This window comes from Lolium perenne, chromosome 7, assembly GCF_019359855.2.
Source record: "Lolium perenne isolate Kyuss_39 chromosome 7, Kyuss_2.0, whole genome shotgun sequence".
In the NCBI taxonomy this organism is placed as follows: domain Eukaryota; kingdom Viridiplantae; phylum Streptophyta; class Magnoliopsida; order Poales; family Poaceae; genus Lolium; species Lolium perenne.
In genome coordinates, this window is record NC_067250.2 from 11,315,716 (window position 1) to 11,387,804 (window position 72,089).

Sequence of the window (72,089 nt, forward strand, 5' to 3'; positions counted from 1 at the left end):
CAGTCCATCCTGGGCACACCCCACCAACTGAACCACTTTCCTAGCTCTAGTCACCATTCCACATCTTGCTGATATATGAACATTGTTTGCCCCACAATTCACATAGTAGATAACCACCTTACAATCTTTTGTGATGTGCTTCCCATCAACACATCTGTAGCAAGTTTTAGCATTCTTTACAACTAAGGTAGCTTTACCTCCATCTGTTGAAATCCACCAGCGACCCCCCATAATTCATTTGCAAACTCCCAGAGCTCTGCGCACTCCCCACTGAGCCTGAACTCACTATCTCCGGTTGTTGATTTCCTGGCTGATTTCCATGCACCTATTTTGCACCCCCCATATTTTTCTCAAAGCCTCTCCCCATAGCTGGACGAGGAGGATCACTAAAGGAAATACCATACCCTTGTTGTCCTCCAAAACTCCCAACAGGATTCCGCCCCAAATTCCATTGATCAGGTTGGAAACTACCTGGGAACAACAGCCTCTGTTCTAGCTGAAACTGACCACCTCTCCCAAAGACAAAAGCATCTGGAAATTGTAGAAAACCCTGGAAACCTTGGCCCCGTTGTTGCATTTGCGGTTGAGATTTTGAAGAAAATTGACATGCATTCCATCCCGGGGCTCCACTTCCTCTTCCTCCACCCCATTCACCACGCCCACCACCACTGAAGCTTCCTCCTCTCCCACCTCTCCAATCGGGAGCACCCTGCCATGCCATAGAAGCAACCAGAGCAAAGGATGGCCCGGCCCAAGGAGAACTCTCACTGAAGCTTCAGCCACGCCTCACGGCTTGGCTCTGGAGAGAATCTAGGGTTTCCGACACCACTTCATTGTTTTTATTCCTTTGGCTAAGGTACTGAAAGAAGGGAGATGGGCCACCACCTCCAGCCCAGGCCCAATACCAAAATTCCAACGCAGCCCATCAGGTTCATCCCCTTCCTCCCGCTGTCTAGGAATCTCAATGGCTGCCATGGACCAAAATCCCAGAGCAATCTCTTGCAGTTCTAGAAATCATAGCCTTAACTGCCGCTCATGGACCAGATTTTAACACCAATATCATTCCCTCTCATCCCGCGAAGGAGAAGAAGCCATGGCGGTGTCAATCGAGGAGAAAATGATCCATTATTCAGATCCACACTGGGATTCACTGAAATTCTCTAATCCTTCCTCCAACTGCGTGCATCAGATCCCTTGCATTTCCCTGAGCTCCATTCCCCAACTCCCTTACCATCTTCCTCCCAAATGCTTCTCAATTCATATGATCCATCCCTACTTCCGCTCACTGCCTTAGACTAGCCACAATGGGAGTATCATAAGTAGTATCATGCATGCCATGTTGGCAAAAATCTGATGTGGCACACCAATTAATGAGGTGAGAGATGAGTGTGGTATCATAATATGATACCGTATCATAGCACGTAAAACTAGAAAACTTAATGGCAAAAACATCATGTACACACATTTGCATTGAGATAAAAACATTAAATATAATGATACTATGATACTATCTTATGATACTATGCATTGTGGAGTTAGTATCATAAACTAGTATCATGTGCATGATACTAGTATATGATACTTACCATTATGACTAGTCTTAGTGAATCCTGAGTGTCCTTCAATTCCAGCATGACCTTGGCCGCCGCCACATGTTCCTCCAGTCCCTGCCTCGAAAGTTGTGGTCATGAGCCGACCGGTTCTGCCATGAGCCGACGCGCCTTATCTGAAACCAAGCAAATCTGGTATGTCAACAAATTCTGCTTCAACTTCTCCACCCTTCGCTCCTCTGCAGCTCGCTCTTTCTCCTATTGCCACTGCTCCCGCGCTGCCTCCTCCTGCAGGACCGCAAAGGGGATGAACTCAGCACAATTCCTCTCCCCCGCTTTGCCATCCCACAGAAGCTCCCCAGACCGGCGGCGGAGAGGAGTAACCGGCGAGGAAAATCGGCGAGTCGCCAGAGCTAACGTGTCAATGCTAAATTGATAACGTCCCAACCAAGCTCCTTTGCTTCCTGGACGATCGGAGTTGGCCAGTTGGGGACTTGAGGGAGAAAATGTGGCCGTTGGAGAGTGGGGAGGGAGGGAGACGAGGCGAGTAGGGAGCGGAGAGTCGTTAGAGCATGTCTAACAGGCCCGTATTTCTCTGTCCCGTATAACGCGAGTATTTCGCCCCGTATAAAAAATTGCTCATGGAAGAACCATTCCGTCTAGCAGACCCCGTATTTCGCCCATATTTTTAAAATTTAAAACCCCGGGAAAATTATCGATAGTTCATCATCATTGATCATACGGCAGATCATACATACATTGTGATCCTATCTACTCGTCAAGATGATGAAGCCGATGAGCGGCTCCCTGGCGGCAGCCTCCCGCGCATCGAATTCCCTGACGGCGGCGATGGCCGCCGCCTCCTCCTCTGCCTCCGCCCGAGCAGCTTCGGCGACATCCTTCTCGGATGCGGCCACCGCCTGGAGGAACGCCGCCTCCTCCTCTGCCTCCTCCGCTTCCTCCTCTCCGGCTCGCGGATCTCCTCCGCTTCCTCCGCCGCTTGTGCTACCGATGAGCGCCGCCCACGCCGCCTTCGATGCGCGGTCACGCTCCCACTCGGCGCGCCACTTCTCGAAGTCGCCGCCGCTCATCGGCTTGAGCGGTGGATCTTCTTTGTACCACCACCCGCCCGCGGCAAACTCACGGAGCGACGGCGGCACGTAAAGCGCGCTGGCGTACCGGCACGCCGCACGGCGGCTCCCCGCGGCGGAGCGCTTGCATTGGCGCCGCCACGCCTCCTCGACGGTGTCCGGCGAGCGGGATCGCTTGGATCCGCTCGCGGACGACGCGGAACTGGACCGGCGAGAAGACATGGCCGCATGCGGGGGAAATGCGGTGGAGAGCTTTGCGGGATTGCTCGCCGGAGTTTAGCGGGGACGCGGCGGCGCACGGCGGAGCTAGGGTTGCGAGTGAGGGATTAACCCCTCACTCGTAGCTTCGCCCAGTATAAGTAGGGGGCGGCGGTGCGGATTTCCTGGGCCCCGTATTCCGCCAAAACGGGCCGGCCCGAATACGGGGCCTGCTAGACGGCCCGAACCGCGCTCACCCTGTATTCCGCCGGAATTTTACGGGGTGGGCGGGTTTTAAGGGACCTATTAAACATGCTCTTAGTCCCACTTGTTAGTCCCACTTCTTGTCACGCATGAACGGGCCAATGAGAAAAGAGATGGAAGAAAGAGGCTCCGCCACCTCCAGCGGCAACGAGCGAGAAGCTAGGGAAGAGATATCTGGGAGGAAAACCAGCTCGCCCCGAGTCACCCAGAGGAAGACGATATCGATGCAGTGTCACGTGTAGGTTTCTTTTCAATCTCTTCTGTCATGTTGTTGCTGATATCATTGTGATATTAATATTTCTCCTTTATTAAAAGAGATTTCATTTATTACATTTCAAGCTTCCGGCCCTCGTTTTATTTACTCCCTCGGTCCCTCTAGGTAGTTAGGGAATAGGATCGTGCATGAATCCTTGCATCGTTCGAATGCGTGTACGTGGGGAACGAGGGTCTATATGTACTGCGAGTGAGCAAATCGCAGTTAGTATGGTTTCTGTCCAACGAAATTGCCCGGGGGATCGTAGCTGCAGATGATGAATACGCCCGCGTTGTTGTTGCAAACCACGCGAGCGCAGCCGATGCTCGTCGTCGCGCGCCACACAATCTGTGTGTAGTGCCCGCACTGCTTCCCCGCCGCGCAGCTGTTGGAGCCGTAGTCGTAGTCGCTCTTCTCGCCGGCCCACAAGTTCACCGCGTCCGCCGCCTTCCAGCCCGAACCGGATCCCCAGAAGATGTTCTCCCCATAGGGCCCGCCGGAGTGCTGAAGCTTGCAGTCGCCGATCCTCTGGTTGGCGTAGGTCTGGGCGTACGACTGCAGCCTTGTGCTCCAGCTCACCGCGCCAACGCCGACGGCGGCGCGGACAGAGTTGTGGGGTGAAAGGTAGTCTTGGGCCGAGTTCTGCGCCTGGGAAGGATTAACCATGGCGGCTGCCATGGCTAGGGCCAGCAAAATTGCTAGCTTCGGCGCCTCCATTTCGGAGGATAGTATTTCTGTGTCTACTAGCAAAGTGTAGCTACCTCCGTATGTATGTGATGTAGCTAGCTTTGCATTTGTACATATAGCTTGAGAGTACATAGCTAGGGGGTTTTATAGGGAATGTGTTGCCAGAATTTTCTGCAGTTGGCTCGGAAAATCTTGGGCCATGGCGAACGCGTGCCGGAATTTTCTCACAGCGGCAGAGAATTCCACAGACAGGACATGGATAATACCAAGAGGCAACTCGATCGGTCCTTCCATTTCGTTTTACAAGCAATGGTAGCCAGTTAACTTCCAGATAAAAAAAAACGTATGCATGAATGTAAGGTACGTATGTAAAGTAAGCATGGATCCAGTAGGAGCAAGCATGCTCGGACTATTCTACTGTTTGCCCGCAAAAAATTTAGACCGGATATCGTGTAGTGCGGCTACTGCAATAACGTAGGCACTACTGGATGCTGTTATGTTCACGTCATTTTCCTGATAAGGACTACGGAGCATTCTTATGTGGAAAATGGCCATTCCAATGGCGCATGCATGTGTAACAAATATAGCTAGCGAGACAACCATTAAGAGTACGTGGAAATCTAAGTGAGGCACACGACTGTGAACGTTCGGTTCTTCGACCAATTCACTACAGGAATGGGAGGCTACGCCGAGGGCCAGACTATACGCCGACGGCCAAAAGTCGGGGCCGTCGGCGTATGGCCCAGCCAGGCCAGCCTGCCCTTTCGACGTTCGGCGTAGCGCGGCCGTCGACGTAGCGAGGTCTACGCCGAGGGCCGCCCTCGGCATATCTTTGGCCCTAGGCGTAGACAGGGCTACGCCGACGGCCACCCTCGGCGTAGGAAATTTTTCAAATTTGTCTAATTTTGTAAAAATCATAACTAATTCATATGATGTCAGAAAAATGCGTATGAGGTATCAAAATCTTCAGAAAAACATCCTCTATCCATTTATGTTAAAATCATGCACAGTACCATGTTAACATAGAAACAATTCAGTCAATTTCTTATATGTTCTCAGGTTCCCGTTTTAGACAGATGGCAATTTAAACGAAGTCAGAAAATCTCGCGGAGCTGCATGGCATCATTTTATGTGTACTAGTAACCACTCAAAAAGATGAAATTGGGTTACGACAATTATTTTGGAAAATCCTTCACGAACAGGGCTATCAAGTCCGGAGTTCTATGGCTTTTAGGCCAAATGAGTAGGAAAAGGCCCGTAACACCGCATAGTTTGTCGGAACGAGACCATATTTGGCACGTGCGTGGTCCCTGGGATGGGAAGCAAGGCCTCGGGAGCGGATTTCCAATCCGGCCCATGGGTGATGGTTTTTTTCATTTTCGGGGTGCCAAAACGGGTTTTTTGTGTGAAGCAGCTATATGGGGCGCATTTTAGTATTGCGCGAGACCTCCGCGTAGTGGTAGGACACCGCCTTCACACCACATATCACATGCCATATGTGCGCGCTAGCTATCTGGGAATCCACGCGGCTTCTGCGGTGTCCCGCCGAATCCCGGAAAGTGACCGGATTTGAACTAGGGCTACACTTTTCGTCGCTCAATAAATTCTGGAAAAAATGTTTTTAGGTCTATGACATATCACTTTATATGCGATTTTTTTTCCGTTTAGCGCGATGGTAAACGGGTGCACCAGCGCGCCCGGTACGGCCATACCGCATTTCCGTGGGGGCCCGTTTTGGCCAAATGGCAATTTAAACGAAGTTAGAAAATCCCGCGGAGCCGCATGATGTCATTTTATATGTCCTAGTAACCACTCCAAAAGTAGTAATTAGGATACGGAAATTATTTTGGAAAACCCTTCACAAATAGGGCTATCACGTCCGGAGTTCTATAGCTTTTAGGGCAAATGAGTAGAAAACGGCCCGTAACACCGCATAGTTTGTCGGAACGAGACCATATTTGGCACGTGCGTGGTCCCTGGGATGGGAAGCAAGGCCTCGGGAGCGGATTTCCAATCCGGCCCATGGGTGATGGTTTTTTTCATTTTCGGGGTGCCAAAACGGGTTTTTTGTGTGAAGCAGCTATATGGGGCGCATTTTAGTATTGCGCGAGACCTCCGCGTAGTGGTAGGACACCGCCTTCACACCACATATCACATGCCATATGTGCGCGCTAGCTATCTGGGAATCCACGCGGCTTCCTGCGGTGTCCCGCCGAATCCGCTGGAAAGTGACCGGATTTGAACTAGGGCTACACTTTTCGTCGCTCAATAAATTCTGGAAAAAATGTTTTTAGGTCTATGACATATCACTTTAAATACAATAGAATTAAAGAAGACCTAATAGTCAGGATATCATCCACATACAAACAATGTATAACACCTTCGCCACCACCATGGCGATAATAAACACAATTAGCAGACTCATTATTGGCATAGCCTATAGAAGTGAAATCTGTTAAACTTCTCATGCCATAGCTTAGGTGCTTGTTTCAGACTATATGAAGATTTTAACAGCTTACAAACCTTCCTCCCTTCTCCTTTTACTACAAATCCATCAGGTTGGTTCATATAGATTTTCTCTTCCAACTCTCCATTAGAAAGCTATCTTTACTTCCATTTGATGAACGATAAGACACCATAGGAGGCAACGATGGACCTAGCTCCTTGATCTCTTGTGTACCGGTCTCAATCCTTCTAGCATAATCTTCGACACTCTCATTAGGGTTCATCTTCTTATCTGAGTCAGAAACCTCGGTTGAGTGCACACTCCCTCTGGCAGACATGGCATCATCTTCAGGTCATATCCCATCCTCTGCAGCAGTCATACTAACATCAGTTTAATTTCTTTTAATTAAGTACATCTCTCAAATCCTCAGAAAACATTCTGTCTACTCAACATTTTCTCCCTCAGTTCTCACTCCATTTGCTTTTCTAAATCATCTTGGTTGAAGGCACCTCTTCCAAGTTATGTGGAATTTCAAGCTCATTTTCCTTCCTAACCCACTCCTTTCAACTCTTTTTTTTCTCTGTTGTTACCTCTACCAGCCATCTTGAGCTTCTTACTATGGCTGTTTGTGGTATCATCAACTTTCACTACCACCACATCCACAATTAGTCATCGATGATCAACGATCTATTCCAACTCAAATCTGATGTGATATATATAAGGATATTTAGTCAAGGCACTTACACTGGGTATTTTTTGAAGGGTCCATCACACCCACTTTCACCCGATGATTTTACTTTCTCTCTATCCAACAATGTCAACTTCCTGAACCACTTCGAGCATTGAGACAATTTCATTAAAGCCTTCTTTATGCAGCATATTCTCTGGCACTCAAAAAATCCTGACCCATATAGTGTACACTTTCAACTTTGGTAGAGATGTAGGGGACCACACAATCACTTTGACCATGGTAAAAGTTCCTCTGAGGTCAAAGTATTTAAAATTATTCATCTCATCAAGTCTTGTTTTTGTAGTAAAATCCACCAGAAATATTTTACTGCCAAATTCGGACACTTTCCAATTTGCTCCCCAAGGGAATTGCTTGTTGAAAGCTTCCTTCAAATCCAAAGAATTCACATTCCCAGCAATAATTGAAACCGCCCCTGCAACTTCCAAACCTTTGTTTGCTTCAGATTTTTCCCCCAGTCTTAGCTACCAACATTTGCAGTCCATCCTGGGCACACCCCACCAACTGAACCACTTTCCTAGCTCTAGTCACCATTCCACATCTTGCTGATATATGAACATTGTTTGCCCCACAATTCACATAGTAGATAACCACCTTACAATCTTTTGTGATGTGCTTCCCATCAACACATCTGTAGCAAGTTTTAGCATTCTTTACAACTAAGGTAGCTTTACCTCCATCTGTTGAAATCCACCAGCGACCCCCCATAATTCATTTGCAAACTCCCAGAGCTCTGCGCACTCCCCACTGAGCCTGAACTCACTATCTCCGGTTGTTGATTTCCTGGCTGATTTCCATGCACCTATTTTGCACCCCCATATTTTTCTCAAAGCCTCTCCCCATAGCTGGACGAGGAGGATCACTAAAGGAAATACCATACCCTTGTTGTCCTCCAAAACTCCCAACAGGATTCCGCCCCAAATTCCATTGATCAGGTTGGAAACTACCTGGGAACAACAGCCTCTGTTCTAGCTGAAACTGACCACCTCTCCCAAAGACAAAAGCATCTGGAAATTGTAGAAAACCCTGGAAACCTTGGCCCCGTTGTTGCATTTGCGGTTGAGATTTTGAAGAAAATTGACATGCATTCCATCCCGGGGCTCCACTTCCTCTTCCTCCACCCCATTCACCACGCCCACCACCACTGAAGCTTCCTCCTCTCCCACCTCTCCAATCGGGAGCACCCTGCCATGCCATAGAAGCAACCAGAGCAAAGGATGGCCCGGCCCAAGGAGAACTCTCACTGAAGCTTCAGCCACGCCTCACGGCTTGGCTCTGGAGAGAATCTAGGGTTTCCGACACCACTTCATTGTTTTTATTCCTTTGGCTAAGGTACTGAAAGAAGGGAGATGGGCCACCACCTCCAGCCCAGGCCCAATACCAAAATTCCAACGCAGCCCATCAGGTTCATCCCCTTCCTCCCGCTGTCTAGGAATCTCAATGGCTGCCATGGACCAAAATCCCAGAGCAATCTCTTGCAGTTCTAGAAATCATAGCCTTAACTGCCGCTCATGGACCAGATTTTAACACCAATATCATTCCCTCTCATCCCGCGAAGGAGAAGAAGCCATGGCGGTGTCAATCGAGGAGAAAATGATCCATTATTCAGATCCACACTGGGATTCACTGAAATTCTCTAATCCTTCCTCCAACTGCGTGCATCAGATCCCTTGCATTTCCCTGAGCTCCATTCCCCAACTCCCTTACCATCTTCCTCCCAAATGCTTCTCAATTCATATGATCCATCCCTACTTCCGCTCACTGCCTTAGACTAGCCACAATGGGAGTATCATAAGTAGTATCATGCATGCCATGTTGGCAAAAATCTGATGTGGCACACCAATTAATGAGGTGAGAGATGAGTGTGGTATCATAATATGATACCGTATCATAGCACGTAAAACTAGAAAACTTAATGGCAAAAACATCATGTACACACATTTGCATTGAGATAAAAACATTAAATATAATGATACTATGATACTATCTTATGATACTATGCATTGTGGAGTTAGTATCATAAACTAGTATCATGTGCATGATACTAGTATATGATACTTACCATTATGACTAGTCTTAGTGAATCCTGAGTGTCCTTCAATTCCAGCATGACCTTGGCCGCCGCCACATGTTCCTCCAGTCCCTGCCTCGAAAGTTGTGGTCATGAGCCGACCGGTTCTGCCATGAGCCGACGCGCCTTATCTGAAACCAAGCAAATCTGGTATGTCAACAAATTCTGCTTCAACTTCTCCACCCTTCGCTCCTCTGCAGCTCGCTCTTTCTCCTATTGCCACTGCTCCCGCGCTGCCTCCTCCTGCAGGACCGCAAAGGGGATGAACTCAGCACAATTCCTCTCCCCCGCTTTGCCATCCCACAGAAGCTCCCCAGACCGGCGGCGGAGAGGAGTAACCGGCGAGGAAAATCGGCGAGTCGCCAGAGCTAACGTGTCAATGCTAAATTGATAACGTCCCAACCAAGCTCCTTTGCTTCCTGGACGATCGGAGTTGGCCAGTTGGGGACTTGAGGGAGAAAATGTGGCCGTTGGAGAGTGGGGAGGGAGGGAGACGAGGCGAGTAGGGAGCGGAGAGTCGTTAGAGCATGTCTAACAGGCCCGTATTTCTCTGTCCCGTATAACGCGAGTATTTCGCCCCGTATAAAAAATTGCTCATGGAAGAACCATTCCGTCTAGCAGACCCCGTATTTCGCCCATATTTTTAAAATTTAAAACCCCGGGAAAATTATCGATAGTTCATCATCATTGATCATACGGCAGATCATACATACATTGTGATCCTATCTACTCGTCAAGATGATGAAGCCGATGAGCGGCTCCCTGGCGGCAGCCTCCCGCGCATCGAATTCCCGACGGCGGCGATGGCCGCCGCCTCCACCTCTGCCTCCGCCCGAGCAGCTTCGGCGACATCCTTCTCGGATGCGGCCACCGCCTGGAGGAACGCCGCCTCCTCCTCTGCCTCCTCCGCTTCCTCCTCTCCGGCTCGCGGATCTCCTCCGCTTCCTCCGCCGCTTGTGCTACCGATGAGCGCCGCCCACGCCGCCTTCGATGCGCGGTCACGCTCCCACTCGGCGCGCCACTTCTCGAAGTCGCCGCCGCTCATCGGCTTGAGCGGTGGATCTTCTTTGTACCACCACCCGCCCGCGGCAAACTCACGGAGCGACGGCGGCACGTAAAGCGCGCTGGCGTACCGGCACGCCGCACGGCGGCACACCGCGGAGCAGCTCATGGAGTGGCGCCTCCAAGCCCCCTCGACGGTGGCCGGGGTGCGGGATCGCTTGGTTCCGCTCGCGGACGAAGAGGAACTGGACCTGCTAGAAGACATGGCCGCATGCGGGGAAATGCGGTGGAGAGCTTTGCGGGATTGCTCGCCGGAGTTTAGGGGGGACGCGGCGGCGCTCGGCTGAGCTAGGGTTGCGAGTGAGGTCTTAACCCCTCTCTCGTAGCTTCGGCCTGTCTAGGTAGGGGGCGGCGGTGCGGAGTGCCTGGGCCCCGTAGTCCGCCACAACGGGCCGGCCCGAATACGGGGCCTGCTAGACGGCTCCGAACCGCGCTCACCCTGTATTCCGCCGGAATTTTACGGGGTGGGCGGGTTTTAAGGGACCTATTAAACATGCTCTTAGTCCCACTTGTTAGTCCCACTTCTTGTCACGCATGAACGGGCCAATGAGAAAAGAGATGGAAGAAAGAGGCTCCGCCACCTCCAGCGGCAACGAGCGAGAAGCTAGGGAAGAGATATCTGGGAGGAAAACCAGCTCGCCCCGAGTCACCCAGAGGAAGACGATATCGATGCAGTGTCACGTGTAGGTTTCTTTTCAATCTCTTCTGTCATGTTGTTGCTGATATCATTGTGATATTAATATTTCTCCTTTATTAAAAGAGATTTCATTTATTACATTTCAAGCTTCCGGCCCTCGTTTTATTTACTCCCTCGGTCCCTCTAGGTAGTTAGGGAATAGGATCGTGCATGAATCCTTGCATCGTTCGAATGCGTGTACGTGGGGAACGAGGGTCTATATGTACTGCGAGTGAGCAAATCGCAGTTAGTATGGTTTCTGTCCAACGAAATTGCCCGGGGATCGTAGCTGCAGATGATGAATACGCCCGCGTTGTTGTTGCAAACCACGCGAGCGCAGCCGATGCTCGTCGTCGCGCGCCACACAATCTGTGTGTAGTGCCCGCACTGCTTCCCCGCCGCGCAGCTGTTGGAGCCGTAGTCGTAGTCGCTCTTCTCGCCGGCCCACAAGTTCACCGCGTCCGCCGCCTTCCAGCCCGAACCGGATCCCCAGAAGATGTTCTCCCCATAGGGCCCGCCGGAGTGCTGAAGCTTGCAGTCGCCGATCCTCTGGTTGGCGTAGGTCTGGGCGTACGACTGCAGCCTTGTGCTCCAGCTCACCGCGCCAACGCCGACGGCGGCGCGGACAGAGTTGTGGGGTGAAAGGTAGTCTTGGGCCGAGTTCTGCGCCTGGGAAGGATTAACCATGGCGGCTGCCATGGCTAGGGCCAGCAAAATTGCTAGCTTCGGCGCCTCCATTTCGGAGGATAGTATTTCTGTGTCTACTAGCAAAGTGTAGCTACCTCCGTATGTATGTGATGTAGCTAGCTTTGCATTTGTACATATAGCTTGAGAGTACATAGCTAGGGGGTTTTATAGGGAATGTGTTGCCAGAATTTTCTGCAGTTGGCTCGGAAAATCTTGGGCCATGGCGAACGCGTGCCGGAATTTTCTCACAGCGGCAGAGAATTCCACAGACAGGACATGGATAATACCAAGAGGCAACTCGATCGGTCCTTCCATTTCGTTTTACAAGCAATGGTAGCCAGTTAACTTCCAGATAAAAAAAAACGTATGCATGAATGTAAGGTACGTATGTAAAGTAAGCATGGATCCAGTAGGAGCAAGCATGCTCGGACTATTCTACTGTTTGCCCGCAAAAAATTTAGACCGGATATCGTGTAGTGCGGCTACTGCAATAACGTAGGCACTACTGGATGCTGTTATGTTCACGTCATTTTCCTGATAAGGACTACGGAGCATTCTTATGTGGAAAATGGCCATTCCAATGGCGCATGCATGTGTAACAAATATAGCTAGCGAGACAACCATTAAGAGTACGTGGAAATCTAAGTGAGGCACACGACTGTGAACGTTCGGTTCTTCGACCAATTCACTACAGGAATGGGAGGCTACGCCGAGGGCCAGACTATACGCCGACGGCCAAAAGTCGGGGCCGTCGGCGTATGGCCCAGCCAGGCCAGCCTGCCCTTTCGACGTTCGGCGTAGCGCGGCCGTCGACGTAGCGAGGTCTACGCCGAGGGCCGCCCTCGGCATATCTTTGGCCCTAGGCGTAGACAGGGCTACGCCGACGGCCACCCTCGGCGTAGGAAATTTTTCAAATTTGTCTAATTTTGTAAAAATCATAACTAATTCATATGATGTCAGAAAAATGCGTATGAGGTATCAAAATCTTCAGAAAAACATCCTCTATCCATTTATGTTAAAATCATGCACAGTACCATGTTAACATAGAAACAATTCAGTCAATTTCTTATATGTTCTCAGGTTCCCGTTTTAGACAGATGGCAATTTAAACGAAGTCAGAAAATCTCGCGGAGCTGCATGGCATCATTTTATGTGTACTAGTAACCACTCAAAAAGATGAAATTGGGTTACGACAATTATTTTGGAAAATCCTTCACGAACAGGGCTATCAAGTCCGGAGTTCTATGGCTTTTAGGCCAAATGAGTAGGAAAAGGCCCGTAACACCGCATAGTTTGTCGGAACGAGACCATATTTGGCACGTGCGTGGTCCCTGGGATGGGAAGCAAGGCCTCGGGAGCGGATTTCCAATCCGGCCCATGGGTGATGGTTTTTTTCATTTTCGGGGTGCCAAAACGGGTTTTTTGTGTGAAGCAGCTATATGGGGCGCATTTTAGTATTGCGCGAGACCTCCGCGTAGTGGTAGGACACCGCCTTCACACCACATATCACATGCCATATGTGCGCGCTAGCTATCTGGGAATCCACGCGGCTTCCTGCGGTGTCCCGCCGAATCCGCTGGAAAGTGACCGGATTTGAACTAGGGCTACACTTTTCGTCGCTCAATAAATTCTGGAAAAAATGTTTTTAGGTCTATGACATATCACTTTATATGCGATTTTTTTTCCGTTTAGCGCGATGGTAAACGGGTGCACCAGCGCGCCCGGTACGGCCATACCGCATTTCCGTGGGGGCCCGTTTTGGCCAAATGGCAATTTAAACGAAGTTAGAAAATCCCGCGGAGCCGCATGATGTCATTTTATATGTCCTAGTAACCACTCCAAAAGTAGTAATTAGGATACGGAAATTATTTTGGAAAACCCTTCACAAATAGGGCTATCACGTCCGGAGTTCTATAGCTTTTAGGGCAAATGAGTAGAAAACGGCCCGTAACACCGCATAGTTTGTCGGAACGAGACCATATTTGGCACGTGCGTGGTCCCTGGGATGGGAAGCAAGGCCTCGGGAGCGGATTTCCAATCCGGCCCATGGGTGATGGTTTTTTTCATTTTCGGGGTGCCAAAACGGGTTTTTTGTGTGAAGCAGCTATATGGGGCGCATTTTAGTATTGCGCGAGACCTCCGCGTAGTGGTAGGACACCGCCTTCACACCACATATCACATGCCATATGTGCGCGCTAGCTATCTGGGAATCCACGCGGCTTCCTGCGGTGTCCCGCCGAATCCGCTGGAAAGTGACCGGATTTGAACTAGGGCTACACTTTTCGTCGCTCAATAAATTCTGGAAAAAATGTTTTTAGGTCTATGACATATCACTTTATATGCGATTTTTTTTCCGTTTAGCGCGATGGTAAACGGGTGCACCAGCGCGCCCGGTACGGCCATACCGCATTTCCGTGGGGGCCGTTTTGGCCAAATGGCAATTTAAACGAAGTTAGAAAATCCCGCGGAGCCGCATGATGTCATTTTATATGTCCTAGTAACCACTCCAAAAGTAGTAATTAGGATACGGAAATTATTTTGGAAAACCCTTCACAAATAGGGCTATCACGTCCGGAGTTCTATAGCTTTTAGGGCAAATGAGTAGGAAACGGCCCGTGACACCGCATAGTTTGTCGGAACGAGGCCATATTTGGCACGTGTGTGGTCCCTGGGATGGGAAGCAAGGTCCCAGGAGAGGATTTCCAATCCGACCCATGGGCGATGGTTTTTTCATTTTCGGGGTGCCAAAACGGGTTTTTTTGTGAAGCAGCTATATGGGGCGCATTTTAGTATTGTGCGAGACCTCCGCGTAGTGGTAGGACACCGCCTCCGCACCACATATCACATGCCATATGTGCGCGCTAGCTATCTGGGAATCCATGCGGCTTCCTGCGGTGTCCCGCCGAATCCGCTGGAAAGTGACCGGATTTGAACTAGGGGTACACTTTCCGTCGCTCAATAAATTCCATGAAAAATGTTTTTAGGTCTATGACATATCACTTTATCTGCAAAAAAATTTTCGTTTAGCGCGATGGTAAACGGGTGCACCAGCGCGCCCGGTACATCCATACCGCATCTCCGTGGGGGCCCGTTTGGCTAAATGGCAATTTAAACGAAGCCAGAAAATCCCGCGGAGCCGCATGGAGTCATTTTATGTGTCCTAGTAACCACTCCAAAATTCGAAATTAGGATACGGCAATTATTTTGGAAAACCATTCACAAATAGGGCTATCACGTCCGGAGTTCTACGGCTTTTAGGGCAAATGAGTAGAAAACCGGCCCGCGACACAGCATAGTTTGTCGGAACGAGGCCATATTTGGCACGTGCGTGGTACATGGGATGGGAAGCAAGGCCCCGGGAGAGGATTTCCAATTCGACCCATGGGCGATTGTTTTTTCATTTTCGGGGTGCCAAAACGGTTTTTTTTGAAGCAACTACATGGGGCGCATTTTAGCATTGCGCGAGACCTCCGCGTAGTGGTAGGACACCGCCACCGCACCACATATCACATGCCATATGTACGCGCTAGCTATCTGAGAATCCCTGTGGCTTCATGCGGTGTCCCGCCGAATCCGCTGGAAGCTGACCGGATTTGAACTAGGGGTACACTTTCCGTCACTCAATAAATTCCGCAAAAAATGTTTTTAGGTCTATAACACATCACTTTATGTGCTAATTTTTTTCCGTTTAGCGTGTTGGCGAACGGTGCACCAGCCCGCCCGATACGACCATTTCGCATCTTCCGAGGGGGCCGTTTTGGCCACATGGCAAATTAGGCGTCATATTCGGATGCCTCTAATTTTTAGGTTCAAATGATGATATGGATGTTATATTTAGATTCCTCTCATTTTTCTGATCGATTTAGACATATTATTTGTGGAATTTCAATTTTCCGATTTAAAGATATTAATTATTCCATATTAAATAGAAAAAAGACCAAAAAATAAAATCATTTTATTGTTATTTGAATTCAATATTATTATTACTTATATATTCATTGTTGTCTTAAGTAATTTTTTGGGATTCAAAAATAAAGAGGTCTGCATCACGGTTCAAGGGTTAATAGGGTTGATATGCTATTATTATCAGCAAGAGGTGTCACTTATCTAATGGAAGCTCATCCGAATGGAACCAAGGAGTTAAGCGTGCTGAGGCTGGAGTAGTGTGAGGATGGGTGACCGATTGGAAAGTTTAACCATGATTATAATTTGACCTAAGGTTAAGTGTAGTTAGAGTTAAAAGTATATTGGGTGAAAGATAAACAAGTAAAAAGAAAGAAAAAAAGAAAAAAAGATTGTGTAAAAGATATTAAAATTTTAAAAATTTTAAAAGTATATGCCGAGGGTTTTGCCGTCGGCATATAGAAAAAAATTAAAAAAAAATTCGATTTTTTTTTGAATTTTTTTGGAAAAGAGAAATTTGAATTTTTTAAAAGTCTATGCCGAGGGTTTTGCCGTCGGCGTAGCGTGCTACACCGAGGGCCGGGCTACGCCGACGGCGACACTGCCTTTGCCGAGGGAGCTAAACGCCGAGGAGCTATGCCGAGGGCGGCCCTCGGCGTAGTCTACGCCGACGGCCAAAGTAGGCTACGCCGAGGGTTTCCGGCCCTCGGCATATAGCCCCATTCCTGTAGTGCAAGTGTAAGACCTGATATTTGGGTTGTCCTTCCCTAGACCCCCTTCACCAAACCTATTATAGGTAAAAATTATAATTAGCCCCAATAAACTAAATAAAATGGTACTTGGGTCTAGTTAGGCATGCATGGCCATATATAGGGATGTATGTTGATCCAATCATATAACCGCGTATGCGGCTGCAACGCCCACAACCATGTACCCCCACTGTCAACACCTTCAATAGAGGGAATGCTTGGACCTCACTCACCATGTCTTGCCCCAACAACGTCAACACCTTCAACAGAGTGAATGCTTGGACCTCACTCACCATGTCTTGCCCCACCACTGACGTTGTTGGGGAGGAGGCGATGGTACCTCTGATCAAGGTGCACGGGCTGCCAACAGAGAAGCTAAACCCCGCCAGAGAAGTGATGCTAAAGTTCCTCTATGGCTTTCTGTCCTTGTTGCCCGTCTCCACACCACGTCCCTTTGTTGAGCTGCTAGCAAGATTGACCATGTTATTCACCTCCCAGATAATATCAGCCGCCGTGTGATCTCCCTCCTAATAGCCAAGGACGACGTGCGTACCACCGTGTTCTCCTCATGTTGGCGCGGGATTTGGCGCTCCACCGTGACCATCCTCGTGGACAACCACCTCCTCCCCTAGGGTGACGGTGAGTGTTGGCCCACTAGCAAGGGAGCCGCCTCGCGCGCCATCACCGACATTGTCTCTGTCACCCTCGAGTCATCTATTTATATTAAGGGATTTCCGATCACATACACATAGATTGATAGCTACACATACACCAAAATATGCTTGGTTCTAAAGTACTCTCCGTGTCAAACATCAGCCAAAATTACTTAATTAGCTAGTCTTAAGACATATACTTATCAAGCAGAAACTACAAGTGTTACAGTGGGTGCAGGTAATGGGCTTGCTTCTACAGAATCTCCAAGTAATCCATAGCCCTGGCTAGGTCTGACTCCAACTCATTAACTGCCTTGAAGGTGTTCCTGAGGTCGCTCCTGGCCGCAATTGGCAACTTGGCATCCACGATTCCCAAGAACATCAGAGATAAACTTGCAGAGGGTGCTACACTCCTCCCGCAGAAACCTATGCTGCTTCCACATGTCTTGAATAAGAGCATGGGTGTCAGTGTTGATGTGGTAATGTTCCTTCAAAAGATTGGAAAGCCGGTAGATATCTTCCTGGAGCTTGCATCTTTCTGCACGGAGATCGATCACCTCGCTGAACAGAGACTTGGTGGTAGAGGTTGTGTTGCCAGGTCGATACTGAGGCCATCAAACTCCAGGTTGAAAATGTGTCTCACGCGACGCTTTGGCGACTCGGGAGGCGACTGGGAGCTCGCCCTCTCGGAGCGCCGCCGCCGCGGATCTGGGCGCACCCAGGGGGGTCGCCGGTCGTCGGCGAGGAAGGGGAACAGGTTTGCCCCCCTCGCGCCCATCTGCTCCGACGTCGAGGACTCGTTCTCTGACAGCTGCGCTTCGGACGCCGACGGTACTTCGCCATCGCCACCCTCCTCTGTGCTGAACCTAGGGAGGTTCTGGCCAGATCCGGCGGGGGAGGCGCCGCCGCCGCTGCCGCCGGTCTCCTCCCCAAGGAAGGGGAACCATGCACCAGCCGCGCCGCCGCCGCCGCCGCCGTTGGAGTCCTCACACTTCCCGCCGCTTCCTATCGCTTCAGGCCTGGGCCGGAGCTCGCTGCCCGCAGTGGGATCCGGTAGATCCGCACCAGAAACTCCGTCGTTCCGCGTGGGTGAGCTTGTGGTGGCGCTTCCTCCGTGCCCTGGGCGGCCGGAGTCGAGGGAGACGCCGCCGCCGCTCCACCTAGGGTTTGCCTGCCGCACGGGGAGTGCTGCCCGGCGCTGTGAGGGGCCTCCTGGGCCGGCCCAGGGATTGGGCCCTGCGCTCGAGGCCCACGAGGGCTCTGTTGGGGCGTTGGGAGCGTTTGGGCCACCCCAACCTCCTGCGGGCCAGCGGGACCATAGTACCCCTTCGCCCGAACCGTCAGATTGCTGCCACGTCGCTTCCAGTGGGATCGGGCGGCCCAGCGCGGTTAGGGTTTTCGCTGGGGACGATCCTACCCCTCCGCCGCCAGGTCTTAAGTGGTTCTGGCTCCCTCCAGAAACCCTAGATCTCACTCTCGCCTTCCCCGCCACCTCTCAAGACGTCAGTCGCAACCGCTCCGCCGCCAAGCGCCTCTCTACCCACCGCGATCCCTGCTCAGGCGCTCCCGTCCCTCACCTCGAAGCCATGGACCGTGACCGCTCTTACGGCAAGCGCCCGTTTGATGACTACCACGGGGGCTACTCTCGCAACCGCGAGCAAGATCTTCGGCAGAAGCTGGATCGTGAACAAGAGGAACAACGTCGACAACAGCGCCAACGGGATCGTGACCTCGACCGGGCGGGCTCCTCGTCATGGCGTTCCGAGGGGGAAGGACCACGGCAGGACACCCGGCTCCCTCCTCCTCCTCCTCGCGGCCGTGATTCAGGGAAGAACGCGGGCCGGAGGAATCTCCGCCAGCCGCGCGCACACCAGGGACCTTCATCTGCTCAATCTCTTAGGGATGGCACCGGCCCAGGGGAAGCCGCTGTCTCAAACCCTGATGCGGCTCACATAACATGCTATAACTGTGGGAAACAGGGGCATATTCAGGCCGACTGCACCGACGAGCCCTTCTGTGTCAACTGTAAGAAAGTTGGCCACCTATCTGCCATGTGCGCCGCTTTCGCCAAGGTGTTGGCTCCCTTTTGGGCGGGTTTCGGCGGAGGGCGCCAGGGCTTCCACTGCATCGAAGTCCCAGACGAAGAGCTTCAGCGCCCTGCCTCCAACTCTGCCACGGTCATCCTGGATGGGGGGCGCCTTTCGGAAGAAGAAGTGGAAGAAGAGTTCAAAGACCTCGTTGATGAGAACTGGAATTGGCAGGTGCGGCAGCTATCTGCCTCGGACTTCGCCGTCGTTTTCCCTTCCAAGGAAAGCCTCCGCATTGCGATCCGGGGTGGCGGGCTAACCCTGCCATCAAGTAAGATCAAAGCTCTGGTTACTGTCCCACTGGGGGACCCGCTTGCCTCTGAGACCCTTGAAGAGATTTGGGTCAAGCTGGTTGGGGTGCCGCCTCCGTTGCGTCTTGCTGAACGCCTGCTGCTTTCCACGCGTGAGGTGGGCCGCCCAATGTCTGTGGATGAGGACTCCCTCTCTCTTCTAGAGACGCCGGTCAGGATGTCCTTTGGATGCCGTAAAGGTGATGTGCTCCCAGATTCTATTACTCTCTTCGTCAACCTCCAAGGGTACCGGATCAAGATTCTTCGCGAGAACGCTGCTGCTGAAGACTCCCCCCCAAGGGCTCCCCCTAGCTTCCCTCCTGGCGATGACAACGAGGAACGTGAAGATGACTGCGAAGAAACGGACGATGACCGTTGGGATGGGCGGCGGGGCAAGCACTTGAAAGAGAAACGCGCTGCCGCCTCTGCGCCAAACAAGGGAGGACGCGGCCCGCGGAAATCGGTGCCGCTCAACGCTGCACCTTTCTCTCCTCCTGCAGACGACGCGGCGCTTCTCACCATCCCTGCATCTGCTCGCAGCCAGTACGGCTCCAACCTAACCCCCACAGGCAATATCTTTCCCCTAGTGGCGCAAATTATCAAGGCCTCGGTTCCCACAACCTCCAAGCATCAGCCTCCTGAGGCCTCTGACAGTGACTTGCTCCTCCAACTTGACCTCCCTGGGGATCTGTCGTCGGGAGAAAGGGTCTCACCGACCCCTAGAAAAGCCCTGAGGTTGTCCGAGACGGACAGAGCGGAGGTGGGCTGGGTCACCCCTCCCTCTGTTTCGTCTGATCAGGAATATAGGAGGAACAGCGAGCGTAGGAGCAAGAGCAACCATGATCGCCCCTCTAGAAGACTGATGCTGGAAGCGGCGGAGGCTGAAGCCACGATGGAAACACCTGCGCCTCCTCCCTCGCTGGACCTGCACCATGCTCCCGCCATCTCTAAGGGCGGCTCACCCCCCTCGGGCCAACTGCTGCTGCTGGATGCCCCAATCCCAGCCCTGGGGGCTGCTGTTGCTCGCGCGCCGCGCTACAAGGCCCCTCCGGTGGAGGCACAACGCAAGAGTGAGAGAGCTAAAGGGGCTTCCGATGGCCCGGTCCTGGAATGTGCCCCCCGCGCCACTGCTGAGAAGAACTCCATGTCCAAGAGCTCCATCGAGGATTCCGCTGCACCGTCCTCCGCCACGCCTGCTCCAGGTAATTCCAACCTTCCCTCTTCCTTTGTCGCTTTCCAAGATTCGTCGGTTCAGCATCTTGTTAAGGTGGCTAGAGACAGCTGCATCCTGTTTAAATCCTCGGAGGGGTCGCCTGCCCACGCGGTGACTCTTCTCCAAGCTCGTGAACGTGCTCAGGCCGAACTGATCTCAGCTAGGCGAAAGATTGAAGAGGAAAAGGCTAAAGACAAGGATGAAGCAGTGCGGACAAGTACTGACCAAAGGGAGGAAAGTACTTGCCCAGAAGTTGGTTCCGAGGGGGAGCCATGCTCGGGTCCTGGCAAAACAAAGAAGCTTGCCCCCAAGAAGCGAAGGATCGCACGTAGACCTACCCCGGTTGGGCACCGGCCGTTAACCCGCCGAGCACGGGCGCTTAGCATGGTTTCCCAATGAGGGCCCTCTTCTGGAATATCAGGGGGTTCGGCCGCAGAGGGAGGCGAACCCTGCTCAAAGATTACCTCAGACTTCACCGTATTGATCTGGTCCTCCTTCAAGAAACTATTAAACAAGAATTCACGGACGCCGAGCTTGCCAGCCTTGAGGTGGGAGAGAAATTCTTCTGGTCATGGCTCCCAGCAAATGGCCACTCGGGAGGCATGCTGTTGGGAGTTAGGGATAGTATGTTTGAAGTGGGGAGAATGGACAAGGGTCAATTCTTCCTTAGCCTATCTGTTCTGCATCGTGCTACCAAGAAAAAGCTTGAAGTCATAGGTATCTACGGTCCTGCAGACCATGCTCGTTCTAGAGGGTTCCTGGCCGAGATTACGGCCAAAATCGCCAATTGTGACTTGCCGATCCTCATGGGTGGGGACTTCAACCTTATCAGAGCGGCGGAAGATAAGAACAACGATAATATCAACTGGACCCTTATTGATCTCTTCAACGACAACATTGCGTCTTGGGCCCTAAGAGAAATCCCGCGCACTGGGGCGCGTTTCACTTGGTCCAACCGTCAGATTAATCCTGTCCGCTCTGCTTTGGACCGTGCCTTTGTCTCTGCATCCTTTGAAGCTATTTTCCCTCTTTGCTCTCTTGCTGCCGAGACCTGCCTTGGTTCTGATCACACGCCTCTCGTTTTCGACACCGGGGAGGGCTTCCCCGTTCGGTCTAATCGTTTCTTCTTTGAGTCCAGCTGGTTCGAACGCCCCGAGTTTGTCCCACTTGTCCAGTTTACATGGGCCAGGTTGCTATCCAAGGTGGGCGGCCGAGACATCATCGACTGGTGGTCGTTCATGTCGTCGGGCCTACGACAATACTTGAGGGGATGGAATCAGAACCTTGGTAGGGACACCAAGGCCACAAAGAACGCGCTCCTCACTCAGATTGCTCAGCTTGATGTGCTGGCGGACTCCTCTGGTTTGGACGAAGACGCCTGGGCAGCTAGATATCACCTCGAGGAGCAACTGCTGCATATATATAAGATTGAAGAGGAACACTGGAGGCAGCGAGGCAGGGTCAGGTGGGCTCTGCAGGGAGATGCAAACACAGCCTATTTTCACGCAGTTGCCAACGGCAGAAGAAGGAAATGCAATATCTCAGCTCTAGTCACGGACAGCGGGACAGTCACGGACCCGAAGCTCATCCAACAACATGTTTATGACTTCTACAGAAGCCTCCTTGGCTCGTCTGCCGCGAGGATGTGCGGGTTGGCACCTGATACCTGGGATAGGTATAGTCGGGTCTCAGAGGAGGAGAATGTGAATCTGGCTCTCACATTCTCCGAGACTGAGCTTGAGACCATCGTTAAGGACATGAAGACAGATACCGCCCCGGGCCCGGACGGTTTCCCTGTTGTCTTGTTCAAGAGATTCTGGCCGCAGGTCAAGCTGGGTATTTTGCACATCCTCAATGACTTTGTGCTGGGGCGCATTGACATTTCTAGGCTCAACTTTGGAATTCTTTCGCTTATTCCGAAAGTACCCGGCGCGGACCAAATCACACAATACAGACCTATTGCACTGATCAATGTAATCTTTAAGATCGTGTCCAAGGCTTACGCATCTAGATTGGATCCGATTGCGCATAGGATCCTTTCTCCCAATCAAACTGCCTTTGTCAAAGGAAGAAACATCCTCGACGGTCCGTTGACGCTGCTAGAAATCATTCACGATTTGAGACAAAGAAAGCATAATGGGGTGCTTCTCAAGTTGGACTTTGAAAAAGCATACGACAGAGTGAACTGGGACTTCTTGGGGGAAGTTCTTCGTTGCAAAGGTTTTGACGAAGGATACATACATAGGATCTTACAACTTGTGTCTGGGGGACAGACTGCCATCTCTATCAACGGTGAAGTGGGGCCGTTTTTCAGAAATAAGAGAGGGGTTCGCCAGGGAGACCCCCTTTCACCGCTGCTTTTCAACTTCATTGGTGAGGCCCTGTCTGGTATTCTTTCTGCGGCTTCCAAAGCCAGACACATTCACGGTCTCGTTCCACACCTGTTGCCGGGGGGAGTCTCCCATCTTCAGTATGCAGACGACACGCTTATCCTCATTCAAGGTTCATATGAGGATATTGCCAACCTTAAATTTCTGCTGATGTGCTTTGAGGATATGTCGGGGCTCAAGATCAATTATCACAAAAGCGAGGTGTTTGTGCTGGGTCAGCGGTTCGAAGAGCGGACTTCAATTGCTAACAAGCTTAACTGCAAACTTGGCTCCTTCCCCTTCATTTATCTGGGCCTCCCTATCTCTGACAGAAAGCTAACCCTAGAGCAGTGGCTCTTTCTGGTGCGGAAACTTGCCGTTAAAATCGAACCTTGGTTGGGAAGGCTGATGTCGTCAGGGGAACGACTTATCCTTTCTAACGCTTGCCTAGACAATCTCCCGATGTTTGCGATGGGCCTGTTCCTCCTCCATGATGGGATTCATGCGAGGTTTGACTCTCATCGTTCTAAGTTCTTTTGGGAAGGAGCGGGACCGAAGAGGAAGTACCACCTGGTGAACTGGCCAACTGTTTGTAGACCCAAGGAATATGGAGGGCTAGGGTTACTTAATACCAAAAAGATGAATGTGGCACTGATGTTGAAGTGGATTTGGAGACTGTACCAGGAAGAGGACACGATCTGGGCTCGCATCATCCGTGCTAAGTATGTGGACGCCTCCGACTTGTTTGCGGGATCAGGTCATGGAGGCTCCCCCTTCTGGAAAAGTTTGCACAAAATCAAGAGCCTCTTTAAGGTTGGAGCTAAGCACAAGGTGCGGAACGGCAATAGAACTAGCTTCTGGAAGGACTGGTGGTGGGGAAGGGGCCCCCTGCTGGAGTCCTTTCCTTTGTTATATGCCATCTGTGACAATCAAGATATTTCGGTCGCTGATGCGTTGTCTCAAGACAATCTGCAAGTCCGTTTTCGTCGCTCTCTTGACCCGGAGGGTGTGAGGCAGTGGGAAGATCTCCAAAGAAGTGTGGCTGCGGTGATTCTCACCACGGGTCAAGACAAGATCTCTTGGCACCTGGAACAAAATGGAGCATTCTCAGTGAGATCCATGTATGCTATGCTGTCGAAGGGCACGACGGTGGCTCATTTCAAAGACCTGTGGGAAGCCTCGGTTCCGCTAAAAATCAAAATTTTCTCCTGGCAGTTAGCCCTGGATAAGCTGCCCTCGGCACTGCAGATCCTTACTCGACATGGTCCGTCAAACGGCCTATGTGCCCTGTGTGGTGAGCCGGAGGATGTTAACCATATCTTCTTCTCCTGTTCTTTGGCGATCTTCGCGTGGTCAGTCATGCGCCAGCTGCTCGGGTGCAACTGGCGCCCCGCTAACTTTGCCCAGTTCCATGATTTCTTGTCTAGCTTCTCGGGTTACCCCAGAAAGCTGGTGTGGATCCTTTTTCTTGCCCAGTCTTGGGCGTTGTGGAATGTGCGCAATAAACTTGCTATTGAGAAGAAAACTATTGCTAACCCAGCTGACATCATTTACAAAATCATCATTTTTTTGCAGCTGTGGAGCCTAAAATGCAAGTCAAGAGAAAAGGAGGGCTTAAACTGGATGGTGCGCGAGCTAAGGGAGCTGTACGCATCTCTCAGGCCAGCGACGTCGTGATGGAGTAGCCCGTGCCATGGTGGGGTGCCTGGGACGGCCTGGAACGCATGAAGCCCTTCTCCTTTATATGATGTGCCTGTGTCTGTCTCCATGAATCTTGTTTAGAAACTCTATGCTTATGTGTGCGTTGGCGAAGCTGTGATGCCCAGCAGTATGTAACTAAACCTTGCTACCTTGTTGGCTTTATTAATTTAAAGTCGGGCAAATCTTTGCCTATTATCTAAAAAAGGTTGAGAGAAAAGTTCTTCTCTATGAGGATGGAGATCTTTTATTTGAGATCGGCCACCCTGGCCTCGAACTTGCACCTGGATTCCTGCATGTAAAGTTTGAAACATAATTAGCGAAGGTATAAAGAACTAAGCAAATTAGTGTTTCTTTGAATTAATGCAACAAGCAAAAAAATATTAAGTTCCAAATTGTTCTCATCACAAACTAGTAATGTACCAAGAATAACACATACGCCAACAATAAGTACCTGTTGACTGCCAAAACCCACCGGCGGGCAGCGACTGTCAACACGGTAGAGCCGGGAAGAGCCTAGAGCTGCGGCTGGCTGAGACCCCTCCGAGCGACGGCCCGCAATGCTCTTCTGGTCACACGTCCGATGCGAAGTGCAAGGGCGTGCCACCTGACCTATACCTGGTCAGGAAGGTGATGGGGATGCCTCGCTTAGTTTCCTGCATGGCATACACGTAAACATTAAATAGAGCCTCGATCGGCTCTCAGGTTATCCTGTGAATCGGCTCAAAGAGCCGATCCACCCATGATTCGTACGGGGTGCACGAATATATGGTGATCCTGCTTGATCAAGATAAAGCTAATGAGATCTACGACGATTTAGGGTTTTCACCGCATAATCGGATCATCCTACTCCAGGTTGGGCCTCGCGGCCACGAACGGTGATCGTAAACCGATCCTAAACAAGGCCTAAAAATCAACAATGAAGTTGATCCTCGGAACATCCTGTTTAGGACTTGCGAACGCCACCCTACGTGCCGCTGGATCCTCCCCCCCTTTGTAAGGCCTAACTATTGCAGATATTAAACTAATCCTTGTAGAACAAGGAGCAATCGTAACGGATCAGATCTACTAAATAATGATCAAGCGGGGTGCCGCCCCCACACCTGAGATAGATGTGAGGGCGGCTAGATATGCAAGGGTTGCACTACGTAAGCATGTTATACGAAGAGCTATGCTAACCCTAACACATCTATGATAACTACGTTGCTCGCCATCAAAGACGCTTCAGTACGAGCAACGCATGAACAACGTGGGGCTTGTGCTGCCTAGATCGCAAGATGCGATCTAGGCAGCATGTCGCTTACCTGGTAGAAACCCTCGAGACGAAGGAGTTGGCGATGCGCCGAGATTAGTTTGTTTTGGGTTGAACGTGAGTTGTTGTTTATTCCATAAACCCTAGATACATATTTATAGTCCAGCGGACTTTCTAATTCAGACGTGCACCTAACCGTGCACGGGTAAAACTCTAACTCCTAACTTAAGATACGATCTAATATATTACAGATAAATGGGCAATCTAGCCCAACTTTGCATATAAGGCCGATCTTCGTATTCTCTCCATATATAACCTTCAAGCCTATCTTGATCGTGGCCCACCTCCAACTTGGTCAAATTCTGGTGATAACACATGCCCCCCTGGTTTTGGAAATGATATTTCCAAAATCATTACGCTTTTCTTTCGTCGGGTCATGTCGTGGCAGAGCAGAACCATTGCAGCATTTTTCGTCATGATGCCCTGTCTTCTCAACTGTTCCGCGTGATTTGACCGTTGTCTTTGGGCACTGCCTCCTCGAAAACTGCTGTGGCATTGAATTCTTTCACCATAGTCCCCTTTTATTTAACCGCTCTGAGCAGTTCGCCACTTCATCATCCTACTCTGTCCTGGCCATCGGCACCCAAAAACCCTCAATCTCCCACAGCCATGTCTTTCTCTTCTTCCTCTTCCTTGTCGGTCTTCCACGACTCCTCTTCCGAGCTTTCCTACGGGTCCTCCTCCTCCCGCGAGACGCCGCCGGACATCCGTGCTCCAGAAGCATGGGACCTGGAGGACCACGCCTCCTCCATCTGGTCCGAAGACGACCAGTCCCTGACCAGCGGGGACGAAGACCTTCAGTTCCTTGCCGTCGGGGAACTGGAGTCGGAAAGCGAGGAAGATCAGTCCCCCTGGGACGACTGCCCCACCTCTGAAGAAGAGGAAGAGGAAGACGACGACGACGATGACTCCCTCGAGGGCTACCCGCCAGCGAACGCCTCCGCATGTGGTGGGACGACGACAGCAGCGACGATGAAGACGGAGATGAAGCTCCCGTAGAGGGCTATGGGAGCAGCGACGAGGAACCCATCGGCAGCAGTGCCGATGAGAGTTCCGAGGATGACGACGAAGGAAGCGATGGCCCGTAGATTAGGATCTACTAGTGTAGGCCTAGCAGTAGTAGATTGGTCAATAGACCCTTCTTTTGTTCTTCCTTCCTGAGAAATCGGCTCTTTCTTTGTAAGAAATCCCCTTATCAATGAAGAAAATCCCTTAAGTAACTTCGCCCCCTTGCCGATTGTCGAACGGAGTCGCCGTACAGGGAGCCGATAGCAGAACATCGGCTCATATTGCTGTCTGAGGCCAAGCTGTTGTATAAACAGGCCTAAGTCTCGTCCAAACCATTAGATTGAATCCCTAAGCAATCATTAGGAGATTCGTCTCTTGTATCCCGATTTCTGGCCTTGCTGATCTAAACTTATTTCGCTAAAGTCGATATCAGCGTATCGGCTTTGTTTTCTGAAGTCGATGCCCGTGCATCGGCTGTACTTGCATACTGTTAATCTCCATACGTTTTCTCAAGTCGATGTCTGTGCATCGGCTGTGATTTTTTTTTTCTTTTTACTGGCCGATTCTGAAATCGGCCCCCACATCTTACTGTCCATCATCCCACATGCTTGGGAAATATTTCTTGAGGTGTTGACCATTAACAGCCACTGGGAACTTTTCGCCGCTCAACTCCTCCAGCATGTATGCATTACCCTTCAAAGCCTGGACAACTTTGTACGGACCGTGCCAATTAGGGGACCATTTGCCATATGCCTTATCCCTGGTTCCCAATGGCAACACAGCTTCCCACACAAGATCACCAACTTGGAACTCCTTTGGCCTAACCTTTTTGTTGTAAGCACGAGCCACCCTGGCTTTATTCTCCTTGATCTTCTCCAACGACCAGAGCCTGAGCTCTGTTGCGTCCTCAATATTGTCGCTCATCAAAGCTGCATATTCTTCAGCTGTCAGATCATTCTGAAACGTGACATGTCTTGATCCAGCCGTAATTTCCCAAGGCAATACGGCTTCCTGTCCATAGACAAGCTGGTACGGCGAAGTCTTTATAGCTCCATGGCACGACATGCGGTAGGCCCATAATGCTTCTGATAACTTCTCATGCCAATCCCGAGGGTTCTCGTCAATTTTTCTCTTGATCAGCTTGATCAGACTCTGATTGGACGCCTCGGCCTGCCCGTTAGCTTGAGCATAGTATGGGGATGATCGGATCAGTTTAATCCCTAAGTCATCACAGAACTTCCTGAATTCTTTAGAAATAAAGACCGAACCTCCATCGGTCGTGATAGTTTGGGGGATCCCAAACCTATGAATGACGTGTTCTTTCACAAACTTGATCACATCCTCTGATTTCACCTTTTTCATAGGGACGGCTTCCACCCACTTGGTGAAGTAATCTGTGATAACCAAAATCCATTCATGTTTTTTACTTGACGCCGGATGGATTTTGCCGATCATATCCATGCCCCACCCCCGAAACGGCCAAGGCTTGATGATGGGGTTCATCGCTGATGCTGGCACCATCTGAATCTTTCCAAACATCTGACATGCTTGGCACCCCTTGTAATAATTGAAGCAATCTTCAAGCATAGCGGGCCAATAAAACCATGATCGCCTGATCAACCACTTCATCTTATGAGCCGACTGATGCGTTCCACAGGCGCCTTCATGCACCTCATGTAAGAGCCGATTAGACTCAGTCGGTCCTAGGCACTTGAGTAACAACCCTTCCAATGTCCTGTAGAACATGTCGTCTCCTATAAGGACATACTTCATGGCTTTGTATCTTACCCGTTTAGGTGCCCCCCGAGCCGAATCTTTTAAATAATCGAAGATCTCGGCTCTCCAATCATTCTGTTCCAGGAATTGTATCTGAACTTCCGATCCGTCGGCTATATCTATGTAGCCTGACGCCATTTGTGCGAGATTGTTGGCATCGGTATTTTGGGATCTTGGGATCCAATTAAAGTTGATGTACCGAAACTGTGTCATCAACTCACGGCATTCCACCCAATATGGGAAAAGCGATTCACTTTCGCAATTATATTCATCCGTGAGCTGGTTAATCACCAACTTTGAGTCCCCAAAGAGCTCTACAGCTTCCGCTCCAGCTTCCAATAGCAATTCCATTCCCTTACGTATTGCCTCATATTCTGCTGCGTTGTTGGTGCAAGGGGCAGATAATCTGATGGAGAAGGAGTATTCTGCCCCCCGAGGCGACACGAGCAGAATGCCGATGCCACAACCATCGTCACAAACCGATCCATCGAAGAACATAGCCCATGCACGTATGGATAGTGCTGCTATATTGGTACTAATCCGTTCAGCGATGAGATCGGCCAACGCTTGGCCCTTGACTGCCTTCGCAGGCTGGTACCGGAGATCAAATTCTGACAGCGCAAGCATCCATTTACCGAGTCGGCCTTTCAAAACAGGGGCTGACAACATGTGCTTGACGACGTCTGATTTACAGATGACGATGATCTCTGCCGTCAGAAGGATGTGATGAAGCTTGGTGCAGGTAAAGAACAGGCAAAGGCAAAGTTTCTCGACCTCAGGATATCTTGTCTCCGCGTCCAGCATCCTTCTGCTGAGGTAGAAAACGACTCTCTCAACGCCATCGTAAAGTTGCACCACCACCGAAGCAATGGACGTGTCAGCTACTGACAGGTAGATGTAGAATGGCCTGTCTTGCTGGGGCGGAACTAGCACAGGCGGCGTCGTCAGATATCGCTTAATTTCATCAAACGCCTGTTGCTGTTCTGCCCCCCAGTGAAACTCGTCGTCAGATTTAGTCTTCACCAGCGCCATGAACGGCTCGATTCGTCCTGACAGATTAGAGATGAACCGCCGGACGAAATTGATCTTGCCGATGAGGCGTTGGAGCTCCTTTTTCGTGGTTGGCGGCTGCATGGTACGCACCGCCTCCTGACTTTTCAGGCCGATCTCAATTCCCCGTTCATGAACCAGAAAACCTAGGAATTGACCAGCCGTCACGCCAAAAGCACACTTCTTCGGATTCATTCTTAGCCCGAATTTCCGAGTTCGGTCTAGGACGCGCCGTAGATCGTCCAAATGCCCCTCCATGGAGACCGATTTGACCACCACGTCGTCGATATAGATCTCCACCAACTTGCCGATCAGATCATGAAATATATAATTCATGGCTCGTTGGTATGTTGCACCAGCATTCTTCAACCCAAAGGTCATGACCACGTATTCGAACAAGCCTACCGCCCCTGGTACCCTGAATGCGGTCTTGTGTATATCTTCCGGAGCCATGAAAATCTGGTTATAACCGGCGTTGCCATCCGTGAAGCTCAACACCTTGTGGCCAGCAGCGGCGTTTATCAACGTTTCTACCACAGGCATTGGGTATTCGTCCTTTGGGGTGGCTCTGTTAAGATCTCAGAAATCGATGGCCACGCGCCATCGGCCGTCCTTCTTTTCCACCGGAACGATACTGGAGATCCACTCAGCATACCTGCATGGCCTGATGAATCCGGCGGCCAACATTTTCTCGATCTCTTTCTTGACTTCTTCCAGGATTTCAGCCCTCATCTGACGTGCTCGTTGTTGGAACGGCCGAAATCCTTTCTTCAGGGGGAGCCGGTGCTCAATGATGCTCCTGTCCAACCCAGGCATCTCCCTGTAATCCCATGCAAAGCAATCTGGGTATTCCTTCAACAGGGCTATCATCTGTCCCCTGAGCTGTGGATCTAACTTCTTGCTGATAAAAGTAGGTCGAGGCTTATCCCCAGGACCGATGTCGACTTCCTCTAGCTCATCAGCTGATGTGAACCCGTACCCTAGCTTTCCGTCACCTGTGAGGTCGACGCCACATACTGGGAGAGCAGGTGATACGGATACTACGGGCCGATTACTAGCGTCGGCTTCTACCTTGATCAGCACCAAGATGTTTTGGCGGTGTCGGGGCCAATCGCATGGAGCAGCCTCTTCCTTATCTTTGCTACGAGAGCAGTTGCCCTCGCCTTTATCTTCATCAAGGGGGTGCCCCAGTTCTATCATGTTGATGTTGACCGAGTGTCCTGGCTGGCACCTCCCAGGGTAAGTACCGTTAATCCTGTCAACGGTACGCGCCGGTGAATTAGGCACTCCTGGTGCCGCCGATGTGCACGACAACGGCAGACGGGGCTGAAGTGGCACTCTTCCTCGGTAGGTCCCGAGAGCTGGCTCTAATGAAGAGCGCTGATTCTTCATGACCTCCTTGATCATCCGAACGGCGACATGCTCCAAAGTATTCACCAGACTCTCGGAATGGAGACGCAACGAGTGAGCCACCATGCCACCAATCTCCTGGCGCACGGCCCTGGTACGTTCCTCTGATGGGACAGATAGATCCACTTCATCGAGTGCGCCTTCCGGTGAGAACCCCTTCCGCCTGACGCCATGCGAACGGGTTCGGTGATATGAGCCGATGAGGTCGGCTTCGAGGGTGGCCTTGATCTCGTCATATCTCTTCTTGAGCTCGTCAGGCAGCTCCTCGTAGGTGACTGGCGTGCCGTCCGCCATCTCAGATGTAGATGGCGATGTGGTTGATGTAGACGATGGTCCCACCGGGCGTGCCAGAATGTGTTGACTGCCAAAACCCACCGGTGGGCAGCGACTGTCAACACGGTAGAGCCGGGAAGAGCCTAGAGCTGCGGCTGGCTGAGACCCCTCCGAGCGACGGCCCGCAATGCTCTTCTGGTCACACGTCCGATGCGAAGTGCAAGGGCGTGCCACCTGACCTATACCTGGTCAGGAAGGTGATGGGGATGCCTCGCTTAGTTTCCTGCATGGCATACACGTAAACATTAAATAGAGCCTCGATCGGCTCTCAGGTTATCCTGTGAATCGGCTCAAAGAGCCGATCCACCCATGATTCGTACGGGGTGCACGAATATATGGTGATCCTGCTTGATCAAGATAAAGCTAATGAGATCTACGACGATTTAGGGTTTTCACCGCATAATCGGATCATCCTACTCCAGGTTGGGCCTCGCGGCCACGCACGGTGATCGTAAACCGATCCTAAACAAGGCCTAAAAATCAACAATGAAGTTGATCCTCGGAACATCCTGTTTAGGACTTGCGAACGCCACCCTACGTGCCGCTGGATCCTCCCCCCCTTTGTAAGGCCTAACTATTGCAGATATTAAACTAATCCTTGTAGAACAAGGAGCAATCGTAACGGATCAGATCTACTAAATAATGATCAAGCGGGGTGCCGCCCCCACACCTGAGATAGATGTGAGGGCGGCTAGATATGCAAGGGTTGCACTACGTAAGCATGTTATACGAAGAGCTATGCTAACCCTAACACATCTATGATAACTACGTTGCTCGCCATCAAAGACGCTTCAGTACGAGCAACGCATGAACAACGTGGGGCTTGTGCTGCCTAGATCGCAAGATGCGATCTAGGCAGCATGTCGCTTACCTGGTAGAAACCCTCGAGACGAAGGAGTTGGCGATGCGCCGAGATTGGTTTGTTTTGGGTTGAACGTGAGTTGTTGTTTATTCCATAAACCCTAGATACATATTTATAGTCCAGCGGACTTTCTAATTCAGACGTGCACCTAACCGTGCACGGGTAAAACTCTAACTCCTAACTTAAGATACGATCTAATATATTACAGATAAATGGGCAATCTAGCCCAACTTTGCATATAAGGCCGATCTTCGTATTCTCTCCATATATAACCTTCAAGCTTATCTTGATCGTGGCCCACCTCCAACTTGGTCAAATTCTGGTGATAACAGTACCATAACAACACCCCTTATGTTCAAGAACTAAATAATAATCACAGATTCTTTGCACAACACAAATAGCACCACATCATGTATGCATTCACCATATATGAACTCTAATTAAGAATACTAAGTACCAGATCATCATATATTATATCGAAACCAGATCACTCGTACGGTGGTGGTGGTGTGACTTGTTTTTTTTTAATATGTGAGATGGACGTTACCATAAGCAACGACGGCTATAACATTCACGTCACTCGTACCTATGAGGGTTAAAAACCAGCCAATCATTCCCCGTTTCCTCCATCCATCCTGTTGTGTAACATATTGTACTAGGTATAGATCCCGTGTTTTGTCAGGGTTGTACATGTAATTATACATGTGTCCTCCTATATATACATGAGCAGCCAGCCCTATTGGTGTTGTGCAATCTCTAATACTTCTCTACATGGTATCAGAGGCCCTCCGGCCCTGACCTAGCCGCCGCCCCCTTCCCCTTGGGCGCCGCCGCCCCCTCCCCTCCCTAGCCCTAGCCGCCGCCCCTCCTTGGGCGCCGCCGGCTCCACCCCACCCCTAGCCCTAGCCGCCGCCCTCCCCACCCCGGGCGCCGCCGCCCTCCACCCCAACCCTAGCCCTAGCCGCTTCCGCCTCCCACCACCACCACCGTTTCCGTCATGGCCGGTTTCTCCTCCTCCGGCTCCGACCACTTCAACTCCTCCTGCTCCGGTAGCAGCAACCCCTTCGCCGGCCCCTCCGTCGCCGTCATTCGCGACATCCCCATCGCCGAGCGCGTGCTGGTGACGCTCTCCACCACCGCTGCCAACTTCTTCCCGTGGAAGACGTACTTCGGGCTGCTCTTCCGCGAGTATGATCTCCTCGATCACGTCGACGGCACCATCGACCTCCTCGATCACGTCGACGGCACCATCGACTTCCTCGCCATGCCGCACGACCCCGAGTGGCTCGCGATCGACGCCACCATCATCCGCTGGTTCTACCAGACCGTCTCCAATGACATCTTCCGCAGCGTCGTCCGTGACGGCGACTCCGCACACACGGTCTGGGCTAAGATCACCGGCCTCTTCACCGACAACAAAATTCAGCAGGTCACCTTCCTCCAGCAGGAGTTCTTCGGCACCCACCAGAACGACCAGTCTCTCGACGAGTACGTCCTCAAGCTGAAGGGCCTCTCCGACGAGCTCCGTGACTTGGATTATCCGATCGATGACAAGATCATGCTCTCCACCCTGTCGGCGGGTCTCGGCGAGGATCTCAGCAACGCCGCCTCCAACCTCACGCTCCTCACCACGCCCACCTTCGAGCAGGCCGTGGCCTACCTGCGCCTCGAGGAGCGCCGCCTCAAGCATCTCCGGGCTCGGGCGGACCATACAGCCTTCGTCGCCGGCTTCTCCCGCGGTGCCCAGACTCCCGCGCCTCGCACCCCCGCGCCTTGCCCCACCGGTCCGCCGCCGGGTTTCCCCGCAGCCGGTCACCAGTCCTGTCAGACTGGGCCGTGGACTGGCCAGTCCGGTCACCAGGCCGGCCAGACCAGGCCGTGGACCAGTCCAGCCGGTGCCCAGGCCGGTCAGACCGGCCCCTAGACCGGGCAGGCAGCTACTTCTGGCGGTGGTCGCCGCGGACGTCGTCGCTGTGGCGGTGGTGGCAACGGCGGTGGCAATGGTGGCGCCAACGCCACCGCCCCCGCGCCTCATCCACCTCAGCACACCGCCCCTCCTCCATGGACTGCCGGCCACAATCCGTGGACCCGGGTTGTTCATGCGTACTCCATGCCCGTGTCGCGTGCTCCCTACCTGGGCATCATGGGGCCGCATCCGGCCACCCACAGGCTTTCTACGTGGCGCCCCAGCCCTCCCCGGCCTACGCCGCCCCCCGAGTTCGTCCTCGTGGGACCCCGCGCTCCTGACCGCCCTCCAGAGTTTCCCCTCCGCTGGGGCGTATGGTGGCGGTGGCGACTGGTTCATGGACACCGGCTCCTCCGCGCATATGGCTGCGCACCCCGGTAACCTCTCGTTTTCTACACCCGGTTCCACTTCCTCTCGCATCATCATGGGCAACGGTCATGCTCTTCCCATTACTCACACCGGTTCCGTCTCTTTTCCTTCCACTTCCACTCCTCTCTCTCTCTAAATAACGTTCTTGTTTCTCCTGACTTGATTAAAAATCTTGTTTCCGTTAAGTCTTTCTGTCGTGATAATCCTGTGACTGTGGAATTTGACGCCTTTGGTTTTTCTGTCAAGGATGGTCGTACTTGGATGCTCCTCCACCGATGTGACAGCCCCGGCGATCTGTACCCTGTTGGTTCGGCCTCCACCACCGCCAGCAGCCCTCTCGCCCTCTCCGCCGGTGTCGACCTCTGGCACGCCCGCCTCGGCCATCCTAGCTCCGCCACTCTTGGTCCAATAATGCAAGGCTTCTCCTTTACTTGTAATAAAACGGATGCCCACTCTTGTGAAGCATGTCGTCTAGGCAAACATGTTCGCCTCCCGTTTAGTTCCTCCTCCACAGTCGCGTATTTTCCGTTTCAACCTATTCATAGTGATGTTTGGACCTCGCCTGTTCCGAGTAATTCTGGTTATAATTATTATCTAGTGATTCTTGATGATTACTCGCATTTTGTATGGACTTTTCCCCTTTCTCGTAAATCTGATGTTGCCGCCACCCTCACCACCTTCTTCGCCTTCGTTTCCACTCAGTTCGGTCGCCACATCCACGCCTTACAAACCGACAACGGCAAAGAGTTCGACAACATCACCATTCGCTCACTTCTCGCCGCCCATGGCACCGTCTTCCGCCTCACGTGTCCATACACCTCTCCACAGAACGGTCGTGCCGAACGGATGCTTCGTACCTCAACGACTGCGTCCGCACACTTCTGTTCCATGCATACATGCCCCCACGATTCTGGCCGGATGCTCTTGCCACGACAACTCTCCTCGTCAACATCCTCTCGTGTCGTGTGTATTGGTCATATACGCCGCATCACCTACTCTATGGTGCGCCGCCCGCCTATGATTGCATCTTCGGCTGCCGGTGTTATCCTAACACTGCTGCCACCGCCGCGCATAAGCTTGCGCCGTGCTCTCTCCCTTGTGTGTTTCTCGTCTACCCCGCCAACACCACCGGCTAACGCTGTTACGACCCAGTCTCCCATCGTGTCCTCACCTCCCGGCATGTGTACTTTGACGAGTTGGTTCTTCCGTTTCAGCAGGGACTTTTGGCGACACCTCCGACGACGCCCCCGGCGCCCGCTGGCCCTCTTGTGGCCGTGCGCCAACGACTGACCGCGGCGGCTCCCTCTGCGCCGGCCCCGCCTGGTCCCTCGGCGTCTCCGTTGCCCGCGGCGCCCCCGGCGCCCGCGACGCCCCCGTCGCCCGCGGCGTCTCCTTCGAACGCCTCTTCATCGGCCGCCTCGTCGCCCGCCTCGCTGCGCCCCGTGAGCCCATTCTCACCCGCGCATGCGCGGGCGTGCGGCGGCCGTCTACACGCTACCCCGCCGACCAGTACATCTGCATGGCGTCCCCGTCCGCCGCGTCTGCCTTCTGGGCCAGCGGCAACAGTGTTCTGCCGCATGATGGCGGTGTACCTCCCAACCGCCCACCTGGTCACCCAGCCGGTCCAACCGGCCCCATGACCGGCCTGGCTGGCCCACCACCCGGTCGAACCGGGCATACAACCGGTCGGCCCGATCAAAACCGGCCCTCAGACCGGTGCCAACCGGAGTGGTGTCCAGGGGCCTTCGCCCCCTCGCCCGGTCGGCCGCCCGGTCCAACCGGACCACCGGCCGGCCCACCCGGCCACCAGGCCTATCCAACCGGCTCCTCGACCGGACCGGCACCTGCTGACGCGTCCACCTCCGCCCTATCACCGGTGCCCACTGATACGTCTCAAACGTATCTATAATTTCTTATGTTCCATGCTACTTTTATGATGATACTCACATGTTTTATACACACTTTATGTCATTATTATGCATTTTCCCGCACTAACCTATTGACGAGATGCCGAAGAGCCAATTGCTGTTTTCTGCTGTTTTTGGTTTCAGAAATCCTACAAAGGAAATATTCTCGGAATTGGACGAAATCAACGCCCAGGGTCTTATTTTTCCACGAAGCTTCCAGAAGACCGAAGGAGATACGAGGTGGGGCCACGAGGCGCCGCCACCATAGGGCCGCGCGGCCCAGGAGGGGCCCACGCCGCCCTATGGGGTGGGCCCCTCGTCAGCCACCCGACGCTGCCCTTCCCCCTACTTATAGCCTTCGTCGCGAAAACCCCAGTACCGAGAGCCACGATACGGAAAACCTTACTGAGGCCCCGCCACCGCCAATCCCATCTCGGGGGATTCAGGAGATCGCCTCCGGCACCCTGCCGGAGAGGGGAATCATCTCCCGGAGGACTCTTCATCGCCATGATCGCCTCCGGATTGATGTGTGAGTAGTTCACCTCTGGACTATGGGTCCATAGAAGTAGCTAGATGGTTGTCTTCTCCTCTTGTGCTATCATGTTAGATCTTGTGAGCTGCCTATCATGATCAAGATCATCTATTTGTAATGCTACATGTTGTGTTTGTTGGGATCCGATGAATATGTAATACTATGTTATGTTGATTATCAATCTATCATATGTGTGTTGTTTATGATCTTGCATGCTCTCCGTAGCTAGTAGAGGCTCTGGCCAAGTTGATACTTGTAACTCCAAGAGGGAGTATTTATGCTCGATAGTGGGTTCATGCCTCCATTAAATCTGGGACAGTGACAGAAAGTTCTATGGTTGTGGATGTGATGTTGCCACTAGGGTAAAACAACAATGCTTTGTCTAAGGATATTTGTGTTGATTACATTACGCACCATACTTAATGCAATTGTCTGTTGTTTGCAACTTAATACTGGAAGGGGTGCAGATGCTAACCCGAAGGTGGACTTTTTAGGCATAGATGCATGCTGGATAGCGGTCTATGTACTTTTTCGTAATGCCCGATTGAATCTCACTTTACTCATCATGATATGTATGTGCATTGTTATGCCCTCTCTATTTGTCAATTGCCCAACTGTAATTTGTTCACCCAACATGCTATTTCTTATTGGAGAGACACCACTAGGGAACTGTGGACCCCGGTCCAATTCTTTTACATCTGAATACAATCTACTACAAAAATTGTTCTTTACTGTTCTTCGCAAACAAACATCATTTTCCACACCATACATTTAATCCTTTGTTTACAGCAAGCCGGTGAGATTGACAACCTCACTGTTAAGTTGGGGCAAAGTATTTTGATTGTGTTGTGCAGGTTCCACATTGGCGCCGGAATCCCTGGTGTTGCGCCGCACTACACTCCTCCACCAACAACCTTCACGTGGCCCTTGACTCCTACTTGTTCGATAAACCTTGTTTCTTACTGAGGGAAACTTGCTGTTGTACGCATCACACCTTTCACTTGGGGTTCCCAATGGGCGTGTGCTTTACGCGTCAACAAGCTAAATTTTTGGCGCCGTTGCCGGGGAGATCAAGACACGCTGCAAGGGGAGTCTCCCACTTCCAATGTCTTTACTTTGTTTTTGTCTTGCTTTGCTTTATTTTATTTACTGCTTTGTTTGCTTTCTTATATCAAAAATACAAAAAAAATTAGTTACTCGCATTTACTTTATTTACTGTCTTGTTTGCGTTCTCTATATTAAAAACACAAAAAAATTAGTTACTTGCATTTACTTTATTTAGTTTGCTTTATTTACTACTGTTAAAATGAATACTCCTGAGAATACCAAGTTGTGTGACTTCACAAGCACAAATAATAATGATTTCATATGCACACCTATTGCTCCACCTGCTACTACAGCAGAATTTTTTGAAATTAAACCTGCTTTACTAAATCTTGTTATGAGAGAGCAATTTTCTGGTGTTAGTTCTCATGATGCTGCTGCCCATCTTAATAATTCTGTTGAACTTTGTGAAATGCAAAAGTATAAGGATGTAGATGGTGACATTATAAAATTGAAATTGTTTCCTTTCTCCTTAAGAGGAAGAGCTAAAGATTGGTTGCTATCTTTGCCTAAGAATAGTATTGATTCATGGACTAAATGTAAGGATGCTTTCATTGGTAGATATTATCCTCCTGCTAAAATTATATCTTTGAGAAGTAGCATAATGAATTTTAAGCAATTGGATAATGAGCATGTTGCCCAAGCATGGGAAAGAATGAAATCTTTGGTCAAGAATTGCCCTACCCATGGACTGACTACTTGGATGATCATCCAAACCTTTTATGCAGGATTGAATTTTTCTTCGCGGAACCTATTGGATTCAGCTGCTGGAGGTACTTTTATGTCCATCACTCTAGGTGCCGCAACAAAGCTTCTTGATGATATGATGATTAATTACTCTGAATGGCACACGGAAAGAGCTCCGCAAGGTAAGAAGGTAAATTCTGTTGAAGAAACCTCCTCCTTGAGTGATCAGATTGATGCTATTATGTCTATGCTTGTGAATGGTAGATCTAATGTTGATCCTAATAATGTTCCTTTAGCTTCATTGGTTGCTCAAGAAGAGCATGTTGATGTGAACTTCATTAGAAATAATAATTTCAACAACCATGATTATAGGAATAATTCTGGTAACAACTATAGGCCATATCATTCTAATAATGGCAATGGTTATGCTAATTCTTCTGGGAATTCTTACAACAATAATAGGAGTGTACCCTCTGGTCTTGAAGCCATGCTTAAAGAATTTATTAGTACACAAACTGCTTTTAACAAATCTGCTGAAGAAAAGCTTGGTAAAATTGATATTCTTGCTTCTAAAGTTGATAGTCTTGCTGCTGATGTTGATCTTTTGAAATTGAAATTTATGCATAATGAAGATAAAGATATTAAATCATTTGCTACAGCAAACTCCATCCAAGTTCGAATTAATGAAAATATTAGATTGATGGCTGAATTGCATGCTAGGTGGGAAAAAGAAGAAAATGCTAAAGAGAATAATGTAGCTAAAGTTTGGACTATTATTACCACTAGTAATGTTGATGCTTCACATGTTGCTACACCCCCTACTATCAATGGTAAAATAATTGGTGTTGGCAATGTTTCTACTCCTAATGCAAAGCGTGTAAAACTACCTGAAACTGCTAAAACTGCTGAAACTCTTTGTGATAAAACTGCTGAAATTTTTCAGAATATTGGGGACAACGATCCCATTGCTTTAGATCATAATGGATTAGATTTTTATGATTGTCACATCTCTGAAGTTATAAAGTTCTTACAAAAACTTGCTAGAAGTCCTAATGCTAGTGCTATAAATTTGGCCTTTACAAAACATATTACAAATGCTCTCATTAAAGCTAGAGAAGAGAAATTAAAACTTGAAACTTCTATTCCTAGGAAGTTAGAAGATGGTTGGGAGCCCATCATTAATATTAAGGTCAATGATTTTGATTGTAATGCTTTATGTGATCTTGGTGCAAGTATTTCTGTTATGCCTAAGAAGATCTATAATATGCTTGACTTGCCACCATTGAAAAACTGTTATTTAGATGTTAATCTTGCTGATAATTCTACAAAAGAAACCTTTGGGGAGCATTGATAATGTTCGCATTATGGTTAACAATAACCTTGTCCCCGTTGATTTTGTTGTCTTGGAGATTGAATGCAATGCATCTTGTCCCATTATTTTGGGAAGACCTTTTCTTCGAACTGTTGGTGCTATTATTGATATGAAGGAAGGTAATATTAAATATCAATTTCTTCTCAAGAAAGGTATGGAACACTTCCCTAGAAATAGAATGAAGTTACCTTTTGATTCTATTATTAGAACAAATTATGATATTGATGCTTCATCTCTTGATAATACTTGATTCACACTTTCTGCGCCTAGCTGAAATGCGTTAAAGAAAAGCCTTATGGGAGACAACCCATTATTTTACTACAACACTTTCGTTTTATATTTGAGTATTGGAAGTTGTTACTACTGTAGCAACCTCTCCTTATCTTTATTTTATTGAATTGTTGTGCCAAGTAAAGTCTTTGATAGTAAAGATGATACTAGATTTGGATTACTGTGCAGAAACATAATTCTTACTGTCACGAAATTGAGCAGCCCCGTCTGTAGGTAACTCAGAAAAATCTGTCAATTTACGTGCGTGATCCACAGATATGTACGCAACTTTCATTCAATTTGAGCATTTTCATCTGAGCAAGTTAAGTGCCCCATAAAAATTGTCTTTACGTACTGTTCTGTTTTGACAGATTCTGCCTTTTATTTCGCATTGCCTGTTTTGCTATGTTTGATGGATTTCTTTGTTCCATTAACTTTCAGTAGCTTTGTGCAATGTCCAGAAGTGTTAAGAATGATTATGTCACCTCTGAATATGTGAATTTTTGATTATGCACTAACCCTCTAATGAGTTTGTTTTGAGTTTGGTGTGGAGGAAGTTTTCAAGGATCAAGAGAGGAGGATGATACAATATGATCAAGGAGAGTGAAAACTCTAAGCTTGGGGATGCCCCCGTGGTTCATCCCTGCATATTTTAAGAAGACTCAAGCATCTAAGCTTGGGGATGCCTCATCCCCTTCTTCATCGACAACTTATCAGGTCACCTCTAGTGAAACTATATTTTTATTCTGTCACATCTTATGTGCTTTACTTGGAGCGTCTGTATGTTTTTATTTTTCTTTTTGTTTGAATAAAATCGGATCCTAGCATTCTTTGTGTGGGAGAGAGACACGCTCCGCTGTTGCATATGAACACATGTGTTCTTAGCTTTACTCTTAATGTTCATGGCGAAGGTTGAAACTGCTTCGTTCATTATTATATGGTTGGAAACAGAAAATGCTACATGTGGTAATTGGTATAATGTCTTGAACAATTTGATACTTGGCAATTGTTGTGCTCAAATAGATCATGTTTAAGCTCTTGCATCATGTACTTTGCACCTATTAATGAAGAACTACCATAGAGCTTGTTGAAATTTGGTTTGCATGATTGGTCTCTCTAAAGTCTAGATATTTTCTGGTGAGGGTTTGAACAACAAGGAAGACAGTGTAGAGTCTTATAATGCTTGCAATATGTTCTTATGTAAGTTTTGCTGTACCGGTTCATACTTGAGTTTGCTTCAAACAACCTTGCTAGCCTAAGCCTTGTATTGAGAGGGAATACTTCTCGTGCATCGAAATCCTTGAGCCAAAAACTATGCCACTTGTGTCCACCATATCTACCTACTACATGGTATTTCTTTGCCATTCCAAAGTAAATTGCTTGAGTGCTACCTTTAAAATTCCATTCTTTGTCTTTGCAATATATAGCTCATGGGAAAAATGTCTTAAAAACTATTGTGGTATTGAATATGTAGTTTATGTATCTTATTTCTTATAAGTTGCTTGTTGAGCGATAACCATGTTCCTGGGGACGCCATCAACTATTTCACCTTTGTTGAATATCATGTGAGTTTCTATGCATGTTCGTCTTGTCTGAAGTAAGAGTGATTTATCATGATCAAATGGTTTGAGTATGCATATTGTTAGAGAAGAACATTGGGCCGCTAACTAAAGCCATGATCCATGGTGGAAGTTTCAGTTTGGACAACAATCCTCAATCTCATATGAGAATATTATTCGTTGTTGAATGCTTATGCATTAAAGAGGAGTCCATTATCTGTTGTCTATGTTGTCCCGGTATGGATGTCTAAGTTGAGAATAATCAAAAGCGAGAAATCCAATGCGAACTTTCTCCATAGACCTTTGTACAGGCGGCATAGAGGTACCCCTTTGTGACACTTGGTTGAAACATATGTTATGCAATGATAATCCATGTAAATCCAAGCTAATTAGGACAAGGTGCGGGCACTATTGGTATACTATGCATGAGGCTTGCAACTTATAAGATGTCTTATGCATAACGCATATGAATTATTACTACCGGTGACAAAATTGTTTCTATGTTTTCAAAATAAAAGCTCTAGCACAAATATAGCAATCCATGCTTCCCTCTGCGAAGGGCCCCTTTCTTTTACTTTTATGTTGAGTCAGTTTACCTACTTCTTTCTATCATAGAGGCAAACACTTGTGTCAACCGTGTGCATTGATTCCTACATACTTGCTTATTTGCATTCATCATATTACTTTGTGTTGAGAATTATCCATGAGATATACATGTTGAAGTTGAAAGCAACCGCTGAAACTTATATCTTACTTTGTGTTGCTTCAAAGCTTTCTACTAAGAATCTATTGCTTTATGAGTTAACTCCTATGCAAGTCTTATTGATGCTTGTCTTGAAAGTACTATTCATGAAAAGTCTTTGCTATATGATTCAGTTGTTTATTCATTGTCTTTACCATTGCTTCGAATCATTTCATTCATCCAATATGCTTTAAAATAGTATTGATCAAGATTATGATAGCATGTCACTTCAGAAATTATCCTTGTTATCGTTTACCTACTCGAGGGCGAGTAGGAACTAAGCTTGGGGATGCTTGATACGTCTCAAACGTATCTATAATTTCTTATATTCCATGCTACTTTTATGATGATACTCACATGTTTTATACACACTTTATGTCATTATTATGCATTTTCCGGCACTAACCTATTGACGAGATGCCGAAGAGCCAGTTGTTGTTTTCTGTTGTTTTTGGTTTCAGAAATCCTACAAAGGAAATATTCTCGGAATTGAACGAAATCAACGCCCAGGGTCTTATTTTTCCACGAAGCTTCCAGAAGACCGAAGGAGATACGAGGTGGGGCCACGAGGCGCCGCCACCATAGGGCCGCGCGGCCCAGGAGGGGCCCGCGCCACCCTATGGGGTGGGCCCCTCGTCAGCCCCCCGACGCTGCCCTTCCGCCTACTTATAGCCTTCGTCGCGAAAACCCCAGTACCGAGAGCCACGATACGGAAAACCTTACTGAGGCGCCGCCGCCGCCAATCCCATCTCGGGGGATTCAGGAGATCGCCTCCGGCACTCTGCCGGAGAGGGGAATCATCTCCCGGAGGACTCTTCATCGCCATGATCACCTCCGGATTGATGTGTGAGTAGTTCACCTCTGGACTATGGGTCCATAGCAGTAGCTAGATGGTTGTCTTCTCCTCTTGTGCTATCATGTTTGATCTTGTCAGCTGCCTATCATGATCAAGATCATCTATTTGTAATGCTACATGTTGTGTTTGTTGGGATCCGATGAATATGGAATACTATGTTATGTTGATTATCAATCTATCATATATGTGTTGTTTATGATCTTGCATGCTCTCCGTTGCTAGTAGAGGCTCTGGCCAAGTTGATACTTGTAACTCCAAGAGGGAGTATTTATGCTCGATAGTGGGTTCATGCCTCCATTAAATCTGGGACAGTGACAGAAAGTTCTAAGGTTGTGGATGTGCTGTTGCCACTAGGGATAAAACATCATTGCTTTGTCTGAGGATATTTGTGTTGATTACATTACGCACCATACTTAATGCAGTTGTCTGTTGTTTGCAACTTAATACTGGAAGGGGTGCGGATGCTAACCCGAAGGTGGACTTTTTAGGCATAGATGCATGCTGGATAGCGGTCTATGTACTAATCTCACTTTACTCATCATGATATGTATGTGCATTGTTATGCCCTCTCTATTTGTCAATTGCCCAACTGTAATTTGTTCACCCAACATGCTATTTCTTATTGGAGAGACACAACTAGTGAACTGTGGACCCCGGTCCAATTCTTTTACGTCTGAATACAATCTACTGCAAACATTGTTCTTTACTGTTCTTCGCAAACAAACATCATTTTCCACACCATACATTTAATCCTTTGTTTACAGCAAGCCGGTGAGATTGACAACCTCACTGTTAAGTTGGGGCAAAATATTTTGATTGTGTTGTGCATGTTCCACTTTGGCGCTCGAATCCCTGGTGTTGCGCCGCACTACACTCCTCCACCAACAACCTTCACGTGGCCCTTGACTCCTACTGGTTCGATAAACCTTGGTTTCTTACTGAGGGAAACTTGCTGCTGTACGCATCACACCTTCCACTTGGGGTTCCCAACGGGCGTGTGCTTTACGCGTCAACACCCACCTCGGCTCGCGCCACCTTACGCGACCCGCATTGGCGCGCTGCCATGCAGGAGGAGTACGATGCGCTGCAGCGTAACTAGACCTGGGAGCTGGTTCCCCGCCCCCCTCGCGCCCCGTCATCACCGGCAAATGGGTCTTCAAGCATAAGCTTGGCTCCGATGGTACTCTCGAGCACTACAAGGCGCGCTGGGTCGTGCACGGCTTTCGGCAACGCGCCGGTGTCGACTTCACGGATATGTTTGCCCCGGTTGTCAAACCGGGCATGATCCGCACGGCGTTGTACCTTGCCGCCTCTCGCGCGTGGCCGGTGCATCAGATGGACGTCTCGAACGCCTTCCTTCATGGCCATCTGTCGGAGCAGGTGTACTGCCAGCAGCCCATCGGCTTCGTCGACGCCGAGCGCCCTGATGACGTGTGTTTGCTCTCTCGGTCCTTGTATGGACTGAAGCAGGCGCCCCGCGCCTGGTACCAGCGCATCGCCGGCTTCCTGCATCAGCTTGGTTTCCGCTCCACGCGTTCCGATGCATCGCTGTTCGTCTACCGGACCGGAAACGACATGGCCTACCTGCTTCTCTACGTCGACAACATCATCTTGACGGCGTCCACCGCTGGTCTTCTTCGATAGCTCACCGACAGTCTTCGCGCTAAGTTCGCGTTAAAGGATCTCGGACCGCTCCACTACTTCCTCGGCATAGAGGTTGTCCGGCGTGCGGACGGGTTCTTCCTTCATCAACGGAAGTATGCCCACGAGCTCCTCGAGCGTGCATGGATTCTTAACTGCAACCCTGCCCCGAGTCCTGTCGACACGAAAGCCAAGCTCTCAGCCAGTGATGGGTCGCTGGCCTCCGACGCGCCGTTCTACCGCTCCATCGTCGGTGCCCTCCAGTACTTGACGTTGACACGTCCGGAGCTCCAGTACGTTGTGGAGCAGGTGTGCTTGCATATGCATGCCCCTCGGGATGCTCATTGGGCCACGGTGAAGCGGATTCTCCGCTACATTTGTGGCACCATGGGCTATGGCTTGTCGCTGCATGCTTCGCCCTCGACATCGACCGACCTCATTGCCTACTAGGACGCGGACTGGGCGGGCTGCCCGGACACGCGACGCTCCACCAGCGGATACTGCGTCTAGCCGTCTACATCGGCTCGTCGCTCGTCTCTTGGTCCTCCAAGAGATAGCCCACCGTGTCTCGCTCCAGTGCTGAGGCCGAGTACCACGCTGTGGCAAACGCTGTGGCTGAGTGCACATGGCTTCGTCAGCTTCTGTCCGAGCTCTCTTGTCCCATCGACAAGGCTACGGTGGTCTTCTGCGACAACGTGTCGGCTGTCTACCTCTCCGCCAACCCCGTTCATCATCGGCGCACCAAGCACATCGAGTTGGGCATCCACTTTGTTCATGAGCAAGTTGCCCTCGGTCGCGTTCGAGTTCTTCACGTACCGATGTCTCAGCAGTTTGCCGATATCATGACGAAGGGATTGCCATCCACGACTTTTCCTGAGTTTCGCTCCAGTCTATGTGTCGGTGCCGACCCTTCGACTGCGGGGGTGTTGAGTAACATATTGTACTAGGTATAGGTTCCCGTGTTTTGTCAGGGTTGTACCTGTAATTGTACATGTGTCCTTCTATATATACATGAGCAGCCGGCCCTATTGGTGTTGTGCAATCTCCAATACTTCTCTACACATCCATAAATGAGAGTCTGTGTCACTTTGTCTTTCCCCGTTCCATCTCACCGCCCCTACCTTCCCGCCGTCCCTGCAACATCCATGGTTAGCTGGAGCAACATCGATACCTCTTACAAGCCCAAGGTCGATTATGTGAGTCCTCACACCCCACACCCCAAGTTTTTATGTGCTTTCGACTGTGGGATTTCCCATTTCATATTTGATTAACCTTTGACTTGTTGTTTTTCCGCATGGGGATATGTAGTTCACCGACCTAGACTACGCACCAAAAACCATTCATGACTCAGATTTCCGCGGAATTGCGGCAGAATAGAGCGTCCTATGTCGCATTTACAAGGCACCGCTGGATAAGTGTGTTGCCTTTGAAGGCACCAACATTGGGATCGAGACGTTTATTTTGATATGCACACAAGAATGCGAGTGACATATATGTTAATAGAATTTAAGCTAATTAGTGCAAATCTGAGCTAATTAATGCAGTAATATGTGCAAACTATTTCTTTATCTCTCTTAAGTAGAAGTATTCTCCAAAGTTAATGAATGTACAAACTAAGTAAGAATACTTAGTGTTAATTAGTTTGTGAAATTAATGGAAGCTTTAGCTCAATGTGTTCTTATTATTTCTTTAGTTAGTCCTGCACTATGGCTTTGTTGAGTGGCTGGATCCTGAATGGCTAAATGCGATGCAGAAGGAAGTATCTAGGTTGTGGGCAGTATATGATGATGTAAACAATGCTAAAATAGAACAGGATATTAAGCATGATGACGTGATCTACAAATTAACTCAAGAGAAAAGATTGAGAAGTCATGCACTAGCCAGGTAGCTGATGTGAACAGACACTGCGAAGAGGGTCCTAATAAATAAGTATGGATCAAGGACGGCAATACATAACGAAAGCTAGTTTTATAAGAAACTATCAGCGGGATATTTATGTGAGATCGAGCAGGAGAAGAAAAAGCTAGCTGGCGAATGAACTAGAGCAGCTAAAATTTGTTTAACATTGTGAGAAGTACAGAATTTGGAATGAAGCAATCTGGGGTGAGAAAAGTGATCATGTCACGAAAGAGAAAAAAAGTTTGGGAGTGCAAGATTATTGAGCTTCTCGAAATTGATGATAATAACAAGACCAAGCTGAAGAGCATCAAGTCCATGTGTGATGAATAAATTGTAATAATTTAGCTGCCCATGTTTATGTTTAGACTGTTTGAAGTTCGTATTGCAATTCATGTCGAATTATCTAGCAGTTCTATGAATTAACCATGGATCTGTACTATGAAATATTGCAGTTCTGAGCTATATGTGACTTATTTTGCCAACAGTTTTCACTTGAATTACTAACATGTGAGTTGTACTGCAATTGAACTGGTATTTGTGGCATTGGCAGAGCCACCTCCCGGCGTACTCAACTGCTAAACATCAATGTCATGTTGAACTATCTAGAAGTTGTATGAACAAATAAAGTAGTTGAACTATGAAATATTGCAGTTATGGGTTATATTTGACCTATTTTGCCAACAGTTCCCACTTGAACAAACATGTGAGTTTTATTGCAATTGACATGTTATCTGTATGATTGGCAGAGCGCCACATCCTTGAACAAACATGTGAGTTCCCACTATGAACATGTAAGGCTCCAAGATTAACATAGCATGGGAAAAGATTCACCAACACACTCTAAGCTAGAATTTGCCAAGATATAAACTACGGACTAGATCCTTTGTTGTCATGTGGACCTATTATGAGATTGCACAAAACAGTCTCCGTTGAATGGAACTGGAGATATGTACTCATAGAATGACATCTAGTATTTAATATTCCACAATTATTCTAACAACATAAGTATCTTAAATACTCATTTATATATTAGCTCGTGAAGTGAGAGGACAAAGCAATTAGATAATGTCTTCTTCACATACGAAGAAGGCATATATAGAAAAATGGGGATCGACGGGACTAACTCCTCTACTCGATGGTCTCCTCGGCAACTTCCTTTACATTCTGCTGGGCCCGCCTTCTTCACCTACGAAGAAGAGAGCTGAAGGAATTACAACAAAAGGAGGGACTTGATCACAGGGGCGAGGTCCTTTCTATTTGAGGATCTACTCACTGGCATTCTCTGCATACAGCTTGGAACGTAAGGCTTCGATCTCCCCCTTCAGAGTATGAACAAGTGTAAGCTTTGATATTCAGCTGAATCAATGTGTATTCATACTCAAAGGGGTACAACAATATATATTGAGAAGTACACGTGAGGGAGAGAGAGAAGTTCAGTAGTGATCCTACATTAGAGGAGCATGCACAAGAGCATGCACAACGTGCGGTGATCGTGCTTATCACTAGCCTAAGAATAGGTCTTCAGAGTCAACGTGACTTGGTTGTCTAACATCCCCCTGCAGTCACATCGTCGGTCTGACAGACGGTGAGGCTGGAGCGAAACTCTTTGAAGACAGCTTGAGGAAGACCTTTCGTGAAAATTCCGCAAACTGGTAGGTTGTTGGGACATGAAGAATGTGAAACTCGCCGAGAGCAACCTTGTCACGCACAAAGTGTATATCAATCTCAATGTGCTTGGTGCGTTTGTGCTGCACATGATTAGCAGACATGTATACAGCAGAGACATTGTCACAAAACGACAGTAGAGCGAGAGATAGGTTGATGAAGTTCTTGCATCACCTATCGTAGCCAGCACCTCTCCGCAACAACATGGGAAACAGCTAGGTACTCAGCCTCGGTACTAGAGCAGGACACGGTAAGTTGCCTCTTAGAGGACCAAGAAATGAGATCGTCACCGAGAAAGACACTGAAACCAGATGTCGAGCGACGAGTGTCTGGGCATCCTGCCCAATCCGCATCGGAGTAGGCAACAAGAGAGGAGTCGGAGGTAGGAGTGATGAGCATACCGTGATCAAGAGAACATTTGATGTAGCGGATGATTCGTTTAACAAGATTGATATGGGATGTGCGAGGAACATGCATGAAGAGACAAGCTTGCTGCACAACATAAGATAGATTAGGGTGTGTGAGAGTCAGGTACTGAAGATCTCCAACGAGGCTACGGTAGTGAGTCTGACCTTCAATGAGTCACCGTCGGATAGGGATAATTTGGAGCCTGCAACGATAGGGGTATTGGTGGTGTTGCAGTCATCCATGGCGGCGCGGTGAGTGATGTCGAGTGCATATTGACACTGAGAGAGAAACATGCCCGAGGAGGAGTGTGTGACAGAAATGCCAAGAAAATGGGAAAGGGACCCTAAGTCTGTCATTGAAAATTCAGTTTTTAAGGAGGAGATAATAACCTGAAGAAGAGTGGAAGTGGATGCCGTGAGAACAATGTTGTCGACATATAGTAGAAGATAGGTTGTGCGAGCGGTAGAATGAAGGATCAAGAGGGAGGTGTCACACCATGAGGCTACAAAACCGACAGAGGTGATGAAGGTGGTGAATCTCTGAAACCATGCACGTGGTGCTTGTTTTAGGCCGTAAAGAGATTTCTGGAGATGACAGACCTGAGATGGATCAGAGGGGTCTTCAAATCCCTTTGGTTGCTGACAATAGACAGTCTCCGTGATATTGTCATGGAGAAAAGCATTTTTAATGTCGAGCTAATGAACGGGCCAATGAGAGGAGACGGCGAAAGACAGGACTAGACGAATGGTGGAGGGTTTAACAACTGGAGAAAAGGTTTCCTCATAGTCGATACCGTGTTCCTGAGAGTAACCGTGGACTACCCATCGTGCTTTGTAGCGAGCTAGAGTGCCGTCAAAGTTGTACTTGTGATGAAACACCCATTTGCCACTGACAATATTGAACGCCCAATTGGGATCCTGAAGGGCAGAGCGGTAGGTGTGTGGGATGGGAGAGATAGGTGAGGCAGCGAGGAAGGTTTGTTGCTTGCGGGGTAAGTGAAACCCTGATTTGGCACGGGTGCGCATGGAATGCGGATTCGCTGGAGGTGGAACATGTACGACATTGGAGGGGAGCGAGGGAGATGGGGTGGAAGGCGCGGACGAGGCTAGAGCTGATGGGGAGGAGGCAGCTGCTGTCGCGGAAGAGGAAGGGGTCGTGATGTCTGTCGCGGCAGACGGAGAGGTAGAGTTCTCTGCCATGGTAGAGGCGAGTGGTGAAGTCTGTACCGTGGCAGAGATAGTGGGCGAAAATCCTGCCGTGACAGGAGAATGCAGCGGAAACTCTGCCGCGACAGATGGGTGCGATAGAGAGGAGGGGATCGGATCACCGATGACGCCGGGGAAGAAGGAGGATGGGGATTCAGGTATGGGTTCGTCGTGAGCAAAGTCGTACGAAGGAAGAGGGGGTAGGGATTGATTGGAGATAGGAAACATGGCTTCGTCGAAGGTAACATGTCGAGAGATAATGACGCGGTGGGATTGGAGATGATAGCAGCGGTAACTTTTGTGTTGGGTCGGATAGCTGATGAAGACACAGGGTACCAAGCGAGGGGCTAGCTTGTGCGGTGATTGAGCTTCGACATTTGGGTAACATAGGCAACCAAAAACACGTAGATGATCGTATGTCGCCGATGTGCCGAAGAGAGCTTTGTGAGGAGTTGATTTTGGACAGGCCTTTGATGGGCGAATGTTGAGCAGATGGGTGGCGACATGCATGGCCTCGGCCCAGAATTGGGGAGGCATAGAAGCTTGGAGCAAGAGGGTTTGAATGATGTTGTTAGTAGTGCGGATTGCCCTCTCAGCCTTGCCATTCTGCAGAGATGTGTAAGGGCATGGAAAACAAAAAACAGTTCCATGAGGGAGAAAGAGATCACAGTTCTTTTTGTTATCAAATTCCCTGACATTGTCACATTGAATGGTAGCGATTGTGACGTTAAAGTGTGTGCGGACAAAGGCGTGAAAGAACTGAAAAACATCATGAACATCGGATTTAGCTTTAAGAGGATAGGTCCACATAAAATGAGAGTATTCATCCACAATTATTAAGTAAAATTTATAGCCTGAAGGTGATATGATCGGTGTAGTCCATAGATTGCAATGAAGAAGAGAAAAGGGTCTAGTTGAATGACTAAGTGAAGAAGAAAATGGTAAACTAACATGTTTTCCGATCTGACAAGCATGGCATAGTCTACGGAAATTATTACAGGGAAATAAGTTGAGGATAAAACTAGAGGCGCTGGGGTGGCCGAGGTTGCGGTGCCATGTCTCCGATGCATCTTGGATGGTGAGGATCGTCGGTGGGGAGAGCGGATAAAGCGGGTAGAGGTCGCCGTCACTAGTGGTACGGAGGAGGAGGTCCCTGGTGCGCAGATCCTTCACAGATAAACCCCATGGGTGAAACTCCATTGAAACGAGATTATCACGGGTTAGTTTGCGAACAGATAGAAGATCTTGGATTATATTTGGTGCAACTAAAATATCAGTAACAGAGAGCAAACGTGATGCAGTGGGCAGAGATGTTGAGCCGATGTGGGAGATAGGTAAATGCGATCCATTACAGATAAGAACAAAAGGATAATTAGATACGGGATGGAAGGAGGAGGAATTACCAGGTGTCACGGCCATGTGCGAGGTGGCGCCAGAGTCTGCAACCCATCAGTTGTTGGAGTGCTGGATCCACAAGTTATGCGGAGCTTGCATCAAACCTGCCTGCTCGACGCTGCCGTGTTCGTGTGACGTTGTCGGTTGCTGATGCTGCGGAGTCGAGGACGAATGTTGCATCTGGGGCGTGTACGATGGCGGTGTCAGCGAAGAAGGAGAAGGCGTTGGGGCGCGGACCAAGGACGTTAGGGCCGCCAGCGGATGGCGGAGGCGTGTTGTTGTAGACGATGCTGTTCCATGGAGGCTGGGTGCCGACGAAGGACCTGGTGCTGCAGGCAGCAGTCAGACTGTAGCCGGTCTGGCGGTTGAAGCCTGGCCGCCGGTGTTGAAGGGGACGGTGGAACCCTGTCCACCGTTGTTGGAGGACCCGTAGGATCCCTGCCCGCCATGAGAGCCGCTCGAGTAGTAGACGATGTTGCTGGTGGAGTCGGCGTCCTTGACGCCACCCTAGCGATCCTCGTCCAGTTGGAGCATGGACTGCATCAACGCGAACATCGGGGGCGTCGTCTTTTCCTCAATGAGTTGGCGGGCGGTGCGGTGACGATCGACGAGGCTGCGGAGGAAGTAGACGACAAGGTCCTCGTCGTCCAGAGGCTTGCGGATGTCGCAGAGGCCGTGCGCGATGCGCTCAAGGCGGGATGATGAGGACATCCCTACCACACCACTACCTCCGTCATTACAAGATAAAGATGAACCTGCTGTGAAGCTCAAGTCCAATGAAGTTCGGATTGGACCTATTACAAGGGCTCGTGCGAAGCTACTTAAACAACAGGTGAACTTGTTCCTAAGCGATACTTTGATTGATGAGAACTTTATACTGCCTAAGTCTTGCTACTTATGTATGATCAGGTATGAAGAGGAGACAAGCATCGCACGAGGAGGAGAGGAGCAGCTGGACGTGAAGATGGATGTGAAGCTGGACATGGAGCTGGACATGAAGATATCTCATGGTCGCGCGAGGGAGGAGCGGGAGGCATGCGCGAGAGGAGAAGAAGAAGTCCAGGCCGGCCCAGCACCCGGTCAGACCAGCCGGCGCGCCCGGTCCCTGGCTCGGTCCGACCGGGCGGCCAGCCGGACCCAACCCGGCGCCAACCGGGCGTCACGCTGATGCCAACTGGGCGGGGTACTTATCCACACGTCCCGCCACCCTGTGGTCACCCGGTCCCTGGCCCGGTCCAGACCGGACCGGCCGGTCCCTGGCCCGGTCGACCGGCCCCCAGACCGGCCGTGTCCGAGTCTGTCTCGACCAGATCTATTCTGGGTCGGTTATTCTCGTATTTTTTCGACCTGAGGTCATCCCGGACGCCCATATAAGTGCCCAGGACGCCCCCAAAGTATCTAAAGACCACGTTTAAGATAAAGCCTAGTTCTTAGTTGTTTGTTCTGCAAAACTATTGAATCCCTACACCATATTCCTTGATATTGTGTAGATCTGAAAGTCTTGTGTGATCTGATGTTCCATTGGGAATTAGAAGGTTGCAACTTACCGCTTCGTGGTCGGCGGCTACGTGCGCAAGTGTGTGGAGTTGCGAATATCTTGCAGGGTTGAGAGTTGTTGCATTGGCGACAGGGACCAATCGAGAGATCTCGTTGCATCATACAAGTTATCATCCACTTCATCAAGTAACCTTTGCTGCAATCACGCCGTGATCATCATTACCACCGTTGCTTACTGAGAAGATCGGGCTGCCCCTTATCATCTTGGTACCAGATTCCGGTGTTTCCTCGGTAAGCCATCCACAATCCACCCCATAGTTGAGTTGTGAGTGTTTCCTATCCAGAAAAAGCCAAAAAAAATAGGGTTAGGGTTTGCCATAGCCTTAGATTGCACTAATTTCAAGTTTTTGTTGCTTTTCGTAATTGTTTTTGCGTATCTTTTTCTTTCATCTAGTTGTTAGGGTTTGAGTCTCTACTATCATCTAGTTTCAGTTTTTGTTACTTCGAGTCCACATAGCATACAGTGTGTTTGTCCAAACCATAGCCACAGCCTTTCGATATACGTGACTAGGAACTTCCCCAGAAGAGACTAGTTTTACCGCTCGACAGGATGCTCATTAGGGTTTTGGGTGTTTTGCATTATCTGTTGACCGTGTTATCAAGGAGTTGTGTCATAAAAAAACAGAAAATAGAAAAGAAGCAAAAAAGAGATACATAGCTGCGTGTTCTACAAAAAGAAAATCCAAAAAGAAAAGTGAAGTGAAGTGCTAGAAGAATCACGTGTAGGCCTAAGTTTACTTTACTGCACCCGTAGATGAGCAATCTTGTGCCTGTCTTGTTGAGCTTTGCTAGCGTCTCTCTAGTACATTGCAACCTTTCATTCATATAGTTGCATTGCCACATTTATCGCCTTGTGTGAGTATCATTGGTTGTCTACGGTCAGCGCTAGAGCTTGTTATTGGTGCAAATAGGTAGCCTACCTACAGCCCCACATATATCCTGCTTTGCAGTGTGATTTGTTCTTATACCCTTGATATTCGCTTCGCTACATCCGTGCACTAGTTGTTACTACAAGTGGTAAGCAACACTAATTTACTTTGGAACGGTAAGATCTCCTTTTCTTATCAGTTTTTGAGTGAGTTGTGAGAGTACCACCATATATTTTTGATTTAGTGCACTAACCTACTAACCATGTCTGCTAGTGATGAGAAAATTGTTAACCAGGAGAACAAGAACTCCGCGGATTTGATGACATGGAGGGAGTATGAAGCTCTTCGTAATGAGATGCGACGTGAATTCCGCACTCAGGATGATGCGCTTAGGGGAACGGTCCAAGGGATCTCCCAGAAGCTGGATACTACATGTGAGACCGTCTCTACAATGAAAGATCAAATGACGGATATACAGCGCAGTCTTCTCGATTTGCGCTTAGCTGTTGAGAATTTGACCGCACAACAACAACAAGACGACGACGAAGATCCAGAGCTTCAAGATGACGCACACAATGCTCGTGGTGCGCCACGTGGTATTCGTCCTCGTGGACGTCCTGGTCGTGGTTTTGAGGAAGAAGATGGATTGGGTAAGCCTAAGTTCTCCATACCCAAGTTTGAAGGAGGTGCTGATGTTGAAGAATACCTCACTTGGGAGCTCAATATTGAGAAGTTATGGAGTTTACATCCGCATTACACTGAAGATAGGAAGATCAAGCTTGCTTCTTCTGAATTTGATGGTTATGCTTTGCGTTGGTGCGATCGATTTGTTCGTGCTCGTGAAGAAGATGGTGAACATCCTATTATCACATGGTGTGCTATGAAGGCGGCCATGACCGAGCGTTTTGTGCCCACAAATTACCTGCGCAATATATTTGATAAGTTGACCCTATTGAGACAAGGTGTGAAGACTGTTGATGAATACTACATGGAGATGAAGATGCTCATGCAGCGTGGCCGTGTCAAAGAATCACTTGAGATGACAATGACTCGTTTTCTCAATGGTTTTAAGTATGATATCAAAGGCATTGTTCGTCACTATAGTTACACCAATATGAATCAATTGTTACATCATGCAAGAGAAGCTGAATCACAGTTGGCTGAGGAAGCAAAGGTTAAAGGTCGAGCTTCAGGAGGTGGGCGCTTCACGCCTCGCGCACCCCCACCTACGGCGCCGGCGCCATCAACGCGCTCCGTACCCTACTCTACTCCGTCTAGCAAGCCGGTCTCCAATGTGTCTAACGCAAAGAAGTCCGAATCTGCTACAAGTACGAGTGGCTCTAACATGTCTACTGCGCGCAATCGTGATATGGCTTATCATACATGTGGTGGCAAAGGTCACTTCAAGAGGGATTGTCCTAACCGTAAAGTCATGATTATCAATGAGGACAATGAGTATGAGACTGGAGATGATGTTGATCCTAATGCTCCAGAAGATGATGACTATATGACATTGATGGTGAAGATGCATATACGTCTGATGCTCGCACCATTGTTGTGTCGCAGCATGCTCTTAATGTGTTTCCTAGTGCATCTACTCAGCGCTGCAATTTGTTCCACACAAAGGCTTTAGTTGGTCCTGACAAGACTTGCAAGGTCATTATTGATGGCGGGAGTTGCCGCAATTTAGCAAGCAAGGAGTTGTGTACCAAGCTGAAGTTGAAGTATCTACCGCAGCCGCATCCATACTATATTCTGTGGTTGAGCGACAATGGTGAGATGAAGGTAAACCACATGGTGCGTGTTGAGTTTGCGATTGGACCGTATAAGGATTCCATTGATTTTGATGTGGTTCCTATGACGGTGTGTCACCTACTATTGGGTCGGCCTTGGCTCTATGACCGTTCTGTGCAACACAATGGCCGTGCCAATACATATCACTTGGAGTTCAAGGGCAAGAAAATCAACTTACAGCCTATGTCACCACAGCAAATTGTCAATGAATCTCTGTAGCATCCTACCTTTAAATAAAGGCAAGATACATGTGTATAGTGCTATTCCCGGGATCACTCACACACATTACAAAGTATAGTAATCATTGCAATAGTATCAAATTACTACAACGTAGATCCACAGGAGATAAAATAAAGTCTTACAAATTGCATAGTCACTTGGACTAGCTCAAATATAAATATTCAAAGCAAACACAGCGGAAATAAACTTCAATGAGCCTTGATACGTCTCCGACGTATCGATAATTTCTTATGTTCCATGCCACATTATTGATGTTATCTACATGTTTTATGCACACTTTATGTCATATTCGTGCATTTTCTGGAACTAACCTATTAACAAGATGCCGAAGTGCCAGTTCCTGTTTTCTGCTGTTTTTGGTTTCAGAAATCCTAGTAAGGAAATATTCTCGGAATTGGACGAAATCAATGCCCAGGTCCCTATTTTTCCCGGAACCATCCAGAACACCCGAGAGCCGCCAGAGGGAAGCCCTGGGGGCCCCACACGCCACCCTGGCGCGGCCAGAGGGGGGGCCGCGCCGCCCTATGGTGTGGTGGCCCCAGGCCCCCTCCAAGGCTGCCTTTCGCCTATTTAAAGCCTCCGTCGCGAAAACCCTATCACGTTCGACGAAACCAGAGAAAACCTTCCAGAGCCGCCGCCATCGCGAAGTCAAGATCTGGGGGACAGGAGTCTCTGTTCCGGCACGCCGCCGGGACGGGGAAGTGCCCCCGGAAGGCTTCTCCATCGACACCACCGCCATCTTCATCAACGCTGCTGTCTCCCATGAGGAGGGAGTAGTTCTCCATCGAGGCTCGGGGCTGTACCGGTAGCTATGTGGTTCATCTCTCTCCTATGTGCTTCAATACAATGATCTCATGAGCTGCCTTACATGATTGAGATTCATATGATGATGCTTGTAATCTAGATGTCGTTATGCTAGTCAAGTGAATTTTACTTATGTGATCTCCGGAGACTCCTTGTCCCACGTGTGTAAAGGTGACAGTGTGTGCACCGTGTGGGTCTCTTAGGCTATATTTCACAGAATACTTATTCACTGTTATGAATGGCATAGTGAAGTGCTTATTTATATCTCTTTATGATTGCAATGTGTTTTGTGTCACAATTTATCTATGTGCTACTCTAGTGATGTTATTAAAGTAGTTTTATTCCTCCTGCACGGTGTAATGGTGACAGTGTGTGCATCCGTGTTAGTACTTGGCGTAGGCTATGATTATGATCTCTTGTAGATTATGAAGTTAACTATTGCTATGATAGTATTGATATGATCTATGCCTCCTTTCTTAGCATGAAGGTGACAGTGTGCATGCTATGTTAGTACTTGGTTTAGTCGTATTGATCTTTCATGCACTCTAAGGTTATTTAAATATGAACATTGAATTGTGGAGCTTGTTAACTCCGGCATTGAGGGTTCGTGTAATCCTACGCAATGTGTTCATCATCCAACAAGAGTGTAGAGTATGCATTTATCTATTCTGTTATGTGATCAATGTTGAGAGTGTCCACTAGTGAAAGTATGATCCCTAGGCCTTGTTCCTAAATACTGCTATCGCTGCTTGATTACTGTTTTACTGCGTTACTACTGCATGTTTACTGTCCTGGGCAAAGCACTTTTCTGGTGCTGTTGCTACTGCTTATTCATACCACCTGTATTTCACTATCTCTTCGCCGAACTAGTGCACCTATTAGGTGTGTTGGGGACACAAGAGACTTCTTGCTTTGTGGTTGCAGGGTTGCATGAGAGGGATATCTTTGACCTCTTCCTCCCTGAGTTCGATAAACCTTGGGTGATCCACTTAAGGGAAAACTTGCTGCTGTCCTACAAACCTCTGCTCTTGGAGGCCCAACACTGTCTACAGGAAAAGGAGGGGGCGTAGGCATCAAGCTATTTTCTGGCGCCGTTGCCGGGGAGGAAAGGTAAAAGGTACTCACACTCCGGATCTCGGCTACTAAGCTATTTTCCGGCGCCGTAAGTACTCAAAGCTATTTCCTTTAGATCCTGCAATTGCATCTTTTTGTTTCTTGTTTACACTAGTTTGGCATAATGGACAAGAATGAGCTTCTTATTCTATTTCCTGATTGAAAACATGGATTGTTTGATGCGAAAATTAAAAAACCTATGGAATCTTATTTGCATGCTGGTAGTAATATTAGTATGAACGCTTTGAACACCATTGTTGATAATGATATAGAAAGTTCTAAGCTTGGGGAAACTGGTTTTCATGATCTTTTTAGTCCCCCAAGCATTGAGGAGAAAATTTTCTTTGATGATACTTTGCCTCCTATATATGATGATTATAATGATAGTGGTCTTTTGTTGCCACCTACTATGGAGAGTAAATTTTGTTGTGATTATACTATGCCTCCAACACTTGATGAGAATAATAATGATAGCTACTTTGTTGAATTTGCTCCCACTACATCTAATAAAATTGATTATGCTTATGTGGAGAGTAATAATTTTATGCATGAGACTCATGATAAGAATGCTTTATGTGATAGTTATATTGTTGAGTTTGCTCATGATGCTACTGAAAGTTATTATGAGAGAGGAAAATATGGTTGTAGAAATTTTCATGTTACTAAAACACCTCTCTATGTGCTGAAATTTTTGAAGCTATACTTGTTTTATCTTCCTATGCTTGTTACTTTGCTCTTCATGAACTTGTTTATTTACAAGATTCCTATGCATAGGAAGCATGTTAGACTTAAATGTGTTTTGAATTTGCCTCTTGATGCTCTCTTTTGCTTCAAATACTATTTCTTGCGAGTGCATCATTAAAACTGCTGAGCCCATCTTGATGGCTATAAAGAAAGAACTTCTTGGGAGATAACCCATGTGTTATTTTGCTACAGTACTTTGTTTTATATTTGTGTCTTGGAAGTCGTTTACTACTGTAGCAACCTCTCCTTATCTTAGTTTTGTGTTTTGTTGTGCCAAGTAAAGTCGTTGATAGTAAAGTTCATACTAGATTTGGATTACTGCGCAGAAACAGATTTCTTTGCTGTAACGAATCTGGGCAAAATTCTCTGTAGGTAACTCAGAAAATTATGCCAATTTACGTGAGTGATCCACAGATATGTACGCAACTTTCATTCAATTTTAGCATTTTCATTTGAGCAAGTCTGCTGCCACTTTAAAATTCGTCTTTACGGACTGTTCTGTTTTGACAGATTCTGCCTTTTATTTCGCATTGCTTCTTTCGCTGTGTTGGGTGGATTTCTTTGTTCCATTACCTTCCAGTAGCTTTATGCAATGTCCAGAAGTGTTAAGAATGATTGTGTCACCTCTGAACATGTTAATTTTTATTGTCCACTAACCCTCTAATGAGTTGTTTCGAGTTTGGTGTGGAGGAAGTTTTCAAGGATCAAGCGAGGAGGATGATATACTATGATCAAGAAGAGTAAAAAGTCTAAGCTTGGGGATGCCCCGGTGGTTCACCCCTGCATATATTAAGAAGACTCAAGCGTCTAAGCTTGGGGATGCCCAAGGCATCCCCTTCTTCATCGACAACATTATCAGGTTCCTCCCCTGAAACTATATTTTTATTCCGTCACATCTTATGTGCTTTGCTTGGAGCGTCGGTTTGTTTTTGTTTTTGTTTTGTTTGAATAAAATGGATCCTAGCATTCACTTTATGGGAGAGAGACACGCTCCGCTGTAGCATATGGACAAGTATGTCCTTAGTTTCTACTCATAGTATTCATGGCGAAGTTTCTTCTTCGTTAAATTGTTATATGGTTGGAATTGGAAAATGATACATGTAGTAATTGCTATAAATGTCTTGGGTAATGTGATACTTGGCAATTGTTGTGCTCATGTTTAAGCTCTTGCATCATATGCTTTGCACCCATTAATGAAGAAATACATAGAGCATGCTAAAATTTGGTTTGCATATTTGGTCTCTCTAAGGTCTAGATAATTTCTAGTATTGAGTTTGAACAACAAGGAAGACGGTGTAGAGTCTTATAATGTTTACAATATGTCTTTTATGTGAGTTTTGCTGCACCGTTCATCCTTGTGTTTGTTTCAAATAATCTTTCTACCCTAAACCTTGTATCGAGAGGGAATACTTCTCATGCATCCAAAATCCTTGAGCCAACCACTGTGCCAATTGTGTCCACCATACCTACCTACTACATGGTATTTTCCGCCATTCCAAAGTAAATTGCTTGAGTGCTACCTTTAAAATTCCATCATTCACCTTTACAATATATAGCTCATGGGACAAATAGCTTAAAAACTATTGTGGTATTGAATATGTACTTATGCACTTTATCTCTTATTAAGTTGCTTGTTGTGCGATAACCATGTTCACTGGGGACGCCATCAACTATTCTTTGTTGAATTTCATGTGAGTTGCTATGCATGTTCGTCTTGTCTGAAGTAAGAGAGATCTACCACCTTATGGTTAAGCATGCATATTGTTAGAGAAGAACATTGGGCCGCTAACTAAAGCCATGATCCATGGTGGAAGTTTCAGTTTTGGACATATATCCTCAATCTCATATGAGAAAATTATTAATTGTTGTTACATGCTTATGCATAAAAGAGGAGTCCATTATCTGTTGTCTATGTTGTCCCGGTATGGATGTCTAAGTTGAGAATAATCAATAGCGAGAAATCCAATGCGAGCTTTCTCCTTAGACCTTTGTACAGGCGGCATAGAGGTTCCCCTTTGTGACACTTGGTTAAAACATGTGCATTGTGATGATCCGGTAGTCCAAGCTAATTAGGACAAGGTGCGGGCACTATTAGTATACTATGCATGAGGCTTGCAACTTGTAAGATATAATTTACATGATACATAAGCTTTATTACTACCGTTGACAAAATTGTTTCATGTTTTCAAAATCAAAGCTCTAGCACAAATATAGCAATCGATGCTTTTCCTCTATGGAGGACCATTCTTTTACTTTCATTGTTGAGTCAGTTCACCTATTTCTCTCCACCTCAAGAAGCAAACACTTGTGTGAACTGTGCATTGATTCCTACATACTTGCATATTGCACTTATTATATTACTCTATGTTGACAATATCCATGAGATATACATGTTATAAGTTGAAAGCAACCGCTGAAACTTAATCTTCCTTTGTGTTGCTTCAATACCTTTACTTTGATTTATTGCTTTATGAGTTAACTCTTATGCAAGACTTATTGATGCTTGTCTTGAAGTACTATTCATGAAAAGTCTTTGCTATATGATTCACTTGTTTACTCATGTCATATACATTGTTTTGATCGCTGCATTCACTACATATGTACAAATAGTATGATCAAGGTTATGATGGCATGTCACTCCAGAAATTATCTGTGTTATCGTTTTACCTGCCCGGGACGAGCAGAACTAAGCTTGGGGATGCTGATACGTCTCCGACGTATCGATAATTTCTTATGTTCCATGCCACATTATTGATGTTATCTACATGTTTTATGCACACTTTATGTCATATTCGTGCATTTTCTGGAACTAACCTATTAACAAGATGCCGAAGTGCCAGTTGCTGTTTTCTGCTGTTTTTGGTTTCAGAAATCCTAGTAAGGAAATATTCTCGGAATTGGATGAAATCAACGCCCAGGTCCCTATTTTTCCCGGAACCATCCAGAACACCCGAGAGCTGCCAGAGGGAAGCCCTGGGGGCCCCACACGCCACCCTGGCGCGGCCAGAGGGGGGGCCGCGCCGCCCTATGGTGTGGTGGCCCCAGGCCCCCTCCGAGGCTGCCCTTTCGCCTATTTAAAGCCTCCGTCGCGAAAACCCTATCACGTTCGAGGAAACCAGAGAAAACCTTCCAGAGCCGCCGCCATCGCGAAGTCAAGATCTGGGGGATAGGAGTCTCTGTTCCGGCACGCCGCCGGGACGGGGAAGTGCCCCCGGAAGGCTTCTCCATCGACACCACCGCCATCTTCATCAACGCTGCTGTCTCCCATGAGGAGGGAGTAGTTCTCCATCGAGGCTCGGGGCTGTACCGGTAGCTATGTGGTTCATCTCTCTCCTATGTGCTTCAATACAATGATCTCATGAGCTGCCTTACATGATTGAGATTCATATGATGATGCTTGTAATCTAGATGTCGTTATGCTAGTCAAGTGAATTTTACTTATGTGATCTCCGGAGACTCCTTGTCCCACGTGTGTAAAGGTGACAGTGTGTGCACCGTGTGGGTCTCTTAGGCTATATTTCACAGAATACTTATTCACTGTTATGAATGGCATAGTGAAGTGCTTATTTATATCTCTTTATGATTGCAATGTGTTTTGTGTCACAATTTATCTATGTGCTACTCTAGTGATGTTATTAAAGTAGTTTTATTCCTCCTGCACGGTGTAATGGTGACAGTGTGTGCATCCGTGTTAGTACTTGGCGTAGGCTATGATTATGATCTCTTGTAGATTATGAAGTTAACTATTGCTATGATAGTATTGATATGATCTATGCCTCCTTTCTTAGCATGAAGGTGACAGTGTGCATGCTATGTTAGTACTTGGTTTAGTCGTATTGATCTTTCATGCACTCTAAGGTTATTTAAATATGAACATTGAATTGTGGAGCTTGTTAACTCCGGCATTGAGGGTTCGTGTAATCCTACGCAATGTGTTCATCATCCAACAAGAGTGTAGAGTATGCATTTATCTATTCTGTTATGTGATCAATGTTGAGAGTGTCCACTAGTGAAAGTATGATCCCTAGGCCTTGTTCCTAAATACTGCTATCGCTGCTTGATTACTTTGTTTCTTGCGTTACTCTTGCTGCGTTACTACTGCTTGTTTCTTGTCTGGGCAAAGCACTTTTCTGGTGCCGTTGCTACTGCTTATTCATACCACCTGTATTTCACTATCTCTTCGCCGAACTAGTGCACCTATTAGGTGTGTTGGGGACACAAGAGACTTCTTGCTTTGTGGTTGCAGGGTTGCATGAGAGGGATATCTTTGACCTCTTCCTCCCTGAGTTCGATAAACCTTGGGTGATCCACTTAAGGGAAAACTTGCTGCTGTCCTACAAACCTCTGCTCTTGGAGGCCCAACACTGTCTACAGGGAAAGGAGGGGGCGTAGGCATCAAGCCTCCATCATCTCCATGCGCCACAGGCAGACATGTTGGAATGTAGACTCGAGATCCTACTAGTACTCATCTTCAGAATAACCTGCACGTTTGAATATGCAGCCCCACGAATGGAGGTCAGTACAATGATGTACTGGCAAATGACATTTATATGGTGGCAGTTTTTAGGCATGACTATCTACATGATATCTGACTAGTGGAGTTTAGGCAAATTCGCATAAAGCCAATTTTATCCTATATTTTATTTAAAACAAAACATTTTGAAAATCTTTGTATGACATTATGAAATCACACCATGGTTAAATCTTCCATGAGTTTTTGAATAATCACATGGTTACATCTCCCATGAGTTTTCGAAGGTTGATCAAATTTTAAATAAATTCAGAAAAGGTGATGAGATTCCTTCGTACATTCCCTGCCTAGAAGCTCAAATTGTCCATAACCGGGGACACGTCTAAGATCTTAGGTTTTACTCTCGAGAGGTTACGCTCTTTACCCACAATTCGCAACCAAGCCTTTTTGCCAAAATTCTTCATCTTCATTAAGACCAGAACAAGGTCACCACGAAGCCTTTCTTTAGTAGCCCCTCTACCTACCGGATCCGCCCGTACCCTGAAATTCCACCCACTGGCGGTACCCTAACCGAGGTTTCCCACTAAGTACTTAGCTAAGACAGAGCCCATAATTTATTGTGGTTGCACTGGAAGCTATCTAAAACATGGACGACATAATAATCTCTTTAATCCTGGGTGGCTAACCACAAGTGAAACTCACAGGCTTAAAACCCATTACAGGTAGTAAACCCCCGCAGGATCCTCTGATGAAAACCAGAGGTGCAGTCCGGAGCAACCACTATTCAACTGCGCACTCTCAGGCACCCACCCGTCCACTGGTCCATCCCCAGGGATCGGAGCCCTGAGCAGCCGCCCACCACTCACACAATCCACCCAGGTGATTCATTAAGGTTGTTAATTTTTAATTCTCAATACTCACAATCCGAACCAATCAAAACAGCAGTGGCATTTTGTTATTGCTAGGCATACTATGAAAACTAGCAATGGTTCAAGGGTGGCTACACACTACTAGGATGGATAAGCATAGCATAATTTTCAAAATCAAAATCCTACCATGCATACTAGTTTGAAAAACACTAATGCATATATAAAATAAGTAGGAATTGAGTGTCACTTGCCTTGATCAAAGCAACCGGCACAAACACAGCAATCACAAGAATATCCTTGACCTCCTTCACAATCTAATCAGGTAAACAAAAAAAAAATAAACAAACATTCAATATGAACAATCATAGACATGTATGCATGCATGGTATGCACCAATTTATTTCATAATAGAGGTAGTGTGTAAGTGTTCTATTAGGTGTTATTTGACATGTGCAGTAATGATAAAGTTTCCTGGTTATTTAATTTGATTTAGAAAAACATTAACTGAGTATTTACTTAACATATACAACCTTATTAATTGGCTACCGCAAGAAATATGTTTAGTAAAATGTAAACTTGACTTCCCTGGATAGGTTATAGTAATACAAGAGTAGAGCAATTGGAATTATTCGAAAACAATTTATAGAATTTGAATTATCATTGAATTACTGATTTGAATAGATTTTACTAAACAAGTTTGTGCACATATCAAAGTTGTACAACTCTTATTCCATGTTGTAGTACATGATCTGAGGATTCCAGAAAGTACAAAATCATAAGATTTGGGCAAGTAGATTATTTTATACAAATTTTATAGTATGAAAGACTTAATTTAACTATTTGAATTATGACGCAAAATCTAACACAAAACCTATACAGTATTATTGCGTGAAGTTGTTTTACAGGTTAAGGGATTTCCAAAACTATAAAATTTGCAAAATTTGGCCTAGCGGTTGATTTTATATCGAATTTACAAGTTATACACGAAATCTGAGATTCAAATTCAAATTTAAAATGCGTTTGACTAAATCTGACTGGGCGCCGACTGGATCGCCACGCGGCGCTACGTGATTGGCCGATACTGATTCGGTATCGGTTCTAACCTGGGTCACCAGATTTAGATCGGACAGCGCGAGAGAAAAGGGAAAAAAAAGAAGGGAGAGTAGCTCACCGTGGACTCCGGCGAGGCTGCGGCCCGGGCGTCGACTTCGGCGGCGGTCCGGCGGCTTCTGGCGGCGGCGGAGGGGTCTACGGGGGGCGGCTCGGCGCGGCGAGCGCTTTGGTGGTGGCGGCGGGGCAAAAGATGGGCTGGGGCGGCGGGGAGCGGCGACTGGAGGCGGCGGCGGGCGCGGTACTTCGGCGAGCAATCGCCGTCGTCTGGCGGCGCGGCGGCGGGTGCTACGTGGGGGAAGAAGGGGGCGGGGGTCGTGGCTATTTATAGGGGCAGGGTACGGACGTCGAGGGGCGCGGACGGTGGGGATTGTTCCGTGCCCGGCTAGGGTTAGGCAACGGCGGCGGTAGAGTCCTGCCCGGACACGAGGTGGAAGAAGGCGCTGACGTGTGGGCCCCGGTGACAGGTGGGTCCCACCGGTCAATGAGAGAAAGGGAAAAAAAGAAAAGGGGAAGGCGGTTCGGTGGGGCGGGCCGATTTTCTGCCGAAACGGGCCGGTGCGGTCGAGCTGGCCCAACTCGGCCAGTCCGAACCGTTTTCTTCTTTTTTTTGTTCTTTTCTTTTTCATTTTCCTTTTTACTGTTTTCCTCATAACTTTTGTTTTAGGAATCCAAATAGGGTCAAACCAGTTTCTATAATTGTATAAAACAGAGGGCTTTATTTTAGACTTCATAGAGCAATGTTTTCATTCAAAAGAGCATGGTAGGAAATAAGAGTTTCACACTAGGGTATAAAGCTATGGTTGTGTCATGTTGTTTTTATTATTTTATGTGAACAAGCTAATGCAAGGATGATATGAATGCATGCAAGTTTTTTTTTAATTTTGAAAACTTGGGATGTTACAATCTCGTCAGAAATTTGAAGTTGTAACATCCCAAGTTTCAACCCAATAAATAAAGAGAAAGAATTTCAAAGGCTCAAAATTCACCACAAACAAAAACTTTTCCTATGCATATAGTGTTAAATATAGTTTTTATGCCTAATGTGCATTTCTCTTGTGCATTTGCCATGATGAGTGTTATTTGTTGATCAAGTGATCCTAAACCCTAATGCATGAACCTAAAAACTCTTAGAGAGAAAAATAAAAGAAATGGAAAGGAATTCAATTTTCCCTCTCATACATATTTAGCCACTTTTGCAAATCATCAAACAAGGCCAGATTGGATTGTGCCATTGTTTGCAAAACACTTATATATCAATAACACACTCTTGTGAATCAAAGAAACCAGATTCAAATCAAAGAAAATTGCAAATTCATCTTACATATGATAATGGTCATGTTACCATTTTATAACATCTTCACCACTTTACCCCCCTGGTTTGGACTTTTCTTAAACCAAACTTAGTCAACACTTGCCACCTCATCCATGACCCTGCCAAGGTGAACAACTTTGCTGTTGACCATCAGTGCTGACTTTGACCAGGTTGACCAGGAAAGATTTGACAAGTTGAGACATTGAAACAAAGAGAAGATGAGCCACATTTTGAAATCTTGCAAACTTTCTTCAAATTGACCACCACCAACACCTTTATGCCTCTTTAATTATATGTTTGAGATTCACCAAAGATATTTTCAAAATTCAAATAAAACTTTCATGCGGCCATTTTGTCGAACAGTTGGCAGGCATTGTTCCAGATTTGTGTTACACTCAATTACACACTGGATTTTGGGCTAAACCATCTTTATCTCGTGATGATGAGCATCCCCTGCAACCACTGCATCAAGCCCCGTCCTTGCCCTCGTCGTTTAAAGTGAGAAAATGGCAGAACCAGCTCCATGCCGTGCCATGCCAGCCACCTTTGGCCACTCTTTCTCTGGCCCTTCTCTCTCCCTCTCACCTTGTCCAGTACATGTCCCAGAGCATCAGGATGATGATCATGCACGGCCCTGGCTCGCGCGAGTGTGGCATTGGCCAGGCGAGGAACGCCCAGCACATGCCAGTGCATGCCAGTACGCGCGCTCACCGCGTACTAGACGCACCAGAGCGCCGCGCGACCGATCGCCCTCGTCCTCCCCTGCAAAGGCTACCACTGCATCGAGCATCCCCTCCCTCTCCTCTAGCTTCTAGACATCCTCCAGCGCGCGCAGAAGCCTTGTCGCCGTCGTACTCGTCGGAAACGTGCCGCAGTACTGTTGACGTCAGAAACCCACCGGCGGGCAGCGACGGGCAACACCGTAGAGCCGGGAACAACCTAGGGCTGCGGCTGGCCGAGGTCCCTCCGAGCGACGGCCCACAAAGCCTTCTGGTCACACGTCCGATGCTGATTGCAAGGGCGTGCCACCTGACCTATACCTGGTCAGGAAGGTGATGGAGATGCCTTGCTTAGTTTCCTGCATGGCATACACGTAAACATTAAATACGAGCCTCGATCGGCTCTCAGGTTATCCTGTGAATCGGCTCAAGGAGCCGATCCACCCATGATTCGTACGGGGTGCACGAATATATGGTGGTCCTGCTTGATCAAGATAAAGCTAATTAGATCTACGACGATTTAGGGTTTTCACCTAATAATCGGAACATCCTACTCAGGATTGGGCCTCGCGGCCACGCACGGTGATCGTAAGTCGATCCTAGACAAGGCCTAAAAACCAACACGAGGTTGATCCCCGGAACATCCTGTCTAGGACTAACGAACGACACCCTACGTGCCGCTGGATCCTCCAGCCCCTTGTAAGGCCTAACTATTGCAGATATTAAACTAATCCTTGATGAACAAGGAGCAATCGTAACGGATCAGATCTACTAAATAACGATCAAGCGGGGTGCCGCCCCCACACCTGAGATAGGTGTGAGGGCGGCTAGATATGCAAGGGTTGCACTACGATAGCATGTTTACGCGAAGAACTATGCTAACCCTAACACATCTATGATAACTACGTTGCTCGCCATCAACAAGGCTTCAGTACGAGCAACGCATGAACAACGTGGAGCTTGTGCTGCCTAGATCGCAAGATGCGATCTAGGCAGCATGTTGCTTACCGGTAGAAACCCTGGAGATGAAGGAGTTGGCGATGCGCCGAGATTGATTTGGTTGGTTGAACGTTGGTTGTTGTTTATTCCATAAACCCTAGATACATATTTATAGTCCAGGGGACTTTCTAATTTAGGCGTGCACCTAACCGTGCACGGGTAAAACTCTAACTAATCGACACGTATCTTTAATACGTTACAGATACAAGGGCAAACTAGCCCAAACTTAGCATATAAAGGCCGATTCACGCATTTCTTCTATATATAATCTTCGAATCCATCTCGATCGCGGCCCACCTCTGACTCGGTCAAATTCCGGTGATAACACATGCCCCCCTGGTTTTGGAATTATAATTCCAAAATCACTCTGCTTTCTCTTCGTCGGGTCATGTCGTGGTAGAGCGGAACCATCGCAGCATCCTTCATCATGATGATCTTCTTCTCAACTTCTCTGCTGAACTTGATAGCTTCAGCATCACTTCCCTGGTAACCTGTAGCTATGTTTTTTTTTTCTCTTCTTCCCCGAGCGAGCCAATGTCAGAGCCCGAATGGGACTTCGGCCTCTTGCCAGATAGCGACAAACCCTTGACTGACGGGGAGGACGACCCCCAGTTTCTCATTGAAAGGGAACTGGAGAGCGAGAGCGAGGATGACCTCCACTCATGGGGGACCGAAGAGGACGACGACTCCTCCTTCTCCTCCATTGGGTACCCACCGGCGGAGCGCTTCCGCGCTTGGGCGGACAATGAAGATGACGATGATGACGAAGAGGAAGAGGCTCCAGTCCAAGACTAGGGCAGCGGTGACGAGGAGTTCTCCGGAAGTAGCGCCGGTGACAGCTACGACGCCGACGACGAGGGCAGCGAGGACCAGTGACATAGCGCCAGTAGTATGTGAGCAATTGGCTCTTCTTTTGTTCCTCTTTGAACAATCGGCTCTTTATTGTAAAAAACCCTCCTTTGTTAGTGAAGAAGTGTTTCCAGTCAACTGTTTTGCCGACAGTCAAAGTCACAAAATCTCCAAAAAGAGCCGATGGCATCGCATCGGTCTCTACCATCAAAACACGGGTAAAGTTCACCTAGCCGCCCTTCCAAACGGTAACCTGCGACCTCCATCTGAAAAGGCAAACTCAGATCCCCAAATCGCCGCCTGAGCAGTCCCAACCCAAAACCACCTACACAGATCTCGACCGCGCCGCCCCCAACTCCTTCAATGCATCCCATGGCGGAATCATCCAATACCGACACCACGGCTTCCGGACTGAAGGTAATCCTCAACCTCCTCTCGCCGTTCGACTTGACATGGGATTAATGGCAAACACCTGAATTAATGTTTCATTCCGCTACTAATTTAGGTTTCAGACATCCTTCTGCCACATCCTTCTCTCGCAAATTCGATGTGCCTCGGTCCTCGTTCTTCTGAGAGTCCCGCCCTGTTAATTTCGTGCGAAGCTAACAGAATCCCCTTCGTGAGCCAGAACCTAGATCTGACTTCCTGGGCCGACTGCTTGCGAGCCTGGCCTAATCCTCCTGAGGGTTGGGTGGCATGGTACAATAGAGTATCAAAAACCCATTATGCCACTTGGGAAACCATAGGGATAGCCGATGCCCTGTCATTATCATTATCTCCTCTTGAGAAGAATGAGAATATCCTGAAAACCATCGGCTACTTCTGGTCCGACGCACTGAACTGCTTCATGTTCGGCCATGGCCCCATGACACCAACTCTGCTAGATGTGGCCATGATCACAGGCCTAGACATCGCATCCCCAAGCCCGTCTGCATTCAAACTGCCGAAGGTCCCTTTCACCCTGTCTTCTAAGAAAGAATGTACCAGCTGGGGTGCCTACCTCAATCGTTATATGAAGACCAAGGGCCCTGTGACAGAAAGGGAACATACAGCCTTCCTGAATTTCTGGTTGGAGCACTTTATTTTCTGTGGCCCATCGCTTGCCCCTACCAAGAATTACCTTTCCCTGGCCTATGAACTTGCTAAAGGTACCCAACTTGGCCTAGGCAAACTGTTTCTTGGAGAAGTCTATCGATCTCTTCAACTGATGTCTGTCAAACTGTTCTCTCGAAAGACAGTTAAAACTGGCGGCCCTTGGTGGTTTATTCAGTTATGGGCGCAGCTATATTTTCAGCACCAGATCCCGGACTTCCCACCTTTGACCACCTGCACCTTTACAGATGTTAATGGAAAGGATATCCGATGCACCAGCTATGGCCAAGCTTTGTATGGTCTCCCAGGCAGCAGGCTGATCCCCAAGGAAGCAGCAGAGTGGTTCAAGATTTTCTTCCAAGGTTTGGACAACCCCCTGTTCTTTCCTTATACTGAATCGGCGAACTTTGAAAACCCAATCTCCTTTCGATTGGATGATTTTGCCGATGACGCTAGCACCCAGCATCTGTATTCTATCATGATCCGTCCTTGCTTCCTCCCCGTTGGCATGAGTACCTCGAACCGGATCATCAAGCCTGGTTATGAGTGTTACCAACCGGTAGTGGTAGCACGACAGCTTGGCCTCGGGCAGGTGCCTCCACACTTCTTCTTACACCACCTGACAGCAAGTAGAGCTGAACTGCCTGACATTATTACTGGCCAAAGATGTTATACCTTCTTCGATGCTTTGGCCATTCCAATTCCCCGCGACCTCCGTTTCTCCTTCACCACCGATGGCTTCGAGACTTGGTGGTCCATGTGGAAGACCCATGTCTTCAGAAGGGCTCTAGGACCGCTGCTGAGACAACTTGATGCCGAGTATGACATTCCTGCAGACCAGGTACCATTACTTAAACATTTCTTGTAACAGCACTACGGTGATTGCCTGTGACTTGACTTCATCTCCTGGCAGCAACAAGATGGCCCGGCTCCCACGCAAGCCGATGGTTCCCCTTTCGTATTCCTTCCTCCAGCACCAGTGGTTCTCTTCTGCCAGAGCTCGCCACCCCTGAAGAAAGTCATAATGCAGAGTCAGCCGATTTCACCGAAATCGGCTCCCAAGAGTAAAGCATCTTCAGGGCCAGTTGCCCCCCGAGCCTCGACTCAGGCGAGGACGGTAGTGAGGAAGGTGGCTGCCAGGAAAACCCCGAAGCGTAAGGCTCCTGCCCAAGAGAGCCCACGTGTAAGTTGGTTCAGACCCTGTCCACATTCATCCACTTTCCAAATCCTTTACAATACGCTCGTAATCTTTTCTACAGACCTCCACCGAAGAAACCTCCAGCAGGGCCGAAGAATCCAGTCAGGGGGACTCGAGCTCGGGCAATTCCGAGAGGTCTACCACCCAGAGCCAGACGGCTTCGCCAGCGCCGGCTTCTAAGAAAAGGTCGATTCCTGAACCTCCTGCTCCCCAAGCCCCAACCAGATCGGGGTCACGCACGAAGCGCCGCTGCGTCAAAAGGGCTCGTAAGAACCCACGAGCCTCTCCATCAAGCCGAGAGGTCTCAAATGTAATTATCTCCC

General features: G+C 48.3%; 3 protein-coding genes and 1 pseudogene across 3 annotated transcripts; 2 read left to right on the forward strand and 2 right to left on the reverse strand.

Moving 5' to 3' along the window:
- Positions 1–3,386: 3,386 nt before the first annotated feature.
- LOC127311438 (pathogenesis-related protein 1-like) lies at positions 3,387–4,166 on the reverse strand. The gene has a single exon (XM_051341868.2). It carries the CDS (start codon positions 4,071–4,073, stop codon positions 3,582–3,584), a length of 492 nt encoding a protein of 163 aa, XP_051197828.1. The 5' UTR covers positions 4,074–4,166; the 3' UTR covers positions 3,387–3,581.
- A 6,932-nt stretch (positions 4,167–11,098) lies between these two features.
- LOC127311439 (pathogenesis-related protein 1-like) lies at positions 11,099–11,878 on the reverse strand (annotated as a pseudogene).
- A 21,565-nt stretch (positions 11,879–33,443) lies between these two features.
- LOC139833508 (uncharacterized) lies at positions 33,444–34,370 on the forward strand. Its single transcript, XM_071823804.1, has one exon. The coding sequence runs from the start codon at positions 33,444–33,446 to the stop codon at positions 34,368–34,370; it is 927 nt and encodes a 308-aa protein (XP_071679905.1).
- A 76-nt stretch (positions 34,371–34,446) lies between these two features.
- LOC139833509 (uncharacterized) lies at positions 34,447–47,339 on the forward strand. Its single transcript, XM_071823805.1, has 8 exons — positions 34,447–34,878; positions 34,968–35,214; positions 35,380–35,613; positions 35,999–36,391; positions 44,910–45,440; positions 45,525–45,760; positions 46,090–46,176; positions 47,145–47,339. Exons 1-8 carry the CDS (start codon positions 34,447–34,449, stop codon positions 47,337–47,339), a joined length of 2,355 nt encoding a protein of 784 aa, XP_071679906.1.
- The last annotated feature ends 24,750 nt before the right edge of the window (positions 47,340–72,089 follow it).

What these genes read in the sequence shown, in the direction of transcription:
- LOC127311438 (XM_051341868.2), bottom strand. Translation starts at nt 4,073, where the DNA reads ATGGAGGCGCCGAAGCTAGCAATTTTGCTGGCCCTAGCCATGGCAGCC.
- LOC139833508 (XM_071823804.1), top strand. Translation starts at nt 33,444, where the DNA reads ATGGCCGGTTTCTCCTCCTCCGGCTCCGACCACTTCAACTCCTCCTGC.
- LOC139833509 (XM_071823805.1), top strand. Translation starts at nt 34,447, where the DNA reads ATGGTGGCGCCAACGCCACCGCCCCCGCGCCTCATCCACCTCAGCACA. An exon ending in TCCAGTACGTTGTGGAGCAG is followed by an intron (nt 45,761 to 46,089) that starts GTGTGCTTGCAT and finishes TGGCTTCGTCAG; the next exon opens with CTTCTGTCCGAGCTCTCTTG. An exon ending in TCTACCTCTCCGCCAACCCC is followed by an intron (nt 46,177 to 47,144) that starts GTTCATCATCGG and finishes TTATTTCTTTAG; the next exon opens with TTAGTCCTGCACTATGGCTT.